Source organism: Scardinius erythrophthalmus (genome assembly GCF_964197995.2).
Source record: "Scardinius erythrophthalmus genome assembly, chromosome: 15".
NCBI classification, from domain to species: domain Eukaryota; kingdom Metazoa; phylum Chordata; class Actinopteri; order Cypriniformes; family Leuciscidae; genus Scardinius; species Scardinius erythrophthalmus.
In genome coordinates this window covers 21,896,773-21,968,861 of record NC_138235.1, presented here as the reverse complement: position 1 = coordinate 21,968,861, position 72,089 = coordinate 21,896,773, and the positions used below count along the sequence as shown (strand labels likewise).

General features: G+C 37.3%; 1 protein-coding gene across 1 annotated transcript; it reads left to right on the top strand.

Annotated features, from left to right (window-relative positions):
* Window positions 1-27,579: 27,579 nt before the first annotated feature.
* tafa1a (TAFA chemokine like family member 1a) lies at window positions 27,580-70,884 on the top strand. The gene is made up of 4 exons (XM_081385777.1): window positions 27,580-27,706; window positions 61,754-61,894; window positions 67,928-68,052; window positions 70,811-70,884. The coding sequence occupies exons 1-4, from the start codon at window positions 27,589-27,591 to the stop codon at window positions 70,835-70,837; spliced, it is 411 nt and encodes a 136-aa protein (XP_081241903.1). The 5' UTR covers window positions 27,580-27,588; the 3' UTR covers window positions 70,838-70,884.
* The last annotated feature ends 1,205 nt before the right edge of the window (window positions 70,885-72,089 follow it).

Below are 72,089 nucleotides of genomic sequence, written 5' to 3'. Positions count from 1 at the left end.
GTTATATACAATACAATTTTTGTTTGCAATGAACAGCAATGAAATTGCAGAAAACAACCTCATGGAACGAAGTTTTACACCTGTCTCAATGCATGTCTTGTGGATTAATCTGTTACATAACATTAAACAAGATCAACCCACAGCATTCAATATAGAAACATCCTTTGTTCCAAAAGAAACCGTTTAAACACTGTTTAACACATTAAAGACTATGAAATGTGTTAAAAAGACTATGAAAGAAAGAAAAACTATGAAAAGCATTAAAGGTGTTGTTCCAACCCTGTAAGACTTTCATTCATCTTCGGAACACAAATTAAGATATTTTTGATGAAATCTGAGAGCTGGCTCACTCCTTCATAGGCTTCTAGGTAATCGATATCTGCCAGCCCAGAAAAGTTAGTAAAAACATCGTTACAATAGTCCAAGTGACTACAGTGGATCAACCTTAAGTTTATCAAGCAGCGAGAATACTTTTTCGTAAAAAAAAAAAAAAAAAAAAACGACTTTTTTCAACTATTAATTTTCTTCTGTGTGTGGCTCTAACGTGAGTTCACGAGAGCGCCACGACACGTGTGCGAGAACTGAGAAGATGACGCTCGCCATCATTTGATGGGAAAGTGTGAAAGGTAAGCCATTCATTTTGCGGCACTGGTAAGGCACTTTTTTTATGTTTTCTTCTTGGTTTCTCACGATTCGGACATCCAGGAAATGCACACTTTAGAACAATTTTAAACACTACATTGAGACCCATCTGCATCATCTTCTCAGTTCTCGCGCATGTGTCATTGCACTCTCGTAAACTCACGTCAGAGGCCCACATGGAAGAAAATGAAGAGTTGAATAAAGTTATTTTTGTTTGTTTTTTTGCGCACAAAAAGTATTCTCATCGCTTGATAAACTTAAAGGAGAACTCTGGGCAATTTTTAAGTTAATCTTGATCGTTATACCTTTGTGAGTACTGTCTATAGAAAAAAAACCGAACCGGATTGGTGCTTGCAACAAGGAGCTGCTACAGCTAATGCCCAGAGCTCCCACTCAGCTAAAACGGCAGTTATGGGGGCATATACATAAAGAGTGTCTTTGTGCCTCTTAACAGACACATTATGCAACAAGTGACTCAAACAAGTGACTCAAACACGCAATCACTGAAACATGCAGTGTCAATCACAACCATTTTCCAATATTAATAAAAACAGTAACATTTAAAAGTACAGATATAATAAGTTACTTATTTTACACACATCAATTCAAATTGATAGTTAATTTTAATGATTCCCAAAGATTGCAGTGAAAACTCACCTGTATCTGGTGCTCTGCAACTGAGATTTAGTGACTGAGGTAAAAAATCCAGTTGGTGAACAAGCTTTTAGTCAACTTGACGGAACCTGTGAGTCAACAGGAGGAAATACAATGAGCGAATCTTCTATGTGCAAAACACTCTGATTCGAAATACACTCGATAATCTTAAATTTGTGACAACATCATGACTAATTCACCCTATTATCAAGATTTCTTAAAACATGAACATAAGCGCGACGACATGGCGCAAGATCTAAACTACAAATAGTAATAATGAAAACATTCAAACCACAGACGTATTAATTGTACATCACCCATATCGATTCAATATGACATTTACTTTTGTAATTCAAAGATTATGGTCAAAACTTACGTATATCTGGCGCTGCAACTTGAGTTGAATTGAAGTGACTGAGGTAAAAAAAAAAAAAATCCGGTTGGTGAACAAGCTTTTAGTCAAAGTACTTGACTGAACCTGTGAGCGAGTCAACATGAGAAAGTACAATGATGAGCGAATCTTCTATGTGCAGAAATACACTCAATAATCTTAAATTCGTGACAACATTGTGAGTAATTCACCCTATTATCAAGATTTCTTAAAACATGAACAAAAGCGCATCGAAATGGCGCGAGGCAAAATCCAAACACTGAATAGTAATGATGAAAACCGTGACATTTCAAACCACAGACGTATTACTTGCTATTTATATCACCCATATTGATTCAATTTGACAGTTACTTTTTTTTAATTCAAAGATTGTGGTGAAGACTTACCTATATCTGGTGCTCTGCAACTGAGATGAAACTGAGGTAAAAGAAAAAATCCGGTTTGGTCCGGTTGGTGAACAAGCAGCTTTTAATCAACTTGACTGAAGCTTGAACACAAGGAAGTAAAAAAAATCAGTGAAGTACATGGTAGATTTCTACACTTACTAGAACATTAAAACAAACAAAAGGAGTGAAATTTACACTGCACTTTAACAAATATGATATAAGTATGCAGCTAAAACACCTTTTCTGCCTCGTCTGCCTCACATCAATCAAAAGTCAGCTTCCTTTAGTGCCGTTTCTGAAGCCTCTGAGGACAGTTGAGAAGAAAGTGTCTACTAATTTGTCAAAGGAGAATACGTTAACAACTCAAGCACACTAGCTAGCATTAATTAATAAACGAGAATATTTAACTAATGACTAACTTCTTATGTGTGAAATGTGTGTAGTTAGCAATTGCTAAGTAACATAACGTAGGCCTACCAGTTAGCAGTTACTTAACTAGCTAAGATAGCTAGACTTATTTTACAACATAAACGCACTCAATTTAAATAAAACAACACCAAATCTTATGTTTTGGTATATACTCTATTTAAAAACGTTTTATGAATTTGCACTTACCCTCGTCTGATATAAATGTCTGAAAACACTGGATCAGCGCACGCAGTAACTGAAGGCAGTGGGCTAGAACGGTTCAGATAAAATGACATTGATAAACTTTGCCGTTGTTTTATGGTAAACATGTTATTTACAATGATTATGTGAATTCAAACTTACCTTCGTCTTATGTAGGCTAAATCTCACAGAAAATACCAGACGTTATCAGCGCGCAAGATTTGAATGGAGCAGGAGCGGGAATAAACAGCTCGAAAACAACGTCGGTCTAGAAAATACAGTAAAAAAAAACTATTAGAACATTGAACAAATGTTGTAACGTCAGTTATGTTCTGGCAAACATGTTATTTAAAATAGTTTTATGAATTCACACTTACCATACGTTTTCTCTTTCTCAGCCTCAGAAAATACCGGACGCTCTCTGCGCGCGCAAGAACTGCAGTGAGTCAGCGGGGGAGGGGGAGAACAGGCTCGAGAGTCGAGACTCGAGACAGTAGTCGGTTAAAAAAAAATTAAATTTACAGGCGTCAGGAATAAAGTCTTGTGTGATTCAGCTCCAAATGCGAGGCCTGAAATGTCCGTAGACTACGTGATGGACGGGCCGGCTCCGTTTAAACCCCGAAATTACTGTTTTTATGCAGTGTCAGTGCCTCTGGCCTGCTGCCTGCATCAGCAAATTCACGATTAACAAAAAAAAAAAAAAAAAAAAACTACTGCCTTGTGTATCGAAAACACTGTACTGTGCTGTAATTGAATATACAATTTTAGTCTGTACAATTTACAGAAATAGATAATTTCTACAAAAATATATGTTTTTATAATCATAGTTTTACTGTAAAATTAACAGATATATTTGATTTACTTGTTTACAAAATATTACTGTTAAGTTAACAATGTTTCATTCAATTTACAACATATTATTGTTAAGTTAACAATGTTTAATTGTATTCTCATTTACAGTATTTCCATGTAGCTATTTTACAGCATTTCAAAGTTAATTTTACGGTCATTTTTTACAGTGTATTACAAATCACTAAATACCATTAAATATGAAATGTGTGTTTCTGTTGTTTTATTAGTTTTTAGGTTTGACCAATCAGAAGCAATTACCTATCTCCCTTTTTGTATTACACACAAGTCACACGCATGTTTAGTAAAACTCATTAAATCTGAACCAACAAACCAAATAGTCAGGTTCATTATATTCAGATTTTAACCTTTGTGGGAATTTTTTGGGGATTTACTAAACTATACATTTTTGGAAAGGTTATTGTATAAGGAGGCAGAAAATCAATGTTTGCATTTGCTCAGATGTCTATATGGCGGCCATATTGAAGTTAAAAAAAATGGCCGCCATAAAATGTAAAATTGTAATATCTCGACTTCTGAATAAACTGGAATGTTGATTTTTACTGCTAAACTCACACTGTAAGGGTCAAGGAATCCAATGGTGCTAGTTACACTTTACCATATTGACCCTTCGATGCATGAGTAGGAAAAAAATGAGTAGGAAAATGTGGTTGTTTCCTTGCAATATCTTTGTAATGAAAAGTTATGATTTCATATTCCAGCTGTTCTTCAAAAAAATATTTTTTATATCACTCATTAAAACATTTAATATTTATTTTGGGAATTACAAAGACATGCACATTGCAAACCTACTAGAAAGGGTTCTGAGAGTGATCCACACACAAAGTAGTTCCTGTTGAAAGATTTTATTTGCAGTGATGTTTTGAGCCAATTGCCCTTCCTCAGACTTGCTATATCAGACTACAGAGCATCTAACACATGTATAGTAAGCATTATTTTCATTTTACCTCAGAAAATATGTTATACATTTCAACAACATATTCATACATATATGACTACAGCTAACTAAGCTAGCTAATATTACTGTATAGTGTGTGTCATATATGACTTTTGCTCCTCAGACTTCTGATATACTGGGATAGTTGTTTTGGAACACACAACATATTATATCAGCTGTGTCATCCCTCAAGAATATTGTTTTACAGAGCATCTGGTACATGTATAGTAAGTAGCATATTATCTTAATTTTTTACCTCAGAATGTCATATTCCAACAACATATACATTTATGACTGCTGCTAACAGGTTGCTAACATTACTGTATAGTGCGTGTCAGTGTCATAAATGACGATTGTTTGAAAGAGTATTTTTTCCCCTACAAATTAGCCTACTTTATTGTAAGCTAACACTAGCTAAACTAGCTAGCTAATATTAGGCTACTGTATGTACGAGTACATCAGGATTTATGGGAAGTGTTCCCGGTTCCCGTTGACCTAATCTATGCAGCCTTTAGTGCTTTAAGTAAGTAATCAGCACTATTTTAAAATTTATACGATGTTTAATAGGGAGCCAATGCAGTCTTGGCAGAACTGGGCTAATATGGTCATATTTCCTGGTTCTAGTAACAACTCAAACTGCGACATTTAGGTCCAGCTGTAGTTTGTTTATTAAGCGTGCAGGGCAACCACCCCGTAGAGCATTACAATAATCTAGCCTTGATGTCATGAATGCATGAACTAATTGTTCCGCATTTGTCAATGAGAGCATATGCCGTAATTTAGATATATTTTTAAGATATATTTAAGAAGGGGTATGTCAAGCTGAGGAGTCCATTAGCTGGAAGCAGTGCATTTTCTGCCAGTCTGATGATAAAAAGAAAGGAGTCCTGGTCTAACACCCTAGATTAGAGTCCTATATGGTCTCATTCTTCAGGTAGTTCAAGAGAGGGCCAGTTTGAATGATGGGAACTATGTCCAAGTACAAAGGTGACTGCAAAACTGCACACCAGAAACAGTGTGCACAGAGAAGGCAGTCTGGCATCGCTCCTGTCACTCAAGTGCAACTAATAAGGTTGAAATACAATGTGCAAGAGACCACAATGCACATGCTTTAGCTACAGAACACTACACTGCCAAAAAGCGTGGACAGAAAAGAAGAAGCACAGAAATGGCTGAGCCAGACCCCTCAACATCTGGTTCTTCATTGCCATTCACACAATCCCATACAAATCCACTGGATAAGTGATGGCATCTCTTCTGCAAACATAGGGCAGAAAGTGACTAGCTCCCTCCAACACTTGGAGCTCTGAAGCAGCACATCTTGAGAGTCCATGCCCAAACAAGAGTATGGGCACAGGCAGCTAGCCTGGTCCTACCAGACTCTCATAAATTTTATTTGTACAGAGAGTCTGGCCACTCTCCATTGACAAGCGTTAACTTCCTTGAAGGCGGGTACTCTGTTGAAGTTTAAAACTATTGGCTAACGTTTGGTCGTGACGTATGTCTACAACTCAAACTAGCGCACCTCAACGTCATCGTTCTCAGCCACTCCCTCTGTTCGCTGATTGGACCGCCAAAAATTTGGCCGGAGAAAACCCAAGAATATACCGCAAACCCAGACGGAGTACTGAAGGAAAATTAAAATTGAGCGAAAGTACGTAGGAGGGCGGAGCCAGGCTAACAGGCAGCCATTGCTCTGCAGGATCCACAGCTAGATCCTCTGCAAAACGGATACTTCAAACACTCGCATGCTCAAACCAGTGACCACAGAGGTCCTCCCAGCCCCAAAGGCCATCCTTGAGTTGGTTCAATGCTAGTGTAAATCTGACTGCTCTTCTGGGAGGTGCTCCTACAGAGCTAAGGACTTAGCCTGTACTGACATGTGTCAGTGCAGCAGCCAGTGCCAGAATGATGACGCTTCCCAAGCCGTGATGTATGAAAGCGATGATGATTATGAGAAACTGTCTAACTAAAAAGGTTGCTTAATCATGTCGATAGTTCACGAACATCCATGTTTTACATTAGCGAATTTTAAACTCTTCAATAAAAGGAACTCTGAGATATCTGACCAACTGCTTGTGATGTTAAGTCTTTTTACCCAAATTGTGGATGTATTTCAATGGGATGATACAAAAACATGGTTTTTGAGGAACATGAAATATTAAATGCAAACAATTTTTCATTACAATGATATTGCAAGAAAACAACCACACCGGGTCATTTTTGACCCACTTATGCATCTATGGGTTAATGTGGCAAAGTCTTGTAGCTTTGTAACTAGCACCATTGGATTCCCTGACCCTGAAAATGTGGGTTTAGCAGTTAAAATCAACATTCCAGCTTATTCAGAAGCCGAGATATTACAAATTAAAGGTTTACGGCGGCTATTTTTTTTTTAATTCAATATGGCCGCCACATAGACATCTGGGCAAATGCAAACATTGATTTTCTGACTCCTTATACAATAACCTTTCCAAAAATGTATAGTTTAGCAAATCCCCCAAAAATTCCCACAAAAATATATAGTGAACCTGACTAAAATGGTTCACAAGCTCACCAAGATAACACTGTCTAGTGGTGAACCATCATAATTTAATAATTCGATACAGTATGCCTAGTTTGCTGAAATCACGTGATTTGGCCATGTTTGACTTGTTCTGAAGCACTCAAAGAAGGTTTCAAAGCTTTATGAAGCAGTGTTCATAAATACATACATGCAACTTTTGCTAATAGAATACATTAACGTCATTTGAAGGATGCTTTTATCTAAGTGACTTACATAGCATTCATAATATGCTTAGTGCCTTTCACATATTCCCTGGGATTCAAACACATGACCCTGATAATGCAGTATAGTGTACTGTTTGAGCTAAGGGAATGTTGTATGAGCAGCAATACACAACATGTTGCATCATGCTTATATGTTGCATTTTAAAGTAACTTGGGGTTCTCAATGTGCTAAATAAATATGACACCTTAGTCTCCAATACAAAAGTGGTATTTTCAGTCTGGCTGTCTCTAACATCAAAATAATTACCATGCATATTTAATTTCCGTGAGCAACTGGAATGTGAACACTGAAAATCATCCCTTGTTAATGAGAACATATCACCATAAAATGTCAATGTGTATCACTGGCTTGCATGAAATTAAATGCATTTTTAATCTCAGTAACTGGTGTGAAGTTTTCTACCTTTTTGGGCCAAGTTATCGAGCTTACAAATACTCATCCCCAGCTGCGAGTGAGCGCCATGAAGCGCAAGCTGTCTTTATCCATTCATAGCAGTCTCACTCCAATAGCTTAGTATTTCGAAGACATCATTACCACAGAACACAAACATGGTCATAGTCTGAGATGTAGTCAGCGAGACTTCATTAGCAAAGCAGTTTCATGTAGTGAGCCCAAAGGAGAGGCAAACTCAGCCTCTTTCCATTCCTACAGCAGGGTGCAGTTCTCTCAAACTTCCCCTCGAGAGCAAGAAACTCAGGCTGTAAGACCAGCTATTAAACGCATTACGGACAGTCTGTTATACAACTCTACTCTGGAATACCAAAACCCCCCTTTCCAAAGTTCAGGGTAAATTATGCATATAGGCTAATGTCATAACTGAAGGAAAGTTTACATGGGCATTTTTCAGCCCTGTCTTCATGATTAATATCAAAGCCAGATATTAATCTGGGGATGGAGGGTGATCCTGAATCACAGTTCTGCAATATTTGTGCACTTAATGTTTAACGTGACTCTTGTTTTGCACCTGAATTGTCCTCGGAGATCAATTCAATTATCTATGCATCAGTCTGTCTATCACACCTTTTTCTCTCGAACAGCATTCACACATCTCTTCCACACATCTCGACTGAAACAAAACTCATAATAGTATCGGATGGCATTGATAATCACCTTAGAGACCAGCACGAAAAACCTGCAGCTGAATATAAAACACTTTTGCTCTAGTTTATAACACTTGTGTGTCCAATCAATTTTAATATATTGAAATCTATTCAAACAGAAGCTCAATTATGTAAAAGAGTCTGAGTCATATGAATCTGATACAGGACATGCCAGTAAGCCTCAAAACAGCCATCAGCATACTTAGGGCTAGCATGACAAACACCAACAGGCAGCAGGTAGACTGTCCTGAAACAATGAAATACACTACTGAAGGAAAAATACAGCGAGTTATTATATTTACAGTACACAATTGGTGGATTTACTTATTGTAAAATCTCTCTTAATGATCTTATTTTGAGAGATTCATCCATGCATTTTAGATTTTTTTGACCTCGTGATTTTTAATCAAAATGTCATAACTCGATCTTCCATTAAAACAACAGATTCTCTCTGGTGACATATGCTGGACTTCTCCAATCATTACTCTGCTTAAACCTGCCCCTTTCTTACAAAACTAATACATTCCTAATATATTCTTAGTCTTTGCCCTACATTTTTTTCTTTTCCGATAATCCATTTCATTCGGATGTACGTCACAATATGGAATCTCTCGCTACTTGTTACATTTCAACTGTACGATTTTGTCCACGATTTGGCCGTCAAAGGTTGAACTATGTCAAAGTAGTACAACCTTTGCCTTTTTTTGTTTTTTTTTTTTGTTCAGGATTCTGCTTTTGGATCTTGTCTGCCACAATAAAAGCAAAACAACATAATTCCGGGGAAAATTGAGACAGATCTTCTCTAATTTTAATATGCCTTTGCTCTCAAATCATGGTCACAAAAAAGGTGTTCTTCTACATGAAACCTATTTCTGAAAGTATAACTATTCAGTCAATTACACAAAACTGTACAGCCAGCTCAGTGGAAACCGGATGATTGTTACACATTTCAAGTGTTCTTCAGTGAATGAATCATTTTGAGGAGAGGGAAGAGATTAGCTCTCCTATCTCCTATCTCCTTTGTCAAATTGGCTCTTTTTGTTGGAAATCATGCACAATCTGAAATTACCTCATTTATCATTCAATGTTGCATTGTTTCTAATGGGATCACAGGTAGCCTAAATAGGGCTAAGTTTGTATGGCAAACTTCCTGCCAGTATTGCGTGACGTGAATGATTTAGTTAGACAGATGACATTTTGGGTCCCTTCACCTTCATTATGCGATGTATGGACTTCATGGATGCTCCCTTTAGGAGAATAACTCACCTGACAGTAATGGCTATGAGATGATGAGGCTGCGTGATCCTGTATTCAAGAGCATGAATAGAACATTAGAGCACGCTACATGACTGCTCTGAATACATAACACTGAATGAAGACAGACAGAGGCATCCAGAGAGCCATCGCCCCTCACTGAGCACTGGACTATGAAATGAACGCCTGTCCTCTCGCTCTTTGAAAGGCAGGTTCACTGGAAACTGGACAAAAGTGAATTTAATGGCGTCTGAATGATGAAGAACATGCCCTTGATTTGTAAAGCAGTGTCGAATAAGGAACTTGGATGCAGTTATCAGATAATGAATCCAGGTTGGTGGGTGAAGCGGGTCCATATTTGTGGCTATAATGTCTTGGCTAAGATCCTAATCGAGTCCTGAACAATCTGGCCGGTGGAATGACCCACTCAACTTGAAGGTATAATTAAAGATAAAGGGCTCCCATCTTTTAATTCAGCGCAAATGTAATTGTGAAGGTCTAAAACAAAGAACAGTTCAGAGAGGTAACATCTTCCTGTTGTTAATATTCTTTGAAAACTCCTGCGGGGAAGTGGCTGCATCTTGCCGGTTTCACTCATGGAGCTCTCGATCCATGTCAACTAAGTCAACCTCCAATGTGCTTCATACTCTTTTGATTGTCCTTCAAGGCAAAAAGATACTTTTAGAGTCTAAAAATAATTTGAAAATAGTGTGGCAACCTAATATTTAAGACTTAGGCTATGACTTCAAAGGTTGCTGGTTCGGTTCAGAGTAGATGATCCAATAATTGTAAAGCTACTGAAATCACTATCCTGCTCACTGCTGTGCCTTTTAGCAAGATACTTCATTTTCATACGAAAATGAATATTCAGTCTGGTATTCAGCATACACTACCATTCAAAGCTTTGGGGTCAGTAAGTTTCTTTTTCTTTTTTAAACTTCAAAGTTTTTTTTTACTTTTCGAATTAAATTTAAATAATGTTTTTCTATTTTAATATATTTTAAAATGTCATTTATTTCTGTGATGAATTTTTAGCATCATTACTCCAGTCTTCAGTGTCACGTGATCCTTCAGAAATCATTCTAATACGATGATTTGATGCTCAAGAAACATTTATTATTATTATCAGTGCTGCATTTTTTTCAAATAATATTTCAAAAGTATTTCTGTCAAGACAACTCTCGGGGTGTTTGGCATGGTAATGGGTATGACAATGTTGATATATTTGGTCTTGGTGGAATAGATCCGCTACACTCCATAACAATAGCATACATGAATTACCCAAAGCAGATCTATACAGGTGGAGCTGGGGAAGGTGGAGGGTTTCTGAAAATTGTGCTTGAGGTGCTACAGCAAATGCTAACCGAGAATTTGAAGGTTAAGCAGTGAGCTCATTGGCTACTGATATGGCAGAAACCAATCAGCTGTGCTCTAAAGTGATTATCTGATTGCAAGCAGATTGAGTTAAGGATCAGCCAGCGCCATCTAGAGTTTCATGACAGAACTTCGAATTACAGATTTTTAAAATTGCTTACACACAATTTCTGAAACTATGGCTCCGTTTCTCAAAACTCTACACACCACAAAACACGCACACAAGAAGCAAAACGTCACACATCTCTTACAGAAGCAAACACTTCATTCGAAACAATTTTAGTTTTTCTGAATTGCTAAAACACATTTCTCCAAACTATCACCCACTTTCTTTAAAACCTTAATCACAAAGCCAAATCTTCCATCTACATTCAGAGAACATCTGACTCAAAATCAAACAACTGCCTCAAAACCATTTTATCTGCGCTCAAAATAAAAAAAAAATTATACATACACACGAGTCAATAATACAGATCATTCATTAGACACTACATAAAAAAATGGAGAACACAGAATCCAAGCATGCAGTTACAGAAAAAAAGTATATTGTAACAAAGTAAACAAATTTTGCACTTACGTAGTAATCACAACTTACAGTAGTATGGTGAATAAATTGTATATGTACTGCACGCATAGTATTGTACTGAATATTATTGAATGTCTGTATATTCAGCACTTGCATACTGTAAAAATACAGTTGTACAACTGCAAAAGTCCAAAAGGTTAAAAAACTAAAAGCATGATACAGTACACTCAAAAAAGTTGTGCAACTGCAAATCAGGGCCAAAGAGAGATTCATCACGTTGTGGCCTCGTGAGAGGGTATGTCAGAGGCAAGGTATGTGCCATCTAGGTGGTTGCAGCATGGGGACTACAAACCAAGATTACCAGGTTCCTCAGTGGTGGGGGCACAGCTGTTGCAAGTGTAGGAGAAAAACTGTTAATGAGCTGAGAACAGAGAGACTGGCTGTTTTTGTTAGAGCATAAAGAGAAGCTGGAAGAGTGTTAACAACGTTGGAGTTTGGAGTTTTGAGTTGATTATTGATCTCTGCCTGGACTTGATTTGTGAAGCAACCCACACTGGTGATACCCAACTCACGATGCCACAACGTCTTTGTGTTCTGTCTGGCCTGAGGACTTTGTCCACATCTCAGGCAATTTCGTCTTTTGCCAGGCAAAGGGAAAAACTTCGAGTGTGTCGAATCCAGCCTTGACAACATTCTCAACACCTTTCTCGTGCTCATCCTCGTCCAACACCTACCTCTTACTCCTCTCCTTCTCGGATCTTGTTCGTATCAACATTCAATGTTTCATCTGTGCACTCTGAACTGTACAGTTAGTTTGATCACATCAGTAGAAATCAGTATAAAAAAATTTAGTCATTTGGGGAAACGATGACAACTGTTTTAGTTGTGTTTAACTTTTGCCTGCCTGTGTTTAGAGTTTTGCAAAAGAGATTCGCAAATGGTGTCTAAACTTATTAAAGGTTTTACAGAAAGAGTGATTCATTCGACAAATTGTTTTTTGGAGAATTTGGTACAAAGAATGGGGTTTGGTGTTTTAGCAATTCAGAAAAACATAAAAATGACTCTCTTGTGTCTTTTGCTTGTTCAGTGCAGTGGAATACACAGGACTTTGTCATAGCACTTACATGTATACTCGTATGTGCATAAATACACTGTATACAGTACGAATGCTCAATAGATAAACTTGACAGTTATTGAACTGAACTGAATCAACCAAACCTCAAGTTTTAACTAATTACACTACTGGCTTGTTAGAGCTACTTTACAGCAGAATTTGAGAACTATTGTGAAGCTGCTTTGAAACAATCTGTATTGTGTAAAGTAAAGTGCTACAGAAATAAAGGTGACTTGACTTGTATGCATATTCAGAATATATTTACTAAATGGAAAAACAGAAATGCAAGGGTCAAAAAGCTATTTGTTTCTCAAAACGTTTTTTGATCTCTAAGTGATCAAATTAGGTATATTCACAGTGAAAACAATGGCAAGAGGGTAAAAATAGTTTCTTTCTTTCTGAAAATATTGAGTTTTGATTTCTAAGTGATCAATTTATGTTTAATTGTTTTCACACATGATTGATGGGTGTAGGTAATCGGGAAATGATTGTGGCATTTGAATGGCAGTGTTCTCTAAATGTAACACAAGAGCAGTTAGTTCTGAATGATGTGTCCAATGTAGATAACTGTTTAGCATTTTGCAAAAACTTTGTTTTACAATTGCAAACTGAGTGTAAAGCATAATGTGCTTGCAGTTTTGCACATTTGGTCTGAAGATTAGGTAAATGAGTGAACGGTTTCACTGAGTTGGCATCAAGTACGCCTTTAAGTGTGTAAGCAGTTTTAAAAAGACCACGATGTTTTGAACAGTAGTCTAAAATCTATGTAACTCATGTTGTGCTGCTAATCCCACAGACAATAATTTCCACACATCCTTCAGTGTCTAAAAATCAACAGGAAGTGCATTTACAGTAATGCAACCTTGCAAGCAAGATCGCTAAAACAATTGTGAAGATCATAGTTCAGGAATTGTTCAGTAAAACGGTTTGTTACTTGAGGTGTTAAGTTGCTACCAGTGGGAATCAGCAGGAATGATACTGGTAGCGACTGGGAGCAACTTAACACCTCAAGCAACAAATATTTCGCTGATTTCAGCTCAATGTGAACAGAGCTATACAGATGGTGATATCACTTCCTGCTATATCCGAAAAGATACTTAAATAAATCATGTTTACCTGTGAAATTGGTCATGACATGATTTGAAAGATTAGGAATAACTTAAACACAGACATTGGCGTTACTGGTCTGATTTTGCCTGTGCCATGGTTATAGTTGCATATTTTAAACGTTTATTTCTGATTTTGCCTAAAGACTACAGCTATATTTACTGTAAACACACATTCATAGTCATACACAAATACATTCAAACAGTCACATGGTAATAGTGAAGTCAGATTTAGAATATTTGTATCTATTTGAACAGTTTTTAAATGTATATGCAACATAATGTATCAGCAGACTTGATAGATGCAGTTTAATAACGGCACGCAGAAATAGGGCTAAACATAATACCCCCAAAAACAGAGTTTAAAGGGATAGTTCGCCCAAAAATGATATTTAACCCATTATTTACTCACCCTCAAGCCGTTCGAGAGGCATATGTCAATCTTTTTTCAGACGAACACATTTTCAGTTATTTTAGAAAATGTCTTAGATCTTTCCGTGGTTATAATGTGAAGCAATGGGGTCCACCTCGTTCAAGTCCCAAAATGTGCATGCATCCTTCACAAAAGTAATCCATCCGGCTCCAGGGGGATAAACGAAGGCCTTCTGAGGGTAATCCGTGCGGTTTTGTCGTAAAAATATACATATTTAAAACTTTATAAATGAAAATAACTGGCTTCCGGTAGCGGTCGACGCGCGTTCACGGAGATGGATGCTGGCGTATGACGTAGGACGTAGCGTAGGAAGCGTCGTGACGTAGAACGAACGTGACAGCGCAGCCAGAGAGCAGAGCAAAACAAAACTCTACGTTCGTTTTACGTCACGACGCTTCCTACGCTACGTCCTACATCATATGGCAGCATCCATCTCCATTAACGCGCGTCGACCGCTACCGGAAGCCAGTTATTTTCATTTATAAAGTTTTAAATATGTATATTTTTACGACAAAACCGCACGGATTACCCTCAGAAGGCCTTTGTTTATCCCCCTGGAGCCGGATGGATTACTTTTGTGAAGGATGCATGCACATTTTTGGGACTTGAAGGAGGTGGACCCCATTACTTCACAGTATAACCACTGAAAGATCTAAGACATTTTCTAAAATAACTGAAAATGTGTTCGTCTGAAAAAAGATTGACATATACATCTCGAACGGCTTGAGGGTGAGTAAATTATGCACTGTAAAAAATGATCGTAATTTTAACGGTAAAAGATGCTACAGTGAAAAACTGTTAATTGGTTAACAGAAAGTTTCCGTACTATATACGGTAAATAACTGTGATAGATCTAACGGTACATTTAATGTAATTTTACTGTAACATACCATTAAATTTACAGTTTTTGAAAGTAAAAAAAAAACAAAACAGATCATTGTATAATTTACAGTGAAAAAACGTAAATTGACATTCCCACAATTCCCTGTGACACTTCACATTTGATGTATTTTTGTTGAAATAACTATGTTTGTTTCTTCATAGTTTTCTTCGTTTTTTCTAATCAGTTATGTACATTAGGGGTTTATGTTACATTTAATGTTGTTAAATTAATGTTTATTGCATTTTTAAAATTTCATGTGTTACCATGATGGTGTTTAATGTTTGTGTGAATGACACTGAGCAGCTTCTACATATATTAGTATTAACTTTCTTGTGGAAGAACTGCTTGTGTTGATTGGTGGTTATCAGTGTACAAAACAGATATTAATACTTCAATAGGACGGTAAATTAACATTATATCATATTACTGAAATCCAATGTTAAATATACAGTTTTTTTATACAGGAAGAAATTACCATTTTTTACAGTATTTTTCCGTTTTTTAACAGAAATTTTCTGGCGCCCCTGCTGCCAGAAAATTGCAGTTTTTTTATGTTTTTTTTTTTACAGTGTGGGTTAAATATCATTTTCGGGCGAACTATCACTTTAATAGGTTGTTATGGTGAAAAGGTTTAGCGAATTGTCCTCAAATTGATAATAAGCCATAATAAACAAGTGTTTGGTGAAAAAAAGGAGGCAGAAGAAGCTTTTGCAAATAGTTTTCAGAACAAACTAAATGAATATGATCCATCCTAGCGGTTTAATGGGACCTTTCAGAGTACCTCTGTAACAGCTCTCACTTTGAACGCAGTCTGAATTGCTCTCACTCATTACTCCAACACACACTCGCACACCAAGAACAAAAGAGAGAAACGTCTCTCAGAAGACCTCTGCTGTACAGTTCCTATGAAAAATTGCAGACTTATCAACTGAATGATGATGGCATGTATCTATCAACGGGGCAATACGGGGCAGGGGAACGACAGCCTCTCGGCGCTCTGCCTTCTGCAGCAATGTGCCGTAAATTTACAGGGCAATAATTATGAGTCTTTTCAGGAAGATAAAGGCAGGACCCTGTTTCCCAAAAGTAATAAACCTGACTCACGCACCCCTAGTTGAGGATGAAAAATGTTCCCCTGGCAACTGCGTTTGTCGTGCATGCTGGTTTTCCTTAACTGGCATGCTAGGCAAGCAATCTCCTTTCATCACAGGAAGAGAATGCAATTTCAGGGCTCATATCCACCAATTTTGTGTAACTCACATAAGGGAAGAAGGAATGTAAGCTGAAAAACATAATACAAGGTGGAAAAAAAAAAACGGCACACTAAACACATCTCCTCTTGTAGGACTGTAAATACTCAACTTTTTGGTTAAAGTATGAGACACTCTAAATCGAAGACATTTCAGACTAAGAAAACAAAGATCTAAAAGAAAAATCCTGATTCAAATGTCACATGATGTGGCAGATTTATGTGGCAGGAAGCCGTTGGGCGCCTCGACGTTCCAGATGCAATAAGCCCTCCTAAAATAGACATCTTCTTCGGTCTAATCTTTGCCACTCTAGTTTCTGTTAGGAGAATGGCACTTTTCCCTCCAAAATGGAGTTTGGCAAATTGGTGTGTGTTAAAAGAGAGTGGAGCCATTTTATATCAGCGTGTCCCTGCAGGCATGTTTCCACTGACAGGCCCAGTGCGAGATCTGTCCATCACCGCGTGCCTCTGCTCCTTTCCATGCTGATACACGAAATGTCCTTCGCCCCTCATTCCACAATCACACCAATACATCTGTTTTAGAGTAAGAAAAAAGGGGATGGTTCAGGTTTGATTAATGATTAGATGCAAACACCCTGATGCCATCTGTGTCCACCAAAATTACTCTGAACATGAGCAAATATAGAGACCGTTTCAACCATTAAACGCTTGTGTTATTAAAGAATCTCGCCGATGTGAGAAATAATTGTGCTGCCTGCTCTAGGTGCTTTGTGTCAGGAATGAAAGCCTCAGACATCAAGCAAAGAACTCAATTTCAACAGGCATTTCAACAAGTCTTGTGAAACTGAAGCTTTATTCTGCAGCACAGTGACCTTGACATTTTCACTTAGAATGCGGTTTCGCCGCCGCCACAGAAAGAGATGTATCTGACTTAATCAGGTAACCGGGAGCTTATGCAATGTTGAAAAGGTAAGCTGTAGATAAAACACTTACCACTGGCTTTACAGCAAAGCAAATGAAACCTTAAACATACACTGAATAAAATAACAAGAAAATTGTTATTTACTGCTATTAAATAAAGTGTTATTTACCACTGTTAAATAAAGCAGTAAATTTTGTTTTTTGCACAAACAAAGCACTCATGTTTTCTTCATAAAATTGAGGTTAAACCAATGAAGTCACATGGATTACTTTAATGATGTCTTTCCTACCGTTCTGGACCTTGAATGTGGTAGTTGAGTAGCTCCCAATGGAGGGACAGAAAGCTCTCAGATTTCATCAAAAAAATATCTTCATTTGTGTTCTGAAGATGAACTAACCCTTTAAGGTTTTTGCACACATTATTTGAGCAAATTTCAATTACAGAAAATGTAATAAATCAAACTAAATACACCATTTCATTGTATAGATGCAAGGTAGTTTTTCCTTGAAGACATTATTCAAGCTGCCCAGTGATGTGAAGAGATGAATGCATGTTGTTTGAACTATGAGAAAACGTGACCTTAAAATATACACTAGGCCTATACTATTTTTTATTTTAGAAAGAAATGAATAATTTTGAAGAAATTGATATTTCTGTTTCATATAAATTAATCAAGTTCTGAAATAAATGCATCATGGTTTCCACAAAAATGTTAAGCAGCACAACTGTTTTCATCATTGATAATAATAAGAAATGTATATTTAGCAGTAAATATTTCACAATATTGCTGTATTTTGATCAAATAAATGTTGCCTTGGAGAGCACAACAGCCTTCTTTTAAAAACAAAGAATTCTTACCAACCATAAACTTTTGAATGGTAGTGTAGGTTTAAGAAAGAAGACACCCACACACAGACAGTGAGAGAGACCTTCACTTTTCAGCTTGAATGAATCATTTTGAGTAGAAGGTATTAAGGTGTAGCAATACGAATCACTAAACTTGACAAAACCATCAGTTATAACAGTCACAGTGCAAATAAAACTGGTTAACAGTGAAAAAAGGTAAAGCAATTAATTTATGTTACATGATGGGGAAAGCTAGTCAGGGTTTCCTTAATTTTATACCTTTAAGGGTTAAAAATAATTCCTTAGTTATTTACAAGTCAGAGATTTAATTTCTACAGACCTGAATGGTTCTTGTCTGCTATTTTTACATCCACACAAAATATTTGTTTTCCCTCAGTGTATTCTAATATTACTGATCATCAAAATGCACTTTCATGCAAAGGTTAACAAAAAAAAAAAAAAGCATTTGCGTGAATAAAAACTCTTGGGACTGCATTTCAAACTCAGGAAAGCATTACTTCCAATCTTATGACATCATCAAAACATCTATGCCAAACAGTGTTAGAGTGTCCCTGTCCAGAGTCGTTCAGTCCCTGTCCACCATCTTTAAATGTCACTTAGACCTCTTACAGGCTCAAATCACTTTGTGACTTTCACTTTCTCAGGCCTCTCAAAACCCTTTTAGACGTGAGTCCGAGTGAAAGGGCAAAGCTGTGACTCAACTCAAACAACACAGAAGGGTGGAACAAACACTCATCTCAAACATTTCCTCAATGTCACAACATGCAAAATGTCCTCATTTACTCTCTATTAATTTGCACCTGAATAACATTATACAGGGAATCCATAAACATACAGTATGCCCTCTTCTGGTGATAGTCCATGAGAAAATGGCTAATAGGGCATGTGATTTAAGGTTCATTAGAGTGGAGTGAAGGCCAGAAGCTGGAGCAGATGCTCTCTCTGGAGATGTTCATCAGCATTCTGGAGTGAACCTCTATACAGTCATATTCCATTCCATCTGCCTGCTTCTGTCTTTCAGATGCAAATGGAGCACCTAGGTCCATTAATTCTCAAATAACTGCTCTGCACATCCAAATGCTTCCAAAGAAGGACATCCATTGAGGACTGTCCATTAAAGCACATTATCTGGGCCAGTCAAAAGTGACAGCAATTGAGGGACTCAGTAGCAAGGATGAAGCAATGTGGTGTGACGTGATATGAGCTGGAAAACTCTTTTTGTAACAGGACAGGACGAGAAAGACTTTGCCTCTTAGGGCTCGTTCACATAGAACACCTTTTTGCTTTGAAAAACGTGAGACGCGAGCAGTGGAATGGGAACAAATGCAAGGTCTCAAGACTTGTTTTTTAAAAGTTGAACTGATTTTAATCTCATTTTTCTTGTCCGGATATATTAATTTATATATTATTACCAAAAATAAACATGAGTATGTGTTTTTAGGATTCATTGATTGATAAAGTTTGAAAGATCAGCATTTATTTGAAATGGGAAACTTATAACATTATAAATGTCTTTACTGGCACTTTTGATCAATTTAATGCATCCTTCCTGAATTTGTTTTAATTTATATTCATTTGTTAAAAAAATTAAATAAAATAAATCTTACTAAGCCCTGACTTTTGAAACGTAGTGTATATTTTTTGGCATAAAGAAAAAAAAAAAGGAATGAAGAGAAGTTAATAAGAAAAATAGTTTCATTAAATGAAATGCTTGAAGAGAATGCTATTAAGTAGTTTATAATAATCTTTATTGTTATTATTTCTTTAAAACAATTAACCGAACTATGAAATATTTTTGTCAACCGAATCAAAGTGCAGAAAACATGCAGAAAAAACATAAAACAGGAAATGATGTCATAGAGAGGACCCCCTGCAGACCCCCATTACTGTGTGGCAAGGCCAATAATTCTCTTAGAATATCAGATAATTGTAACTCTTTTTTGACAACGTTAGTTCAGATTGTAAAATTTTATTTTTAGTCTCTATATTTAAATCTGTCTTGAAAATGTTTTTTTAAACCATATGTAGCACTCGTTTGGATTATCAGCAGTAACTAAGTAGCTTTTTTTTTTTTTTTTACTTTATTATTATAATGCAGATAATAATTAGAATCCCGTCAGAAGAACTAGGTGTCACTATGGAGACGGCTGAAGTTTGGCACTGACGCCATGGTCATAGCAGCGTCAGCCAATGAAATTATCCTCAGTTTGCTGCTCTTGAACAGGATGAACGTGATGAACGTGATTGGCTGCCGCCTGGCTACTGTATTTGCATAGAGCGATCCTGATCGGCTGACGCTTCACTGGCGTTGCTCGCGGCAGAAGTTGAAAAATTCTCAACTTCTGCCGCGAGCAACGCCAGTGAAGCGCCGCCGACGGATCCACAATTCTTTTCGGCAACGCTTGACGTCACCCATTTAAAGTCAATGGGAAGCGTTGACGCTGACGCCCCGTGTGAACGTACCGTGAAGCCGCTTGTCCACCAGCGTCCGATTAATTTTTGTTCCGACGCGACGCCTGTGACGTTTTCGCTGCTTGGGGCCGGGGTTTGTGTATACTTTAAATATGAAACCATAGCAACGGCCATACACAAATTCTCGCCGCCGAGTTTCCATTGGCTGCTGCCCCGCGTTTTGACGCTCTCATTTGCATAAAGTATCCACCGAGATACTTTTTTGCAGTGCCGCTGTTGACCAAATCGACGCGACGCGACCCATCATGCTTTGCGGGGGCGTTTTTGCTGCCTGACGTAGTTCCATAGGAAATTAATGGGCTTTGGCGTTGCGTCAGAAATTGAGACGCTGGTGGACAAGCGGCTTGAGCCGGCGGACCGCCGGCCGCCGCGTCAGGAAGTATCGCGTGATATCAGGTCTCGCGATGTAAACAATTGCTTTACGGCCAGAAGAAATCTGCTAAAATGCTGTCATTATTGCGCTCCCTCACACTGTTCTAACCCGAATGAAGAAGACGTTTAAAAGAATGTCCCATCTGCTTTGATGTCGTTGATCTACTAGCCTCTGGTGTCTGAGAATCGCCAACGAGTTTTTACAACAGTGTTGTCAAATATCTATTCCGAAGCTGTGGGGGGAGCTCTAGAGAGAAAACTGCGAGCAAAAAGCGAGAATACAGCGAAGAAATCCCGAAACTACTGAAAAAAAAAAAAAAATAGACAAATAAGGTATCACAAAAAGAGTATAATCTCTCTCTCTCAAATGGTCTTCACGTGTCTCTCATGAAAAGTTAAATGGTCTCTCAAACCTGGGTGGAAGTTGACATACACCCTCAAAAAAAGAAAGAAAAAGAAAGTTCTTTAAATCGGATTTGTCGTTTCTCAAATGAGCTTCAGTGGAAACTCAAGGAAAGGATATCGAGCCTCCTCTCCATCATGTGATGTCTCATCTACAAACTGGATTGGCTCGCCATCAACTCACAGTCTACAGGATGTTACAGACGGTCGTGCAGGTCCTCACGAATCAAGAGGGAAAAAGAAAAGAAAAAGAAAAGAAAAAGAAAAAACAAAGGAGAGAAAAAAAAACTGGCCTCTAAATCACAAGCTCTCTTTCATAGAAACGTAGCCAACAATGGTGACGCTGAACTCTCGTGCGTGATTGTAAAATGGCGTCGGTGAACTGCAATGTACAATGGCCATGCGCGCTCTCACTCAGGCGCACCTCGTGCGTGATCGTTAAATGGCATCGGTGAACTAGTATAATTTTTTTCTCTTTTCAGTCGGCTTCTTGTTCAAAATGCATCAAATCAACTGAATCTCAATCTCTAAATACTTTTTGTAAAGATTTTAAACCTCAGATACATAAATTGGATCACGACGATCGGATTGCCTCTGCTTCTCAGTCAAGCTCGTCTCTTCTGTCATCGCGCGCATGCTCGTTAACACCCACGACGTTAATGACAGAGAGCTCTCATTGGTTGATCGCTGAGAATTTATTCTAGAATAAATTCATATTTTTTTCTTAATATTCTTAATCTTAATGATCTCTTATCGACTTTTATTAAGGGAAAATCATATAACTAAATTGTGTAGATTAAATAATTTACTTTATATAACCTGTGTTACACATACATAACCAAAATGAATACAAGGAGTTCATTTCTAATAACTAGATTCTTCCTTTTCTTTTTTTTAAAGACACTTTTATTTGTCATTGACCCGATTCATTGTGCTCTATTTCTTCTGTGCAACCACATTCCTATTCATTGCCTGTGGGAACACTAGCAAAGGACAAAATGCAATGCTTTATTAACGGATGGCATGTGCTCACACTTGCTCTCTCTCCTCGATTGAGCCGCAACCAATTAGAGCTGATAGGCTTCTGCGGTTGTATACGCAGGCGCTGTCCACTCATCAGCGGTGCTGAACGGACTGTGAGGCTCCTGCTGTCCGTGCACTATCCAGTACTGGCTAAAATGGCCATTGACAATCACTCTAAAAACTCATCCCATCCATCATCCATCACATATTTGCCCTTGGCTTATCACTACTCCTCAAATCTTCATCCCCTCCAGCTCCTTCCATCTTCCTCACTCTTTTCATCAAGTCCCTCTCATCCATTCTCAGACACCACTTGTCAGTGAGATGTGCTATGTGGTAAGATGAGTGTGTCCATGTGTGTGTGTAAGGCCCACAGGGTATCTATCCCTCCATTGAGAGATCAGAGCAGGTGCCAGATGCCTGGAGCTCATAAAAAAGAACATCATGCTTTTCAGCTCACCTTCAGCTCCTCGGTGCCCACACATATCCGGTTAACTCACTTACTGCCGACAACACCTGCACACTACACCACAGTTACAGGATTCTTGTCTCACAAGTCACGTGGCGTGAGCGCTTCTCAGGGCTGCTTTATGTTGTTCATAATGCTGTTTGACAGAGGTCTCGAGTTCATGAACACTACATTCTTATGCCTCAGAAGGTATAGAATAAACGAGAGCGACTTGAGGACAAGTGACAATTTATCATTTGTCACTGAGTTCAGCAGACTGGAGCTGAAGAACCGCAATCCACATTTCTCTCCGACAAGATATTAAAACGTGTTAAATTATTTAACCGTGCCCTCCTGACCTAAACACACTCAGTCAGACACGACGTGCAGATCACACCCGGCTGGCTTTAGAAACTGGCGTATCAGAAGCTCTTACACCATTTGAAATTCACCTGTCGTCCACCGACTTTCCCTAATGAATATAAAAATGCAAATCCATTTAGAGGACTAGATTCAGATGGATGACGTTGACAAGGATGACGAGATACAATGCAAATACCTGGCATACCAACAAAAAAAAAAAAAACCTCTAATTGAGCGTATTCACAGCAAGGACGTGTGGAGGAAAGAGCAAAGTGATTTTTTTCCTGCTGTCATTAGTAATCTCTTCAGGGCAGGTAGGAGAAGTCACTGATGGGAGAACCGGCTGAGAGACCGACTGTATTAGAAGCGAGATAGTGTATCTGGCAGGTTCACTGTGAAATGTAACTGTCAGCCATTAGAAAGAATCAGAGGAGAGAGATTTGTGCTCATGAGATAATGAGTTTCAATCTAATTCCATTGCATACAGAAATATTCTCATACGACTGACGTTTAATTCTCCCACTGGCGGCGGAGGTATTGACATAAGCATTTCCTTTGATTTCCCTTTTGTTAAAATCCACATCAATCACACCCCAAAAGGTGTAAATATTTAAAAGTTTCAAGGCGCTCATTATGAAAAGCCGCCTTTATCAGCACTATAGCACATTTCTGTTTCTCTCTCTCTCTCTCTCTCTCTCTCTCTCTCTCTCTCTCTCTCTCTCTCTCTCTTTCACAACACCACTAGTTCTCTAGTTTCCTCTGGGATTTGTCTTACATGGTCCCCTGGTTCTGCTGAAATGTCTTTATTTCAGTGTTACCCAAAGAATAACATCTTTATTCTGAATTCCCTTGGCAATATGCTTCGTCTCTCTAAACACACCTCATAGATTGAGGGTAACAAGGGAATCAGGAGAGATGCTGATGCTGGACTATTTCACCAGGTTTATCTTCCTAAAATCACTGAAGTGCTTCTCTCAGAATAAAGCTTCATAAAAATATCACGAGCAATTCAAAAGTCCAGAGATTTTAGAACATACATACAAGTTTAGATTTATGTATACATACATACATACAAGTTTAGATTTTTTTTTAAAAATGTATTTCATTATAGTTAGTTCATTCTAATAAAGCTTTTTTTTAATTAAACAAGAATTTGAAATGCAATTTAATCCATTCATAGCATAAAAAGCAAAAAATTCCTACAATTCCTGATAAACACCTCATACAGTGTTGATAACACAACCCCAAACAAAAACACACACCTTTTGTGATATCAAACCGATGCTATAGCACATAGATACATAATGGAGCAATTTAGCAATTGCTACATGAGATCCTTAAAAATTCACTGTAAGAAGTATTCCCTAAAATTCTGCTCAAACCTCTCTTATCTCTGTGAATCTTTTTACATATTTAAAACATATTTAAAACACACACACACACACACACACACACACACACACACACACACACACACACACACACACCTGTGTGTGTGTGTGTGTGTGTGTGTGTGTGTGTGTGTGTGTGTGTGTGTGTGTGTGTGTGTGTGTGTGTGTGTGTGTGTTTTTAAATTAAAACAAAATGGTAAAACCTAAAGAAACAAAACATGTTTTATATTTTACCATTTTGTTTTAATTTGCTTACAAATTCTACCACAAAACACACACAACATGCAAAATGTTACGCATCTCTTGCAAAAGCAGAAACTTTATTCAAAACTTTTGAATTTACTGTAAATTTCACTGATTTTGACAGATTTTATAGTGTAAGTGAATACAGTGATATTGGCTAAATGAATTTGCACCAAAAAAAATAAAAGCAGCTTGGTGCAAGTTTTGCCTTCAAAGGCAAATTCTGTACACAAGTGTTAATGTCCTTGGTTTAAATGTTTAGTGAGTTAGAGCTGTTTTAAATAATTAAATGTTCCAGGGAATAATGAATGGAATAATGAAAAATAAAACATTTTTATTCAGATTCTGAAAGGTGTTGAACATTCCTTGGTGGTAAGCACCCAAACTATTTAAGAGACAGCTCTAAAACCCACTTCACAATTACGTCTGGTTTGGATGTAGTTGTACAAGGGCTTAAAAGGGAGAGAGTAACATTAAGACTTAGCACAAAATGAGCTTGTACTTGTCCAAAAATCCAAACTCAAACTTTACAAGAAAAGCGAAGAAAACTCCAGTTGGCAGAGAGTGGCTGAAGGTCCAAGTTCAGACAGCTTCAGGAGTCCTGGTTTAGCAGATCTACTCCCTAAAGTGAGAGGGTGTATAGAGCTGTTGCTCTTGAGTAGACAAACTCCACTCAGAGAAACACTGCTTTTTTTTTTTTTGTAGATACCTGTTATACAGAAGGACTGTAATGACTAGTGTTTAGTGGGAGGGATATCAGGTTCACAGCAGCCAGCAGGTGGAAGAGAGCCGGCTAGGAAGGGAGTCAGTAGGCAGGCTGAGTGGGATTTCTCCAAGGTAGTGATGGTTTCCAGCAATTTCCCAACACATAACCATGGTCTGAAGGTCTGCTTTACAAACGTATAAAGGAGCATCAAATCCCATTACAGGCAACCCAAGGTGGTAAAGCTTAAGGTACTGTAAGCAAGTTCTCTTTTAAAGCAACTTGGAGCTTATTCAATCCATAGTTGATAAAACATAATTTTGATGTAATTTGTTGATTTGTAATTTAACATTTTATTGGCAATATATATAGGCTATATATATATATATGTGCATACATACTGTATAAAATGTATAACATTTTATGTTATATGTATAATTATATGTATAATTGTGTGAAATGTATGATGATGTATTTTTGCATTTCATGCTTGACCCTGTAAAAACAACTAATTGATTGTTTTTAGGACATTCTCATTGTCTCTCAAGTCTTTTGTCTGTAGCCTAGTTTGGTTGAATAATAAAAAAAAAAGCAGCAAAAGTTTTTGTTGTGCTTAAGCAATTTGTCAGTGACAAGCAAGTGACTCCAGGTCTGTCAAGGTCTCGGGCTCAATTACAAGCTGAGGAAAGGGGCTTAAAAACTGGCGAGTTCCTGAGATCACAACCACAATCTGTTTGCAAGTTGAGCGAAAAATATCGAACCCTCAGCTACTCAAGGGGGATTTATGTTGCTCTAAAAACGTTTCTTAAAAATGTCAGTTCAACATCACCCATTGGAACGTTATACTACAATACAAATGCCTGGTATCATTTCCCAGTTTCAGGCGGCTGTTAGATCAAGGCAGGTTTTAGATGAGAGATCACATATAGCTTGAAGCTAGGAGCTCTCGCGTATCGGGAAAAAATATTACGTGCAAAGGAGGGAGAAAGAGAAAGATTGAGCGAGGGACTAAGAGAAAGAGACAGAGAGAAAGTGTGTGAGGGAGAAAGAGATGAAATGGGAGAGTGACACGAGAGAGAGAGGGAGGGGGGACGGAGGATGGAGGAAGAGAGAGAGAGTACCGCCCTTCAGTTGTGTTTAAATGTGAAGCGGAAAATCATCTCTGTGGCTCAGGGGAGTGAAGAGGCGATTCTAGTGTTAGAGCGGGTTTGCCGTGTTTTAGATCATAGCGCTCTCTCTCTTTCGCTCTTTGCTTGTCCTGCAGCGTCCCTGATTTCAGCTTCAGGCTTCAAAGTGAGAAGAACTGAGAGTTTCTACAAGACAACAATACCTGGACCCGGGAATATCTAGACACCTCGCAATGGATGGATTGAGGACAAAGTATTGAGTTCTCCTATACGGCTGTCCCTGAATGACACAGGTACAGTAGAACAAGCTTTGGTTTGCTCTTTGCATCTGATTCAGTAGTAATTGTTAAGAAAAAATAAATATAACATGTTTTTACCCTGATGCATGGAAAATGTTTTTTTTTTCTCTCTGTGAAAAAAGAGTGCACTGAAAGATCAGCATGAATACCTTGAGCTGGTCTCGCATTCAGTGATTATTATAGCCTTCTGGAAGCATATGCCGTGAGAATGCCTGGCTCTTTTCATAAGTTCTCCAGACATTTTTATAGTTCTATAGTATGACATTCAATTTCAGTTCATGCTATCTGAAGAAAATGAGACTGCTTAGTCACAACTCCTTTTTAATAATATAAATAGACAATTGGAGACATTAGGTTAGAGGCTGTCAGGTAGCGAGGAAAAGAAACCGAGTGGCACTTTCATCTCTAAATGTGGCCTAATAGACACACTTCAGTCAACATGTATATTGGAGCTGTGAGAGATTTCCTCAAGTTCTGTCAGACTCTCTCACGCTCACATGAAAGATAATGATTTATTTATTTTCAGATTTAATTAGAGATTTCAGGTCTGAATGCACCTCATGGCATTCACGGCACTTAGGTAGGAGTGAATGGAAGTGAGAGAGGAAGAAATCAAGACGTTACTAACCGCTCGCTCGCTCGCTCTCTGTCTGTCTATCTTCAGAGGAGTGTTGGGATGTCGTGGCTGGTGTGGGTGTGGGTCAGTGTGACAGTCCTGCTGATGTGTGAAGCCACTTTCTACGAGACCATCCAGCAGCACCTGGCCCCTCCTGGAACCAACATACAGATCCTCGGTGAGTCCTTCCTTCTGTCCAGCTCCTGCTTCATCGTCCACTCGGACTTTTCTTCGTTTAATCTCTTTGGGGGGAAAAGTTCAGGAATGCATTTATCAGGGTGGGCTGCACCATAAAGGATTAAACTAAGTTTTATCAACTACTTCAGATGCATCACACTCAGGGGAGGATCTACCGGGATGGCAACTGCCACCCTAAGAAAAAGCACTGCCACCCCAGAATTATCCCGGTATAAAACAAAAATGTATGCAGTGTTTCTTGTATAGCTTTTCAGCAGTGGTGCGTCCATGTCCATAAAGACAATGCACCGCAAAATAAGAGAGGCTGCTCACTGCAGAGCCAATGGGTCCAGCTTCCCCTCTCTGGATGCAATGGGTGGAGCTAAAAGGTCCAACCACACCCTATAACCCTACCAATAACCCGACCCCTAAACATTACTAGGTCAAGCTCCGCCCATTAGACCCACAGAGGTGGAGCTGGATGTCATTTGACTCTCCAGTGAGCACCGCTTGAAAAATAATGACAACACGTCTTTCCATAAATTGTGCTTTCTTGGTTCTTTATGAGCTCTTGGTTTTTCCATTTGTTTGTCAATCGGAAAATGACTGCTTCTTGGCTAACTCAAAGGTCCTCTGAGAAATGTAATCTCATCTGGATTATGTCCGGGACTCCGTATTGTTTGGCAAGTTAATTTTTCCGACCGCTTGCTCCACTTTCATTGTGGATATAGGCCTTTTTGCCATCTAACAAAAAAAAAAAATGAAATGACATCAATAGGAAGATCCTGAACACGGAAACTGATAGCTTATTAGAGTTATTAGGTTAGGTAAGAATCTAATCTTAATTAACGAGATTGAAAAGTTTGAAAGATACATTTATGCTGGCTTGTTTTAAAGCTAACTTAAAGTCTTGTTTAAAAAATTTAAAATAATTTGATGTTGGGTCAGAACTGATAGATGTTCTGGGTGCTAAGGTGTTGCTAGATGGTTGCTAGAACATTCTGGGTGGTTGCTAGGCTCTTGCTATACAGCTGATGGGATGTTGCTACAGTATATTGTTGACCTTCCATAACATCCACATACAGACATTTCCACAGAAACTCTAACATTGTTTGCAAAACTGATCCAATCTCAGTGCTTTGATATTTTTTACTCTTAAAGGAACACGCCAACTTTTTGGGACTCTAACCACCTTTGCCACCCTTTCTAGATCCATCCCCTAATCACATATTAAATCCTTGAAAAATAAACAAGGGTACTTTTATACCATAATGTTCTGCTTGGTTTCAGTTTATCCTTGTCCTTATACTTTAAATATAGCTGCTCTAGTACTTTAAACTTAAAAATGAACATTCTTTTATCATTTACTCACCCTCATGTTGTTCCAAACAAATAAGACTTTTGTTCAACTTCATAACAAGCGAAGATATGTTTAATATTGTCTATACTTTTAATATTATTATATTATTACAATATGATATATAATATTACTATTTTGATATTAATATTCTCTATATTTTTGTCCATCCATTGAAAGTCCACGCAATCAAATATTTCATGCATCAAAGAGAGATTGTAAAAGTAATCCATATTAATCGAGCAGTTTAGGTTACACTTTATTTTAAGGTGACGTAGTTACATTGTACTTACTCAAATAAGTACTGCGTAATATTAAATAACTACATGCACTGACTATAGAGTTATGGTTAGGGTTAGTTACTTGTAAATTAAAAAAACAAATATGCGCGGCACATTAGAAAAAAACGAATTAGTTTGCATGCATCAAGCAGGGATGTTTGATCTTTCATTTAAAATATTTGATATGCTCTATACAGTATATGTGCATTGATCAATATTTATATGTGAATAAAAGTCTCAAATGATGATGATGATTAGAATTTTCGTTTTTGGGATTTAAGGATTAACTTTAAACCTACTGGTTTCAATTTCCAAAATTCTAACATGTTACAAAAATAAAAGAGTTAAGGAGATCAGTTAATTTCTGTTAAGGAACTGAAGTTACATTTATTTGATTGAATAAAAACATTTATCTGAATGACTATCGAGAGAAAGAGAGAAAGAGAGAGAGAGAGAGAGAGAGAGAGAGAGTGTGAGAGAGAGAGAGAGAGAGAGAGAGAGAGAGAGAGAGAGAGAGAGAGAGAGAGATGCATGAGTGAATTACCTGCATCTGTGCAGCATCTCTCTACTAACAATTAAGCTGTGAGTTTAATTACTTTAAATGGACATATCATGAAAATCTGACTTTATCATTGTTTAAGTGCTATAATCGGGTCCCCAGTGCATCTACCAACCCAGAAAACATGAAAAGTGACAACCCAGTAACTTTGTTATGGCAAGCCTTTCTCTGCAAGCATGTCAAAAAATAATCCGATCAGATTTCCCTCCCCTTCTGACGTAGGAAGGGGATCTTATTATAATATTACCGCCCCTAATCTGCACGTTTCCACACGTGTCCACCCACGGCGCAGTGTAACCAGTTCTAACGCAATGGCAAAAGTACGAGCAAAGCATTCAAATTGCAAACTGTTCTGTACTGGCTGCAAAGACGAGCACAGAACACTATTTGACCAAAAAATGTCACAGCTGTCTTATAAAGACCTCAGGGATCTGTGTCAACGTGTAAAATTTAAACATGACGGTACATGCAAGTCGATGAGATGAATCAATGTAACTCCACAACAACTATACATGTATCCATCCAGGCAGTCTAAAAAGTTGCAAACTCTTCCTGAGTCTCTCCATAAGGCTTCACCCCGTTACTGGTGGTTATTTCTGAGATTTTAGATGAGTGAAATTCGCGTTTGTTATTAACGGAGTATACGAAGCTGGATCGACCGTCTTCTGAACGGAGGCAGGGAAAAGCAGCTCATTTGCATTTAAAGGAAACGCCCAAAAATGGGCACCTTTGACCAGCTATAATAAATGATCTGGGTGGTATTTTGAGGTGAAATTTCACAGACACATTCTGGGGACACCAAAGATTTATATTACAGCTTGTGAAAAGGGGCATAATATTTCACCTTTAAAAATAGTGACGTTATAACATCCTTGCTAAGTAATATAATGTAGCGATTTAGTAGCGAAGCTAATTTCTTAATAAAAGTTGCGGTGCAGCGTTGGTAAGTTTCTGTGCTAATGAATGTTTCTGTGTGTGCGCAGCGTGATCTCTTGACTGAAGTGTGTGTGTGCTTCAATGTAAGCTGCGCATTAATATAGAATGTGATTAAACTGACTGGAACTACATGTGCATTAAACGATTTTAATGCACACCTTTCAGCCAATCAGAAAATTAAGACAGATCATGGTATAAGATAGTATATACACTATTTCAATATTTTTTGTAAACAGTAAAATGTAATATAATATAATATAATATAATATAATATAATATAATATAATATAATATAATATAATATAATATAATATAATCCTTATGTATATGACACACAAAAATGGAAGATTGGTGTTTGCTACTGTTTACTTACATTGGTTAATTCACCATGGTGGGCAATCAAAATTAATTGCAGGTGAAGTTTTTAACCACTGGTTTGTTTGCCAGTGCATTATTAAGTGGTGCAAAACAACTTCAGCAAGTCCTTTGCTTAATTTAATTCTCATTGGATACAACTAAGATTCAGGAAAGTAGAAACAGGGGATGGATTACTAGCACAGAGCTTCTCAGGATAATGTTGCTGCAGGACCCAGATTTGGGCATTTATCAAGTGGCAACCCAACACAGTACTAGAATTGCTTTGATAGTTTCAAGCTCACGGTAGCCAATAATTCACTGCACACAACACATTGTGGTCAGTATTTAATGAAGTCTGGGTCATCCTTTTTTAAGTTTGCATAATTTTGTTCATGCTTTTTGAGGGGGGCCATGTCAAGAAACCGCTTAATTTGGCAAGCTTTTACCTACTGTTAATTGGAAGATATATTTGCACCAAAATACCGCAGTTTTATAGGAGACAACAACAAAAGCAGCATTTTTGTCATCCCTAATATAAAACGTTAAGCCTGTTACTGTGCTATCTGTGCACAATTATCTGCTTAGTTGTATTTTTTATTTCAATTTGACATTGCCTTTTTAGTATTTTATCCCTATCAGGACATGCAAAAGACCAGCTGAGAACCGTGGCTCTCTGACCTCATAGTGTGAGAGTAGTTTTCAATATTAGTTGATAATAAATCCTTGCAAATATACCTACACTGCATCCACAACAATAGTGTATTCATGTTGCTAACCAACTTTTTTTTTTTTTTAAGTCATGAGTACAAATGAGGTTTTATCTAAAACAAACCATATTTTCATATAGAGCAATGTAGGAACGAACAATAAAGTGCCCATCACAGTAAAAATCACAGTCTCACTTTCACAGATCAGGTCAAGAGGATATGAGACATTTTTGTCAGAATGTAAATCTATTACGAAATCCTGTTTATCTAATATCTTGACGGTCTGGGGTGGTTTAAAGGTTCACCTCAATTGAAAGCACGAAGGCTTCTTGTAACCTTACACCTTCAAATGCGAGGGCAAAAAGCAATTCGAGATCGTACCACTTACCTTAACTAATCTTGCTAGAGGCACTTTACTGGGATTGGATCCTGAATTGGAATTGATTTTATTGTACAGACTTTAGAACAATTATAGAGGTACATGCTATTCTTGATTCAAAGCAGCACATCAGTGGAGTTTTGCCACCGTTGACAATAAATGCTTTGACTATTTAGATTTGACCGATTTAGCTTCAATGCCATTCAGAGCGTGGATAGAGCAATGTTAGTAAAGCTAGTCTTGACTAAATAATTGAGCTCCAGCTGAGAGTCTTATCAGAGAACAAGTGTATTTCTTAATCACGTTCATCCTAAATGGAGGGCTATATTGTGGCCCACTGAGCGCTCGGGGGATTCCATTACCCCCAAATCTGAGTATCAAAGCAGATCAACAAAATGCACAGATTGGGCTTTTATGAGCTTTGGTGACATTGCTAGAAATTCACATTTGTTGCTGGATGGAATGAATGGATAGAGATTACGTTTCAGTGTCCATATGTTCTCTCAAAAGATGAAAAATTCTGAGGCATTTAGATGTTTCTTGACTGCAGTATGAAAGCAGTATAGAAAAATTCTTATTAAAAGCCCCCATTCTGCTCTAAAATGATTATTTCTTCAAAAGATATCATAATTTATGGTTATATTTTCTGCAATACTTGGTTTACAGAGGTTGGAATTTGAGATATCACCGTTTTCCAAAACCACAGCTTCACAGCCATTTTCTTTTATCGCTTCTCTTCTTATTTTCCTGTATGAAAAACACAAACAATCAGCACCAATAGTAGCTCTAGGATGCATTTGCATGTTGTAAAAATGTCAGGCTCAGCAAACATTCTGTCAAACTGTCAATAACATAAGAAAAACTGTTTAAAGGCCAGCCAAACTGACAACATCTGCTCTGCTTTCAAACCTTGTGATTATGTGGAAATTCATTGATGTAATGACAACTGTGTCCTGTAACCGTAGTGCTTTTTCAAGTAAGGGTGAGATTGTGGCTTTGGAGAGGGTGGGAGTGTGTGCATGTGTGATGTATTAGAAAGAGATATTTGTATAAGTATCGAGTGCTTTGAGGCTGGTGGATTGTCCTGAGTATCAGGGTTGACAGGTTATGAATTGTTGCGGCACCTTTGCTTTCACTGAAAACATCAATGTGACTAGAGAGAGACCAAAATGTAGGAAACGGTGTTGTTCTGAAACTGATTAATTGAGTTGCATCCATTACAAAGATGTTTTTTATCCTTATTGAGAATTTTAAGTTTGTATTTGAATTTCAAAAGGAGGTCGAGGTTTATAAGAGCATACGTTTGATTTATGCAGTATTGATTATTATGCAGTATAAACTGCACATATTAATGTGCCAAGATACTATGGCACATGGCAACTGCAAACAGTCTATAGTTAGAAAAATGAACTAAATTTAAGCAATAAGATTTGAGAAGATATACAATATTGAAAAATAAATAAAAAACATGGTCACAGCTAAAGGACCACAGGATTATTTATTATGTACATATACTGTATTATGTTGAGGGTCAGAAATCAACTTTTACATGTATTTGACATTTTTAAATGTATCTGAGTTGTCTTTCATGCCAAATACTTATATTTAACTAATTACTTCAATCAACCATGATACTATAGACTGTTAACAAAAAATTACCATGAAGCACAGTTTCTTGTGGCCTATTGCTTTAATAAATTGAATGCAACCTTTTAAAGGCTGAATAGAGATGATCTAACAATTATAAAAATTCCACATGAAAAGCATTTCAGCAAAACACCAAGCAATCTGAATTATTGTAGCTATATGCATTGAAACACCATGCCCATAGTGTTTTAATTTGACTACGTGATGTCTGTACATCAGCTGCTCTGTGGGCTCAAGGGTCCTGACTCACTTGCTGCTGAGATGCAAATCGATAATTATATGTATTTTAAATATAGAGATGGGTGAGAAGCGAGGGTCGGAGAGTGAAAGACAGACGGAGAGACAGACATGTAGAGAGAGGAACATCTAGCGCTTCTCACAGATGTGCTGCCGGCTGTTCTTTCTTGCTCTTAGACAGACAGATGAGGATGGGTGATTCATGAGACCAGGTCTTTAGTCAGCGCTGACAGCTGCAACAGCACTAAGCAAATTGAGTTTGTCATGCATGCATAGCTGCCATGTTTTAGTGTTACGAGTCTGAACTCTCCAGATGTAGAAAATAACCCATTTCTAACAAACCAAGACCTGAACCAACCCTTTAAACTCCATGCAAACAAATACACACACAGTTTCTCGGGGCCCTGGGAGAACATCACTAAGGCCAAGGACATGTAGGCTATTATAAAAACATTCACACCGGAATCGACCTGGGTAGATCAGAGATTAAAGTGCAAGTGTTAATAGTGGACTGGCGGCTAACTGTATTATGTTGAAAATAACAGCAGTCTAATCTGATAACTGCAGTTCTGCTGCCTCTTTACTTTAACAGCAATACAACTGTGACTTATGAACACCTCGCTGTGGTTTTAGAGGGCAGATATCATATCAATCTTGCTGAGTTTCTGGGAAATATAGATTGTCTGTCAGATTCACTTTACTTGTTAGCTCATAGATCAATGCGTCTCTTGCTGGACATGTGAAAATGCATGACATACGCCTATATGTATCAACATGCACCCGGGCATAGTCATATAAGGAATCAGATGTACCCCACGCCACATCTCCATTCATAAGAGCAAGAACAAATTTCCTTGAAAGGACTGCATGCTTTTACCAATGTTATGAATGGTTGGATGACTATTTTAATGTTAAAATGCATAAGGAGTCTTATGTTTGTGATTTTCAGATGGAAAAGCTTGATCTTAAAAAAGAAAATATGAAAAAAGGACAGTTAAATTGAATAAATATAAATATTAACAAGGTTTATTTTAGTAAAAAGAAGCATGAAGAAGCAGTGTTTAATAAAACACGCAATGCAAATATTTCATTATTAGTGGTGCAACGGATCATCATTGATCCGTGATCCGTTCGGATCAATATCTTCGGTTCGGCACACACGTGATCCGCGGATTAATTTATGAAAAAAAAAAAGTTGTGCGCATGTTCAGTCCACACACAGCGTGGTCATGGCGAGCGAAGGAACGGAGGAGCTTGAACGCCCCGCGTCATTTAAATCCCCTGTATGGGAGCATTTTGGCTTCCCTGGAACACGCGTCTATTTCGCTTCAAACGCTCGCTTTATCATTATACGCGCGCGGCGCGTCCTATTCGCTTTGGACGCGCGAAAGGATTCAAACTGTTCAAGCATCAACTAGACGCGAATTTGACTCTCTATTCGCGTTTGGTGTGAACCATAGACTGTAAAAAAATATGAACGCAGCAAAATGAACAGGCTGCGATCAGTGCGATGTATGCTGGAATGTGTGTGTGTGTGTGTGTGTGTGTCAGACACATACCTGTCAACCCTCCCGTTTTTCCCGGGATTCTCCCGTATTTTACATTGCTATCCCGCTATCATCCCGTTTAAATAATTTCCCGTATTTCTCCCGTATTTTTAATCTTTCTATAATTTTTTTTAAAAAAATCCCAAAGGGCGCAAACCAGTTAAGCGGAAATCCCGCCCTACAGCTAATTTCATTGGTTAAGGTTACAATGACGGGTAGGTTTAGGGGTCAGTGTTTGGTGTAGGCAATCAGTACTGTGATTCACATGACCAATAAAATCTTTAGAATCGGCTGCAGGGCGGGATTTCCACTGAAGTAGTTTGGGGGGAAAAATCGCGCAAAGAACAGCAGCATCCGAGGATGGGTGAACATGAGAGAGATGGCATTAACACACGCAATTATGTCAAAATGTCCGTTTTGTCGAGTATCCTCATAAGAACAGTCTGAGCAGTCTATTAGTAAAAAAAAAAAAAAAGTCGTAAATGAAAGTAAAGAGTTGTGAGAGAATGAGACGCGTGTGAGATCCGTCAGCGGCTGTTTTTAAAGAGACAGTAGCCAATAAAGCTTTCTGTCAGTAAAGTTAATCAAAGAACAAAGGTTAAGGTAACAGAGAAAAGCACTCACTGCTCTTGACTAAAGATCTTTTTTTACTTTAATAAGGATTAATCTATGTACAATTTAAATTGTATGCAGTGCAAACTGTTTGATAACTTCAATTTCTGTATATTTTTCCTACCTGTTAGACAAATATTTAAAATATACTGTTTTATGTTTTTCTACATTAATTTGGAGATTAATTGTGAAATTATTACATTATAAAATGTAAGTTTTTTAATGGCAATTAATCGTGATTAATTAATGTAGTTAATTGTTGCAATTGATAAAAATAAAGAAAGAAACATGAATAAGTCTTATGTTTATTTTAATTGAATAGTATGTATGTATTTATTTATGTTAATATCTGCGCAATTAATGTCTATTTAGCCTGCCTCTAACCCCCCCCCCCCCCCCCCGCGTTCAGATTTCCCGTATTTTGGTATCCAAATGTTGACAGGTATGGTCAGACAGAGAGAGAGAGGCACGGGCGCGATCGAACAATCACACACGCACACGCACACACACACACACAGACACACGCTGTTTAAAAGCAAAAATTATCTCATCTTATTCATTATATTGCATTGGTTTTCATTTCTTGTCCTCAAACAGAGTAATCTGTTTATTTTGAAGTTACACATTCTACATTGATTAAAAAAGAAAATCAAATGTGTTTTTAATGGTAGTATCATTTTATACAGAAATAAATGATTTATAATTCAGATGAGAATAACGTTAAAGTTAATTAAAATTTTAAGGAAACAAATATATTGATCTGAAATATAGCAAATTGATTTTAAATTCATTCAGGTAGCCTATTACCAAACATATCTCAAGGTCTTTTGAATAAAGGGTGACAGTCTTTCATTATCAACTGTTGTTGTGGACTATATACTGGAGAAGTATTTGTTCTCCATTTGAGTAAGATGTTTTTTATGTGGCTAATTGAGCAAAGTGCTTCCATATATTTTATTAGTAGTAGTATTAGTTCAAGAATAAAATAAAAATATCGGATTGATATCGGTATGGGCAAATAGCCGATATGCTGCGGCATCGGTATCGTATCGGAAGTGAAAAAGTGGTATCGGGACATCCGTGGAAACACATCAAGCATGGCCACGCATTTGAAGCGACATCACCCCGGTGTTTCGCTGACAGGAGTGAAAACGAAGGCTGCTCAACGTTGCACAATCAGACCGGGCTAAAGCCATCACAAATGCAATCAGTGTGTTTATAGTCACGCTTCATGGAATGAACCCGTCGCGCACCCACTGTTGTTTTTATATATTTTAATTTAATATTTTAAAAATGTTAATAAACAAAAAGACAAAACTTGTGTTTATTTGTCTTGTGTTGTCTTTTTTTTTTTTTTTTTTTTGCTGATCCGAAAAATGATCCGATCCGTGACTCTGATCCGAGAAACGATCCGAACCGTGAGTTTTTTGATCCGTTGCACCCCTATTCATTATATTACAGTATATGCTTCACCAGAGCCTGATTCTTTTTAAGGGGCTTTTAAAAATGGAAATGAACATGTGTATTTTTTGCTCCTGACTTCCCAGCTCAGGAAGAAGGGTTTGGGACAGTGTGCTGCCATCAGCCAATCAGCGTGATCATGACATAATTTTTCTCTCGGCTCTACAGTCATTAGTCACATGCCTTTTAAGTTGAGTTAATTGGCTCAAATCAACCTGGAAGCAGAGCTGAGCACCCATGAAGATGGCAGCCTCCAGGTCACGTTCTTCCAGACCTGGCCCTACGCCAGCCCAGCAATTGCCACTGAGATGAATGGGAATTCTAACGAATCGCTCTCTCCAGGTATTATATAGACCTCCTCGTTTGCAAACAAACAAATACGCCAAATACTCGTTTCAACAAACAAATACGCCAAACCCTAACTCGTGCTGTTTTAACTTTGCCAACAGTTTAATGCCCTCATTGCGGGAGATCAGGCAATATTTCCAATCCTTCCCAGGCTATAAAAAAGACATGCCCGGATCCCTTTGTATCAAAGCGTCATCTGGTTTCTGCTCTTCCATTATAGAGTTTCTCTGGAGGAAATTTCCAGGAGGGCTCAATAAAGCTCAATAACAGAGGTGACGTTGGATGCCGGTTCTCCATCTGCAGCTCTAGGCTGCCGAAGCCGCCCGAAGACTTCCTCACAAAGTGCCTCTGACAGAATCAGGGCTCGACTGCGGCACGGCATCCTGCGTGTCCTTCTTTGTATTAAATATATCTCAGCAGCATAAGAGAGAAGACAGTCATCTGTGATAATTCCCCACACACGCACCGACGGATGCAGGCCATGGATGTAGCTACATTCAAAACAAACATGGAATGTGTTTTTCATCTGCTTCAAAACAAAGGTTATCTTCCTGCATGTACGCCAGCACACACTGACAGTTTAATAGCCTTATATAATGCAGTTCCTAAAGGCACATTATTTTAGCAGAGACGTTCCGTCCATCTCTCCCGCTTCCATCCAATCTTCCTGACAGTGCCAGCTCGCCTGTAGGAACAATGGGAGAGTCGTACAGCTTCAGCCCCTGGGCTGTCCTCCATCTGCTCTCTGTCACACTTCCGCTCACTCTCTCCATCTCTCTCTCTGCTTCAGACAGCGGTTCTATGAATGCCAATCTAACCTCACAATACCTGAAGCCACCAGACACATACAACCACATATTACCTCTGAAATCCTCCCTTACCAAAGCATGGAAGTCCTATATAAACTTTATTACATCAATCTTATGAGTTTTACTAGACATGTGACATCTACTGAGGTACCTGAACAAAGAGACAGATTTGTATTTCTTTTTCTTTTCTCTTAAATCACAAAACTGTTACCCATTATTGCCTCTCTCATAATTTCAAGTCTTTAAACTTACATTGTCAAACCCAAAAATATATATACTATAAGTGACACTTCATACCGATTCTCAATATCAACAATATGGTGCCTATAAAAAAGTATTTATCCCCTTGGGAGTGCTCATGTTTTATCATTTAACACTGACAATTTGTTTTTTGCTAATGACAGTGATTCATAGAAAAAAATGTCTGTCATGTCAATGTAAGTTCCACAAATTGATCAAAATTAATTAGTTATTGAACACAAAATAAATATTCACCACTTTTTTGTGTTTTTTTTTTACAGCACTGAACCACAGAATATTTATTTAGGCTTTTATGACACTTGAGAAACAGGATTGTTTTTCTTATATGTCAAAGGGAGAATTTCTACAAATTGGTCAGAAATAATCATCTGCAAAAGAAATTCACCCCCTTCCAGTCAAGTAATTAGTTAGACTCATCTCTTTCAGCACTTCCAATCTTGATTCTATGTGGATTTGGATCTGGCCACTGCAATTTCCCCTATTGTTCTTTTCAGAAGTGTTCAAGTCAGGCTGCATGGAGACCGTGAGTAGAGTCTTATTCAAACCTCTCATAAATTCTCAGTTGGATTGAGATCTGGACTCTGACCAATCCAGGACATTATTGTCATTTTATGATTGGAATAATTATCTTGCTGGAATACCAACGCTATCTCACGACCAATTCGTACGAATTCGTACGAATGATAAAAAGTTGGCTAATTCGTACTAATTCGTACAACCTCACTCGTACGAATTTGTACGATTTGTCTAAACCCACGTGATGGGTAGGTTTAGGGGCGGGGTCAGGGGTAGGTCATTCGTATGAATTCATACGAATTGGCCAATTCATAAAATATGTACGATTTTGCAAAAAACGTACTAATTCGTACGAGTCAGGTCGTATGAATTCGTACGAATAAGCCACCTCGTAGAATTTGTACGTTTTCCCGTGAGATCGGGCTCGGAATACAAATCTCTAAAACGTGGTGTCTTGCAGATTTGAGTCGGTTGTGAGTGAATTTAGGCATCACAACATTATACTGTGCAGTGTGAAAAATAAATATTATTTTTGAGATTAGCTAAATATTACATTTAACAGTGATATTAAGTGTTTTTAGCAATTAACTATCTAATATCAACCAAAACCAATAAAATGAAATAAAAATACCAATGAAAAGTCAAAAGGGAGGAATACTTAAAGGGTACATAACATACAGTTTCACCTAATCTCATGTTAATCTTGAGTACCTATAGAGTAGTAGTGCATCCTTCATATCTCCAAAAAGTCTTTAGTTTTATCATATTTATAAAAGAAAAATACAGCTTTCCGATTCTCTCCGGAAAAAGCCGAGCTCCTGGAGGCGTGCCGTGAGCGGAGCTATAGAGTCAACATATATTCACTTATGTTCTGATTTCCAGCAAAAGACAGAAATCTGATCCAGTTGTACTTACATGAATGGGGTCTTTTATCACTGGGACCGCTCCACGTTTTAATAGCAAACGATTTGCAAATCCAGCGTCGACCCGAGCCTTGCTAATAAAACGTTCGTCACTGAAATGACCAGAACACACAACCGCACTTGCTACACTTCCTTGCTGCCCCGGAAAAACAAACTGCATCCACTGTTCCTGTTACACTGGGTTCTTTGGGAAGCTGAACACGGTAAGCTTTCCCTCACATCCAAAAACACACTTTGGAGACATTCTTGAACAAATCCTATGCAGCGCTCCTGATGATTTCCTGTGTGCGCGGGCGTGCTTTTCCGAGAGAAATGCTCATATAAGGAGTTCCACTCTCGTCTACGTCATTAGAGCCACGATCGAAAAAAAACAGCCGAAACTTGTACCAACCCGGAAGTAAGATTTTCGGCACAGAAATTCTCCGTTATTCGTCCAAAATATTTTTTTTTAACTTTGGCCATGTTTAGCATGAGAATCCATCTCTTTAACACTGTAAACAACTCTGAATACATGAAACACCATTGTACCCCCCCTTTAAATCATTATTTTAGTTTTTTTTTTTTCAATTTTACATTACTTGTGTCATGGGATGTGTGGAGATGAACCCAATTGTAGACAGTGGTCACAGCAACACAGTTTATTGTACAAATAACAGGGAAAACAAAGCCCACGAGGGGGCAAAACAGGACAAGACAGGACTATGAATACTAACTAGACTATGACATAGACTTGACGTAACTAGACTACAAATTAACAGCAAATACAGGATCAGAACTTCACTGGACAGGAATACTCACAAAGTCATCACACAAAGTATGAAATTGATCGACAATGAAACGACACAAGACAGCAGACATGAGGGGATTAATAATCAGGAACACAGGTGATAATGGGTAAAGCAATAATGACAAAACGAGGATAACAAGGGGGCGGGGCTAGGGGACGAGACAACGCAAGCACATGAAACATGGGCCTGTCATGATTCTGCCGCAAGACAAGAGAAAAATCAAAGACAAGAAGGCAGAATCATGACAACTTGGAGTTGGAGATCATTTTTCATTTTATATTAAGTCTTATAACGAGTATTTTTCTGTTTATCATTAGCTAAAAAGTCAAATTAAGTCTACTGTGATTCAGTGCCGTGAAACAATAAAATAAAACATAAAACCAAGTGGTTGATATGGCTCTGTCAAGAAGAGAGCCAATAATTTACATAATTCAGCTGAAGTGTGAGCATTTCTACTTTATATTTGTATGTTGGGTCATTACAGACTTTATCCCTGTCATCTCGTTCTAGTTGATGTTTTAATGCTCTCCAGATCTCCCATGATGCAATTAGAGTAAAGTGACATATCGCCGATGTTGTCATGGCTACAAAATACTTATAATATGAAGCTGTTCTCCGTTTGATGATTTGTGGTTTCAAGGGGGATTTTCTGGGGTAATCAAAGTCTTCACAGCACAGTAAAACACTGATCTGCTCTATCCATTAATCTCCTCTAATTGATTTCATATCTCGCAAACGGCAGAAGTTTAATAGGCTTGTTTGTGCCATCAGTTTTAAAACAAACAATTTCTAGGGTGCAAGTGAGAAATCTATATTACAGATGAGCTCAGACTGATGTTCAGATATTCAGCAGGGAGGAACAGAAACTGCACTGGTGATGCATAGCCAAACATTGCCCATATTGTTTTTTGTTGTGGTTTTAAATTTATTCTTACTGTGAAGCAAAATGACAGTTCCTGAATTTGAACAAATATAGACAGAGAAACAGACTCGAGCGTGGAGGACAGTGTAGTGCTTTCTCGCTTACAATTCAACTTTCATGGCAGGGAAAATTTCTGCATAATTTGTGTACATGGGAACAACCCATCAGTGTTTTGTGAATCATTTTCTGGGAATAGCTGTCGAGATTCAATACCTGAGTCCACCACGGCCTGAAGATGTGAACAGAATATTGCTGTTGCTGCTTTGTGTAACTGGGCTATTGAATGAAGATGAATGATGAATTAGAATTCATCTATATTAATCTAGAATTCATCAGAATTATTTGTATTCATATATATATACACACACAAGGATGTCAGAGATGAAGAGGAGAAATCATTAAAAAATCTAGTGCAAGTGCCAAGTTCTTATAAATGTAATCTTTGTATTCATGCTGGTTTTATTCATTCATCAAACACAATCTTTAACAACAACAACAACAACAACAACAACAACAACAACAAAAAAGTCAAGTTAAATGTAATAAAATGTGTTCCTTACATCCTGAAAAAAGTTAATTGTACTCAACTCACATTGATCTTAATCATTATTTTCCAAAATGTTCAAACATATTTCATTCAACGTTTTTTAAACAAACGTACTTGATTAAAAAAAAATCAAGAATATCATCTTGGGGTTTCTCCATTTGACCTGAACTAACTTTGCCTTTTCATAAAAAAAAATTTATTCTTTTACTAGAGTGAATTAAATGATCCCTGCGCATGAGAACGAACTAATTCACTAAAAATAAAACAGACTTTCCGATGTTACATGCTAGGAGAGAGGAGAACATTCTGGACCAACCATTTCACGAGAACGAATCAGACTTTAAATGGTACATATAAAGAGAAATATTAGTTAAAGGGATAGTACTCCTAAAAATGAAAATTTGCTGTTAATTTACTCACCCTCAGGCCATCCAAGATGTGTCTTTTTTTCTTCAGTAAAAAAATAAATAAGATTTTTAGCAGAAACTGTTGTCCTTGGTGATTCGTAAAATGCAAGTCAAGGGCCACCGACACTTTGAGAGTCCAAAAAACATATACCGGCACACAAAGTTAATACCCATGGCTCCTGACGATACATTGAAGTCTTATGAAGCAAAATGATCAGTCTGTGCAAGAAACTAAACCTTATTTCAACATTATTACCTGTAATCCACAGCCTTGTCCAACTGTCACGGCAGTCTAGAGTTTCCCGTTGCATTATGACGTATGTCCAGGAGCAAACTCACACGTGAGATGATGACACGTCACATTCACCACTATAGAAGTTTACACTATTAGTGTTTTAATTCCACGTTAAAAACAAAATTTGTGAAAAGGTTTTTTTTTTATTACACGTACACATCTCTTCCTCCCGTGCATAGCTTATTATGCCACAGAAAGCTCACGACTGTCTACAGCCTACAGTCGTGAACGCGCTCAAGACAGTTTGACGAGGCTGTGGATTATAGGTAATAATAACCAGTGTTATAAATACTGTACAGTTTCTTGCACAGACCGATCGTTTCGCTTCATAAGACAAGGTATTGCCAAGTTTTGCCTGTATGTTTTTTGACTCTCATTGACGATAGCCGTAGACTTGCATTTTATGAATCATCAAGCACTACAGTTTCAGTTAAAAAATCATCTTTACTGTTCAACTGAAGAAAAAAATGAGACCTAAATCTTTGATGGCCTGGAGGGTGAACAGCAAATTTTCTTTTTTGGGTGTACTATCCCTTTAAGTAGTTAAGCAGCTACTTTCAGTTAAATTCTAACACTGAACGCCACAAACAGAAAAGCGTCTCCACGTTTTGGAGTCTTCTATAGCAGTTAACCGTTTGAGCCAGAGTCAAAAATCACTTTTGCAGTTGATGAATAATTCAGAGTGTATCAAGAATGTGTTTGTGTGTAATTGTTTAAACAGCAGGAGTAATTGAAAGTGTACAGGCGGTGGTTGAGAAAAATGGGTTTTGGTCGCCTACAGCTTAATTAATTACACCACACTTTGTCCTCTCATGCCGCTCACAGCCACAAAGACCCAACAAGAAGATCCCCGTGCAATGATAAACATGCCATCGCTCTGTACGTCTCTTTCATTTACTCTTTCTCACTTCCTCTTTTGCACCTACTCTCTCTCACACAATTCCTCCTCCTACCTTGAGCAGCAGAGGTGGCAAGGCAATTTAAATGTTTTGCATGCGAAAGTTGACGCCATCAGCCATGCCGAGAAGTAATCAATCAAAAACCGTCATGCAGGCAGGGAAAATGAAAACCACATTGAGAGGAAGCAAAATCTCTCACAATGAATTTCAAGACGTTCAACATCACTTGTAGCGTAAAGCAGCTCAAGTTTCCAGTGGTCTGAATGTGTTGTTTGCAGTGTTTGTAAGGTATCGCATGAGAACGATCAGTGTATACTATTCTGAAAGATAAAAATGCTTGTTCAAACACTGTGTAGTGCACTTTGATGGAATGCAAAATCATAACGCAATCATTGTTTATATTAGTAACAAAAAATGTCACGCTATTCACACATTTAACTAAAAAAGAGGGCCCGAAAAGCTCCAATACTCCAATTCGTTTTTTGCGAATCTTTTCATTTACATGGATCGTGGTTCATTAAAATGACTCAAACTATCGAATGTTACATATGAGAGAGAGGACAGTTCTGGAGGAAATGATGCACTAAAATGAATCAGACTTTTCAATGTTGCATATAAGAGAACGAAGACCATTCGGGATAAAACTGATTCACTACAATAAATCAAGCTTTCCAATGTTAAATACAAGAAACAAGACTGCTCACTGCTCAGGTTGTACCGATGCAATAAAATGAATCAAACTTTACATATAAGAGAGAAGAGGGTTCAGTACGAAACAATGCACTAAAATCAATCAGACTTTCCAATGTTACATATATGAGAGAAGAGGACAAACTGATTCACTAAAATGAATCAAAAGTTCAAACACTACACATGACAAAGAAACCTAACACAAACCACTTTAATCTTGACAAAATTTATCATGGTATTTTTCTTCTTTTTGTTCGTCCACGTTCTCACAGTCGTGCAAGAGAAAAGCAATTGTAGAAGTGTCCTTCTTCAGAAATGTAGCATGGAGGACATCACTCTTAAGCACACATCTGAACACACTGAGGGCCCTTCAGATCAATAGAGAGAGCCGGAGAGAGTGCTTTAGTGCTTGTGTGTTTGAGGGCAATTCTGAACTCATTTACAGACATAATGACTCACTTCAGCAAGGACAGGACTTTTCTCCTGTCTCCTGTCATGAATTCAGTGTGAGGTAATTAATTCTACAGCATGACCAGAACATCCGTGTGCCATTAACATGTTCCAGCTGTGGAGTGACAACAAAGCATGATTGCATAATGTTCGGAAGGGAGTAAATTGTCCCAACCATAGATAAATGAAGCATTAAACACTACAGGGATTCTGAGGACAAGTCACACAAGTTGATGTTTAACTTTTAATAAATACTCGAAGCGGTAATAATAGAGTGCAATGTTTCTGACATTAATAAACAGAATACACATGGAATCAATAACTCAAACTGCTTTGTAGCACAACATGTAAATAACAATTAAACTGGAATTCCCATGAAGGTGTCTGCTGTCTACATAAACAAGCACTTAGGAGAACGAGAGTGAAGTAACATCTTATTTAAACGTCTGTAGCTCAGTGTATTTTTGTGCGATGTGTCTCAAACTTTAATATAATATTCTCATAGTTTTCTGCTACAAACAGGTTCAGACACCATGAACTCATCCATAAACTATAAATTATGTAAAGTACAAAGAGGGCTGCTACAGCCTACCACACTACTGGGTCTGAAACAAACAATATAATAAAACATAGGACATAATTGTAAATTGTATACATTCATGTATCATTGTTATGGAAGATTATTTCTGCCACTGAATAAAAAATAAAAAAGGTAATTGTGACCTTTTTATCTCACAATTCTCCCTTTTTTCTCAGAATTACGTGATATAAACTCAAAATTGTGATAAATAAGAGTGAATCAGGGTAAGACAAAAACATGTTTTGGAAGAAGGATTGATGATGTATAGAGTAAAGCAGGGATGACGTCAAAACATGGAAAACTAGTTCGCCACTGGTTCCCTCGAGATTTTCAATGGGGTTTTATAATATGGTCTTTTTTTAATTTGTGAGTAAAATAAAGTCTGTGGTAAACATAACTTGACGTCACCCCAAACGTATCTACTTATTGGAAACATACATTTTCTGCATGGGTTTTCTGTAAAATCTGCGTTTTCTGTATTGGTGTGTGTAATATACGTTGTAGAACAAAACGTCAATGAATCGTCATGTGTTTACCACACTTAATTTTGAAAAAAAGAGAAAAGAAATAATATATCTTTAATCAAAAGTGACTTTTACATTGTTACAGAAATACTGGTTTCAAATAAATGCTGGTTTTTTAACTTGTTGAATGTGCTTTAGAAGCAAATTAGCAGGAATAATAAAGGAATAATTTGCAAAGAATTGAAACATATTTCCACAGTGAGGGGAAAAACTCATCACACCAGGAAATGACCAAGAAATTCAAGTCAATTCCCCTCTAAATGTGCACTATGCAAAGAGCAAGAGATAATGGGAATTAAGCAGTGGTGAAATTAGTGCATTTGAATTAACACATCAGTTCAGTGTTCTTCCCCCAGGCCATGTGGATATTTGTAATGAGAGTTTAAAAGGCCCACTGTGAGTTGTATTTTGTATGCCCTGCAAGCAAAATGTTGAGATTAGCACTACCTAAATCACAGCCAGAAGAACGCTGTTAGTGTTTCTCTGATTCACGATTTTTAGCTTGTTAATAATACATGGAAATTATGGTTTACGGCCAAAAAGCATGATCTCTTTTGTGGAGTAATTAAACCGGACAGGCGAACACTCTCACAAATAAAACCCCCTGTGTCCATATTCACAGTGCAAATGTTTAGTCTCTAATTCATATTATTTTTATTCTTTTAATCCTTTTTATTTGTGCCTATAGGACTCATTAGAGCTGAATATCATGGGATTTTAAGACAAAATGTGTGGTAAACAGTGTCATACCCATAAATAATCACTTCAGTTGAGATATGCATTATGTTTTGTTGAGATATGCTTTTATGTTCTGTTATTTTCCATTCAAGTCCACTGGGAAACTGCAGATAAATTTCAATGAGACGCATTTCCACTGAATCCGCATTCTTGCAATAAGGCTTCTTCAAGAATACACTGCAAAATTAATTACCATTATTTCATTTATATTTAATTACCTTATTATTTCCAAAGAAAACATCTTGAGCTTGAAATTGAGCCCAAAAGGGAGGGAAACTTCATAAATTAGCAAGATAATGAGCAACCCAATCTGGGGCTTGGTACGTGATTAGCGCCGCTGTTCTTTATTCAATACCTCGTGTGCTTTAGCACCCACACATTCTCACACTCACCTTCGTGAAGTTATGAGGCCATTATTGCAGCCCGAGCTCATTTTTTTCTCATTATGAGAGGATGAAGGGATTAGACAGAGGTTGTTTGAGGTGTGAATGGTATAAGGAGGCAAAGCAGAGCGAGTGTGTTTGCTACTGTTAACATTGGACAATTTGAGCCCGTCGCATTTATACGGCGCGAGTGGGCCGCTTTGATCAGTGTGGCAGTCCTGAAAACAGATTGCTCTTTCCATGAAGACAGGTATTCAACAGGGTTCAGTGGCTGTGTATTTTTAGAAGAAGAGTAGATAATACTTATGTGCTTGAATGCATCCAGAACAGCATAACCGAGAGCGGTTAATTTGGTTCTACCGGTTCAAGCTCTCATCTCCTGGTTATTCATGCATGTGGGCAGACAATCTCGTCGTGTAATTGTGTTTGTCTGAAACACTTCTTCGCGACATTTACGGCAAAATTACTCAGGCCACAAGGCTGTCTGTCTAGGTCTGTCATGCCGATGCCTATAGCATCGGTGCTGGTGCTGCAAAACAGCCAGGTCAGAATGTTTCAGCCTCTTCTGGAGACGAGATGAGCTCTGTTGTGAAGACTGGAGGATGGAGAGAGGAAGAGATTAGAAAGAGGACAGGGAATCGCTCACACACTGATCACACACTGATCAACAAGATAGACGTGACTATTTCTGCTGCACCTATTACAGACAGACGCAATCTCTCTAGACAGAGATTTATAAGACCCCAGAAGCTTGGTGAACTTCATCATGGTGAGCTCCATAAGAAATGGTTTACAGAGACCAGTGTGTGAAAGGACCTGACTGTTCTGCACAGACCTGAACCCCGCCAAACACCTTTGAGATGAATTTGAAGCACTTGACCTCACTTATGCTCCTGTCTGAAAGGGAGCAAATCCACACAGCCTTGATCTAGTGGAAAGCTTAGCTAGAAGAGTGGAAGCTGTTAAAGCAGTAAAGGGAGGATTGAATCTCTATTAACGCTCATGGTTTTGAAATTAAAATGTTCAACAAGCACACAAGTGTCATTTGCTTCAAACCTGAGGGGGCACTTGCTTTGGAGCAAGTGGATTTCAAATTGTAACTTTAAATATAATACAAATTATTCACATTTTTATAATTAAGTTGCACAACTACTGTAGGGAAAGGAAAAAAAAAAGTATATGCTGCAGCAGAAATCATGCATCCACAGACTGTTAGGCCAGTCGACTCACGCCTTGTGCATATCTTTAAAACATCCTCATCCACCCACTCTCTTTTTTTTTTAGTGGAGGACAACAAGGGTGATGTAGGGTGCTCACTAGCTGTCAATTTGGTTGGATTTATAAAAATGTAACTTTTAAAATTTAGTTTGAAAGTTTTGTAAACTGTGTACACTAGGCTACTGTTCAAAAGTTTGGGGTCAGTGGGATTTTTTTTAAAAGAAATGAATGTTTTTTTTTATTTAATTTCTTTTAAGGATGCATTAAAAGTGAGCGTAAAGATTTCTGTTTTAAACAAAATGCTGTTCTTTTGAACAGTAGTGTGTGTATATATAATATATACATTATACATTTTAAACCTAAAAATATATTTGATGAATATTAATTAAAATATTAATTCAGAATATTAAAAGAAATAAATATTTTACAATATATAAATATATATTCTTTTTTGTGAATATTATTCAAAATATGAATATGATCTACAAATCTATAGACTATAGCTATAGTCAGGGTAGATTACATAATATTTTGTTGAAAAGAAAGAAAGATATATTTGTGTTTTTAAATAATTATTTATATATTTTTATTTAAACTAGGCATCCTAACTTCATCCAAGCAAAACAGCAGTTTTACCCCTAAAAAAAAAAAAAAAAAAAAAACCTTGTGCATATGGGTATGCTGTTCATATACAATACTGTAACTTTCTCGCTCTCACTCTATCAACAGCCATGACTCTCAGACGTGTTTCTTATGCTTAAGTTTGGCGTAAAATTGCTAGTGTAAAATCACTGCTGAATCAAGTGCACAAACAGAGCACCCACAATTCTTTTTTTCTTCTTTTGGACGACCAGCATATCTTAAGGTCCTTTAGGAGAGTCAGAATATGATTTCATGCCCCAGATCGGTTCCAGTGTCTGAAGCTTCAGCCCCCTCTGAATGTGACAGCCCGCTGACGGCCTTTGAGGAAACGCATACTGATGTGGATAGATTCTCTCTCTCTTCCCTTCTCCTTCTCCTCCCTCTCTCTTCTTCAGTCCCTTCTCTCTTTACCCCTTTCATGTCATTCTTATTCATCTAAAAACAACACCAGCTCTCCCCTTTTGTAGTTGCACGGCATTTTAATAAAACATTGGCAGTTTTATACAGGCCTCCCTTGGCAGGTTGTTTTTCACTCTGCGCTTGGATAGTGGTGCTCGGAGGCATGTGTAGTTTTATAAACCACCAGCTTTCATTTGTCTTCAGTGGCTCGTGCTTTCAGTCCCGCTATTGATATTTGCTTCACCCATGTGTAAAATACACGTGTTGTAAAAATCCCATTGTGAAAAAAAAAACTACCCGCCATTTGAAAGGGCATTGTTTCGGAAAAATGAATCTACGACAGAGATAATAAATGGAACATGTGCTCATTCACAGTTTTTGCATAATTTCAGCAGTGATATATAACCATGCCCATCGGCCACTGGAATCAAAAAACAAACTGTATCACACGTGAGTTGCTTACAGAGATATGGCAAAAATGCATTAGCTGCTAGTCAGCGCAAATATTTTATTCTTTAGTGGTCAGGGTCAGTTGCTCTGCCTCGGCACTGAACTACACTCAGGGCAGAGGTGAAGAGATGCCTGAGCAGAATCTCGGATTTGTTTACTGAGAGCAAAATATTTGTTCAGAGCACCTTTCAATGCCATCCTTCTTTTTATTTTTGTTTAAAACACAGTGCTGTGCATTTAAAGGGGGTGTGCGCTGATGGGGCGTCTCTCTCTCTCTGTTTGCCCTTCATGTGAAATCTCTCATTGTGAATCAGCTTCATCTCAAAGCTCTGAACAGCATGACTCCATCAGACTGACATCATGCCAGCAGCAGCAGAGAGATTGAACATTTAAAAGTTTTTTTTTTTCTTTTTCCAAAAGAAAAAGTGCAGGCATTTTAGGGAAGTGTGTATTGTTTTTACACGAGAGTCTGTGAAAAGCTTTCCCAGATTTACATGATGGAACAGTGTTGTTAAATGGAAGAAAGCCTGTTTTCACCTCAGACTATTAAAGAAAAAAAGAGTTAATTGCAACAGTGCATATCATAATTGTGGCTTTATTTATGTTTATGTTATTTAATATTATAGTCAGATACATATACTTTATTTTGATGGTGTTTTTTGAACATTCTGACTTTGCAGCAACACGTCAACTAATTCTCAATTGAGTATTAGTAGACTGTCCCTCTGGTGCTCTTCGGTCATTTCTAAGTTTTGAATTTCTAAAAATCACAGCTTCATCGGAATGGTACGAAACTTGGTGACTTTTATGGCATTTGGAATGTGAACACAAAAAAAATTGTGTTCGTAAAAAAATTGTCACACTTGTGCTCTTCGGTCAAAAATGACCGACCATAGGAAATGAATGGGAAATCGACAAAAACACAAAAATGCTCTACAAATCGGCCACGATGCAGAAAAAAAGTGCTCAGCAATGAAGGGGTGAAACTCTGAAAAATAGTGAAAAACAGACTCACCCACTCACACACACACACATACACAATTATAAACACAGATGAACTGGTAGGGCTATTACCATACAGTATAATTGAGTCAGAAGACTGAAATAAGAGGTTGAAATGAGATCAGATCCAGATGGATTAAGCTGTGATAAAGCATTCCTGTTTATTTTTGTACATTTTTTAATGAATTTTAATGTTACGTGTAATAAAATGCTTTCTCTGTATTCAGGTTTGACTGTAGCAATAATAATGCAAAAACGTTTATTTATTTTTTATAAACCTTGACAAAAAGTATTATTTGAGAATTTCTAAAAAATCCACATCTTAAAAGTAAGTAATTTTGTACAAAAATTACTAGAGAATTCACAAGCCTCTCCATAGAGATCTTTACAGGCATTTAGTGGTAACACCTTGAAATTACATGTTTTATTTTACTTTCTCTCAACAGATGGCGCTAATCTGACTTCAAAAAATGGATTTAAAAGGCCTAGTCTCTATATTAATCTGAAATATTGCATTAATTATAATAATAGAAACTTCAAAAGAAAGAAATCTTTTCTACCATTATAAATGTCTTAACTGTTACTTTTAAACAAATGAATGCATCCTGCTCCCTGAAGCATTGATTTATTTCAAAGTTTTCAATTTAAAGTTTTGAACAGTAGTATGTTCCCAGTTCCCAGCCTTGACTTTATATCTCACAATGTATATATTTTAACTGTGACTTTAGTTTTTTTATCACACAGTATGACTTTATTTTTTATTTTAAACTTTAGCTCACAATCATTTAGGTAAAACTCTCAACACAAACACAAAGATTACTATAAAAGTGGTTGTTAAAGCGGTTCCACAAATGGGTCACAAATCTGTTCTGATCGGGTCACAGACAGCAAGAAAAAAGCAATGCTAAATGAAAATAAAATAAAATGCAACTAACCATCTAATCATGCATAGATTCCATAATTGCTGAGCGTACAATAAAACTCGATTATATTTTAGCGTCAATTAATCTGTTACTATAGGTAAAAAGAGGCCGCATGCATTCCCTCATCCTCAAAAACAAGGTAAAAGAAAATATGATGCGGAGCACATTAAATATGGGTTGGACTATGTTAAATATGTTATATACATGGATGGAGCTGATTTGTACAGTACTGGCTAATTTTTCAATCACTCGATTTTAACAACTTTTAGGTTTCTGAGAAAACACTTTGGGCTCTCTGTTGGGTTGCTAATTGATATCCAATGTAAACTCCTGAACCACAACTAGCTACCACTGCACTATAATGGAAAAATAGCTATTATATTAATTAAGCCATTTTAAAATAAATTAAAAAGAAAATAATTTAGTATACCCCCCTTTAACTTTTATAAGAGTTAATTACCCTTTGCCAAGATACACAATGACTTGACAGGAATCCATTTGAGTGCGTTTGAAGTTGTACGGGTATATTGTATTTTCCAAAGAAACGCCAGAGAACACTAAAAGTAATTATGAGACGAGTTTCTTGAAAAATACCAGCCAACTGAAGGCAATCTAAAGAATTGAATGTACCTCTGAGTACTGAGCAGAGAGACAGCCATCATTAAAATGGTTTGGACATGAGGAACAACTACGAATCGGTCCAGAACTGGCTGTTCTCCAGTACGGAGTGTGTGTCTGGGTGAGAGGAGCAACAGAAGCAGAGGTCATTAAGAGAAACACTAACACAGCAGCACTAACAGAGTTACAGTCCTCTGCGAGACGTGTGTGAGACAACAATAGCGAGCACAGTTCAGAAATCTGCCTGGTGCAGATGGGTGGCAACCAAAACAACATTGCTGAGTGGGAAAAAACACACATCACATCTCAGCAGGAGTTTTGCCGAAAGGCGTGTGGGAGAGACTCAGAATTTGGAAGAGAATTCTGTAGTTAGACCGTAGTTAGTTAGATTCCAACTTTCATGCCCTAATACAAAGTGCTATATTGGAACAAACCAAACACAGCACATCACAATGAGCACAACATCCCTACTGTGAAGCAGCATCACGCTTGAGGCACGGGTCTTTGCGGCACCTACCGGAAAACTCATAAAAAGCGAAAGGAAAATGGATAGGGAACTAAATCGAAAGCAAGTAGAGGAATCCTGATGGTGCAGCAAGGAGATCTGGGACGTGGAAGATGATTCATCTTCCTACAGGAAAACACAAAACCTACAACAAAAGTCTACGGAGTGACTTAAAACCGAAGTGTGTAATGTCCTGGAGCCGCTCAGCAGAGCATCTGTAGAATGACTTGAACATTTGAATAATTTTCAAATAAATTTATGGAACAAGGTATTTGCAGTTAAATCTGTTTATTGTTGCTGCAAAAATTCACATACTTGCATAAGACAAAAATACTGACTATCCAGCCTGGTCTCATTGTTAATATGCAGGTATCAATATACGTAGCATTTTTTTTTTGGATAGATGCTTAAAAGTACAATATGGATGTACTGTACTGACATTTTAAAAGTAAACATTATTACGTACAGCTAAAGAAACATAAAATAATTACAAATCTTTTATATCACAAAGTATAATTGCCCTTTTATAATTTTAGATTTTAGATCCAGACCTTTCTGGCCGTGTAAAATAGTTTTGCACGAGGTACAGAGTAGAATTTAAGTTATTAATTGCTGTGAATCTTATCCCGATCCATTCTTTGAGGCGCTCATTTGTCATTCAAACGCACATCAACCGAGACACGGCATGTCGTAATCTGTGAAGAAGCAGGTGAGAGCCACCAAATCCACTTGAAGGCAAGCCTGCAACCTTAGCAGAAAAAAGTGTAATGCAAGCTATCCGGTGCGCAGGGAAGGAGACAAGGGGCCATTTTTTAAAATGGATGTCAATGGCGGAGAGGATTCACTACGCTGAATAAACCGCTTTTGTGAGGAAACAGCTTTTCATTTAATGAATCAACAGCCCATTGGCTTATCTTCACCATATTTGGATTGATCTATTTTAGAGTTTTCACCAGAAAAAAAATGCTGTTTTTATAAGAGAAATCACAGACAATTGTGTGACAGGTATGATTCAGTTTACGGCACTTCTCATTCATTAATGGTATCCGCAAAGACTCACTGTCACGGAATTTAATGACGTCAAGGCTGTAATGTGATTGGTTATCAAGGCACACGTGATCCAAGAGTTAATGTTTACCACCATTACTCTTTCTCCAATGATAAAGCCACGAACCCTCGTATCTCCCAATAATAAGACCATCTCTGGAGCGTTTGATATCACTGCCATAAAACATGAGGTAAAACTTCCTGGGGCGGCAATTTTTTAAATTGTAATTCGACGTTTGCAGTCTCTGCTGAGAATGGAGATGAAGATAGCCGAATATTGAATTTTGGTCGGTTCCTTGCAAACTAAAGTGAATTACAGTGCACAAATAAAATGTATTACTTTTGTGAATTTATGTTGTGTATTTGGTGTATTTTATGGTTCTTTTGTCAGTCATGGCATAGGTTCTAAAAAGTTTTTGGTTACGCCCCACTTTTAACCTTTAAAAAATCTAGCAAAAATTCTTTAAAAAAGCTTAAAAATTCAGCTTTGCCATCACAGGAAAATATTACATTTTAAAATAGTTTTAAAACAACAGTTATTTTAAATTCAATATTACAGATTCTACAGTATAGGCTACGTTAAATTTTTTTTTTTTTTATCTAACTTTTGAACGGTAGTGAAGATACTGATTAAAAAAAGATGTTTTACAGTATATGTTTTCCTTCACTGGGTAATAATTCTGCTCTATAGCTAGATGTTTTTCTGCAGCAGTGAAAATACATTGCTAGGGATGCGTTTCATGTGCACTGGAATAGATAACCTCTGTTTGTTGCCTCAGAGTTCATTCTTTGCCTCGGTGGAAGCAGCTTGGCTGTAAGAAACAGGATTTTTTTCCCCGTCAGTGACAAATTTGTTTTGAGGGTTGCGAGGATAAAGCTATTCATCAGTGAACGGTACTCACCAATTTCAACTTTTTCCTGAAGAATGACAGCATTCTGTGATGTAACACCCAAAGGAATAAACACCCCTGGCCAGTGTGTAATAGCAGTGGAGGTTGTGATTTTTGTGCGTGTCTCTCTCATCAACCGCTGTTGACAGCACTGTCAGAGTGTAGGGCTAAAACCTGTCTTCTGACAAGGTCACCTTAATGAAACCTTCTGGTTTTGGGCTTTAAAACATTCTTGTTTCCTGGCTGTTTCCTTCTTGTTTCCTTTCTGATTTAAATAGACCTGGGGACAGTTGCATAAACATACTAGTATGACCAACTATCGATTAGTCAAGGGGCAATCAGTCTTACTTTTTGGTATCAAATTAGACAATCTACGTTATGTAACTGACTATTAAGAGTCTTAAAGAAAAAAAATGTGATGACTAACTTGTAAGACTTGTCTTATCAGCCTGTATGGGCTGAATAATAATAATAAAGTAATGACAGAAAATAACTTGCATGCTTAATGTTACTACTCTGTGGGTGATGGGTTGGATAGACGACTTTATAAAGAAAAATCATTAAGATCATTAAGGAATATACAAACAAATAAAGCCCCTTATTGCCTCATAAACTGTTTTTAAACAGCATTTTTTTTTACATTGAAAAAGTAAAATTTGAATGGAGTCTAGTAGGTTAAGCAAGCTAAATGAACTGCAAAAAAAGCATCAAAAACTACATCCACTGTCTTTCACACCACTGCTTCTGTTACTGGATGGGTTTCTTTTGCAATTTTGTCTTGCTCAACAAGACAATGGTGGGCGGAATTAGTGTAAATTGACAGACCATTTGCACTTAGTGTCAATAGATATTACAAAAACAATTACTTAATGTCTTCGGACAGGTTTACAGACTTACTGAGTAATAATTGAAATAATAGGCTAATTAATATGTTCGTCAGGAGTTGATTCGATATGCAAACACTCCTTAAAAGTGAAATGATTTCTGTAAATCCAGTGATCACATTCTTTGTGGCCTCTCAATTATTCATGTAATTAGTCACCTGACTAGTGGCTAGTTTGTGTGCAATTTCACAAAATTAGAAAACTTTCTGAATGTATATAAGCGATATGCTTGTTTAAAAAGGAATATTTAAAACATGAAAAAGAAGTGAATGGTATGAATGGTTTACTGCCAGTGTGAATAATATGTAATCAATAAAAAACTAACTGTAGTCTGATTATGAGTATTTTAAAATGTAATATAATCTAATTACAAGTACTTCATTTTTGGAATCTGATTACGCAATCCAGATTACATGTAATCAGTGCCTACCCAGAACTGCAGTTAGTCCAGCCCCAAACTCACACCATTGGTCAAGCCAAAGGTTGCCATGTCGAATCATTCAAACATAGTGCCACAGAGTCACAGTGTTTACACTCTTGTAAGAAAGATGATTCAATCATAGATTATAAATTACACACCTGTAATGGTCTACTAAAAGGAATAGATCTGCTTTCAGTGTGCAGCTTTTCTGTGTCCTCACCAAGACTAGCTCCTCTTTTCGTGAACCCGTTTCCCTTCTAGTTGTTTTGCAGTGCATGTGACTGAAATGTTTCCTGTCCAGGCTCATGTGTTCATAGGCAGAGGCCCATTGTGCCTGCTCATCTGTCACTGTTTGTTTGTCCTCTGAAAGTGTGTTTGTTTGCTGTTGAGAGGTTGTGATATAACCTGCCTGTCAGGGAAAACCCTCACACAGATGGTTGCGGATGAATGGAACAATTGAGGCCAAATGCACACACTACGCCATCTCCAGACAGACAGACATGACACACACACACACACACACACTCCAGCTGGCTAATTAGACAGCAGAAGAGTCAAAGTTATAGCCCGTGTGTAATACGCTGTCTATTTTTCTCTCTCTGCACCCCGGCTGCTACAGGAAAATGAGCCTAAATTGGTCCCCGATGACCTGGTCTCATATCCATTAAACTGAATAAGTGCCTGAAATAGCCCTTGTAGTAAGCAGTATGATGCAGGATTCCCTACCACAGCAGCTATCAATGCATCCGCTAGATCAGTCAGCGGTGTAGCCCACACTCCCTCAGGGTGACCTTATGCTATGTCTTTTAAAAAATATGAAACTCAGCACCATCGATACTCTGTAGGCTTTCTAAGTTTGCTCAGTCATTAACATTTAACGGAATTATACGCAAGACTTTTAAATTGAATATTCGGGATGTTTTTGAATTGTTCCTGCAGAGGTTAGTGAACATTACAGCAGCAAAGTGCTAGACTGCTTTTGGCTTCTTCCGTTTAAATGGATACCGGATCTAATTTCAGATATAAATTTGATGAAAAACTAGAAAAGAGATCCAAAAATACTAAAAATGGTATACAGTTAAAAAAAAAAAGAAATTGGAGAATGGTAAGTATTGTAGTCTGGTTGACAATAGAGCCCAAAAGTCTGAGCCAAAGGGAATCTAATTCAAAACTGGTAATAAACTATTTTAGGACAAATAAACATGATAGGTTGCACAATTAATCAAAATAAAACTGAAATCACGATTTGGCTTAGTGCTATTATTAAATCGCAAAGGCTGTGATTTCATTAAATATATGCATGGCGTCTTTCAGAGTGAAGAATGGCAGCGTGTTCTTTTACATGCGAAGACATCATGATCTCAGAGTGGCTCAGTTCACAGTAAATGCTGAGTTTGGGTCACTTTCAAGCAATGCAACATTAACTATCTTCCCAAAATTGTAATGAGAAGAGCTTATAGTTTTTTTTATTTTCTTGAAAATGAATTTAAAAAACATGAATATTATTGTAGTGCAGCCCTATGTTATGACATAAAATGAATAAGGCATATTTGATTAGGGACCTAGAAGTAATGCATAATCTTAAATAAGTAAACACGCGACTCTTTGTGCAGACAGTCAGTTATTCTTCCACTGAAGCTTAAGATGCTCTTTGGAGTCATTCTCAAATCATCCCAAAGCAAAAGACGAACAAAACAAGTACTATGACAAATTCATGTCATTTTTCAATTCAACTTTCCACTTGAACTGAATGAAAAAGTGCATTTTCACTAGTGGTCTCAGACTTTTGGACCCCAGTGTACTGTGTATATGTACACACCCACCCACCCACACACACACACATATACAAGGTCCGTTTAATGAAAGCTGCTTGACAGTGCTTTACCAGAGCTTTTAAAGTCCTCTGACCCTCTGTTTGATATGTTGAGCAGGAAGGAGCCACACGGAGGCCTATACGAGATAACGTTAAGCCCCTGAGGTTCAGCAATCAATTTCTAGTGAGTCGCACGAAGTGACAGAATACTAAAAGCAATCACGTCCCTGCATGGATCTGAGCTGTCCACGGTCACCTGCTTAAATATTCAGAAGAGCTTGAAAATATTCTGATGTGCTGTTAACAGTCGACAGCCAGCGCTCTGTTCCTGTCTTTCTTTCTCTGTCTTTCCCCTCCTGCTTTGACTAACTTCAATCTAGAGGTAATGAGAGCCTAAGAAGCTGGAGACAGAGAAGCTATTTACATTTTTATTGATTTTTGAAAGTGCATTTAACTTTTTTTTTTTTTTCTTTCCTCCACTCTTTTCTAATCCCCAAACGAGAGTCCCACTGCTCTGTTTACGCTCATTGAGGAGTCGAGATATTTTAGTCAGGGGCTCCAGCATTTTTTCCTTCTCTTGATAGATCAAAGAGGAAACTGGGTCTGTCTTGTGTAATTAAGACTAGGCATTACAGAAAGCAAACCCCTATGAATTCTGACTGAAGCACCACTGGGGAATGGAGTATTTTTCATAATTATAGAAGCACAAACAAGGCCTACTCAACAATCCACAACAGTTCTCAGTAGTGTAGCTTTATTGTTTCCTGATTTCCACAATGCTATTTGCCTGTTTAACTCATTGAAGCCAAACCTTTAGTTATTGCCATGACTGGAACTTTTGTTAGCAGCAGGTCAGGTATAACTAATGGCATTTTTGACCCATCTGAAGACTAGACTGGAAACGACTTTTTTTTTTTTTTATAGTGAGGATGGTTAATTTTCAAATTCGCAATTTTGTATAATTACGTAGCGTAATATGAAAGACCGTGCTTTATTTTGAAGACGCGCAGTGGGGTAACGTTAGCCATTACAATATCAGCTTGCTAGTTTGCTAGAGCTAAAAATAAAATATTAGTTCACTTTACTAGCCAAAAATAAAAATTATCATGACTCACCACCACAATGTTGTTCCCAAACCACGTCACGTGACTTCCTTTCTTCTATTAAACACCAACGGAAAAACTTCCATGATGTTCACGGTTTTCCATGCAATAAAAACAACGCAAAGCACCATAAAAGTGATCTATATTAATATTGGGCTATATTCCAGCTCATCTGAAGACATACGATATACTTTGTGCAACTTGTTGATGTTATTTTCTGCTCCCGGATCTTTGCGAGTGAATTTTGCAACCGAATCAGTGAATTAATCATTTAGACTGGCTTTGTGAACTGATTCAACTGAATCAACTGATTCAATGAACAGAACGGTTCACTCACGAATCAGACAACATTGCTTGCTTGTCTCGTGAATGTATACTACGGGGAAATAAACATTCAGTGAATAGTTACTTAAATTTCAGTCTGTTCCACACATAGGCATTTTGTATGGTTTGATTTCATAAGACTTGGAGTAGGCTATGATGCACAAGTCATATGAACTAGGCTACTTTCTTGATAACTCAAAAAGAGAGCAGGACAATAATACAATAAAAAAAATCACTTTGTTTTTCCACGGATGAATGAAGGCAAATGGGTTTGGAACAAAATGAGAGTGAGTGAGTTTAATAATAATTACAGAATTTTCCATTTTAGATTAATTATATATAGGGCTTCCTTAATATTTGGCCTCTGTGGGTGTTGTGTGGCTACTGATATAAACAGTAGGCTTACTTGAACTGATGTGGTCTTGTCAGAAAAAGTTATTTGATTCACCTGGTTCACACGAATCTTTCTCTGAGTCATTACTTTGCTATTTACTGAATATCTTTGTGAATTCAAGGTTACCTGAATAGATTGTTATTTTAACAGATCACTACAGAATAGTGCTCAGTATTCAGAGAAGACTATGTCCAATGAACTGAAGATTTTAAATCTTTATCTGAGATTTCTATCTCTAAAGGCTGGATTTGTTTGGTATGATATCATTTTAAGTAAAGGAACTAACAGGTCGTCGTCCTAAAAGGACTTTGCTTCATTCCAGATCACTCACTGTTAAAGTACTCTTATACAAATTGCAGCAGCCACCAAGACCCTTGAACCTACAGAAGCAATTTCTCTTCTCTCAGCAGAGTCAGCAAAGCTTTATTGGCATGACTGTTGAGCGTACTGCTTAAAAATAGACAAAGCAGACAATAAATAAGGTGAAATAAAGAAATTCAGAAAATAAAAGAAAGGTACATTTAATTACTAAAAAATAAAGAGAATGTTATGTGAATCAAGAAATATAGGCATTGAATGGAAAATTAAAAAAGGGACAAGGAAAAAATAAAGTAAATAAAGCAATATTAGATTTGAACAGGAACATGAAAGGGAAAATAAACTGACTGGGAGTAAAAAGGAATGGGACAAGGAGTAAATAAAAACAAAAGAATGAAATTAAGTTAATATAGGATAGATATAAAGGGAAAATAAATAAATAAATAAATAAATAAATAAATAAAAAGGAATTATGTTATGTGAATAAGGAAATGAAGTGGAAAATTAAAAAGGGACAAGGAAAAATAAAAAAAGGAATATTTTTATGGGAGCATAAAATAGGAAAAATAAAATAAAGGGACACGGGAAAAATAACAATAAAAAGTAAAGAAAGTTAATATAGGAAAAATATAGGGTGAAAAAGAAATATAGGGAAAAAATTTATTAAAATAAAATATATAATTTAGATCTAAAATGTACCTGTAAAAAAAAAATTCATCTCTCATATATATCTCCCTCTTTCTCTTTTCCTCTGCTTCTAAAGCAGTGCCTCATCCTCCCTTAGGCAACCCAGTCTAAATTGAAATGCATGATGAATTATGTGTCAGTTTAAGGGGACCATGAAAGATGACATGCATGAGATAATGATTGTAAATGTAGATCCACGTGGCGAGTCAGGAGTTTTTGTTTGTTTACTAATGGCTTTGTCTTCCGACAGAAGGAGGGACATGCGAGGTGATTGCGGCCCACAGGTGCTGTAACAAAAACAAGATAGAAGAGAGATCTCAGACCGTGAAGTGCTCCTGTTTACCAGGGAAAGTAGCAGGAACCACCAGGAATAAACCCTCCTGTGTTGACGGTAGGTGAAGAGACATGGCATAAGTCACCTTTCATTATTGGTGAGTATAGCTTCCTTTGTTATGTTGATGTAACAGATGCTGACTGTTTTAAACCATCCTAGTGCAGCTGTGCAGTGGATGAACAGGCTTGTACAGTGCAGCTTAAACACACTCTGTCCAGCTGTGTAAAGCTGCAAGGTGCTCCAAAAGACTGTACAGCTTTTTTAAGGTTTGGTATGTTGGAAGAAACTCTGTTCAGGGTCGCTCTTGCAGTGTCCCTGCCCTAGAAAAGCTCAGATCCTCAGGGCTTTTCATTATTAATGCTCTGTCCTTATGACAAACGAGCTGCTGTAAACTAACACTTCTGGGAGAACATCTCACTCGCAACGCACCCAGAGATAATCAAAGCACATTAACTTTGACTGCATCTCGCGGAGGAGCATCCAACCTTTTCCCCAAGTAAAGCTCATTAGGATATTCTTTTCTTAAAGATGACGTCTGTCGTTTTTTTATTATTTAAAAACACTTACATGCCTTAGTTTAAAGGGATAATTCACTCAAAAATAACATTTCTGTTATCATTTACTCATCGTTGTGTCGTTTCAAACCCCTGTGACTTTTTTTCTTCCATGGAAAGATGTTAGGCAAAATGACAGGCTCCATTCACTGTCATTGTATGGAAAAAAGATGAATCGAAAGTGAAAGGTTGGTGACTGAGGCTGCCATTGTTTGAGGCTGATTTCTTTAAATGGCCAGGGCTAAATCAACGTTAGCATCATGATTTAATAAAAAATCTTTTGCAAACATGTCAAGACATTTATATAAATATACATTCTATAAATATTGAATAAATTAATCCAACATGAACACACTCACCGGACACTTTTTTAGGTACCGGGTTGGACTCCCTTTTACTTTCAGAACTGCCTTAATTCTTCATGGCACAGATTCTACAAGGTGCTGGAGACCTTCCTGATTTGGGTCCATATTGACATGATAGCATCATGCAATTTCTGCACATCCATTGTTAACTCCACATCAATGATGTGAATCTCCCGTTCCACCACATCCCAAAGGTGATTTATTGGATTGAGATCTGGTGACTGTGGAGGCCATTTGAGTATAGAGAACTCAGTGTCATGTTCAAGAAACCAGTTTGAGTTGATTTGAGCTTTGTGACGTGTGTTATCTGTGGACATAAAGGGATGGACATGGTTAGTAACAATACTCAGGTAGGCTGTGGAGTTTAAATGATGCTCAATTGGTACTAAAGGGCCCAAAGTGTGGCAATAGAATACTACCAGAACTACTGCTCAATGGATATTTTCTCTTTTTTGGACCATTCTCTAGTGGTTCCCAAACCTGTCCTGAAGGCACCCCAACACTGCACGTTTTCTGTCTCCCTAATCAAACACACCTGATTCAACTCATCAGCTCATTATCACATGGGTTAATGAGCTGATAGAGTTGAATCAGGTGTGTTTGATTAGGGAGACAAAGAAAATGTGCAGTGTTGGGGTGCCTTCAGGACAGGTTTGGGAACCACTAGTGTGTGAAAATCCCAGTAGATCAACAGTTAATGAAATACATTCAAAGGTGCACCTAATAAAGTGACATAAGTGCACATTTACAACATATTTAGCCTAATCTTCATCTGAAAATATAGCGGTTGTGTTTAGGATTCTGTATTAAATATTTTTTGATAAATAGTGTCTGGGTGGGGAAAGACAAACGCATGAAAGTTGACAACACAACAGAATTTTCCCACAAGACAGCAGCATCATTAAAACAATGCAGTTACCTTTTCCATCTTTTCAGGCTGCAATGTTTTGTCTATTCTGTAGAGGACTAGTAAAGTCCAGAGGCAGTCCACAGGCCGTGTGTTTAGAAGTTACTTTTTTTTTTTTTCAGGTATTGGTGCATGTTGTTTCTGTATTGTTATTTTACCAAAATACACAAGGATGGTCTGCACTCTGAAAAAAAAAAACTTTATCTAAAGCAACAGGGGAAAAACACAGAGGTTTGGTCCAAAATCATCTTTAGTTGGAACTTCATGTTGTTGCCGTTTTACCTAAGAGTACAGTTTTTGACAAGAAAGTAATTAAAAGACAATGACAGAAAGATTCTGGAAGCGTCCACCATCAAAATCCCATATTCATTTATTTTGGTCTTGCAGCACTATGAACTGATGTAACTATAATATTTTATATAAATGTGTTGAAATAATTTTTATTTATATTTGGGTCTTGCAGCAGTAACAAGAACTAATGTAACTAATATTTTATATAAATGTTTTGAAATAATATTTATCGAAGTAGAATATTTTAACGGTAATTTTAAATGTTACATTTTGTAGGATACATCTGTTGCATTTTATGGTTACCAGTTAAACTGAGATGACACATTTACTGAGATAGTGGTCATTAAAACTGTTCCATTCATATTGATATTCTAGGATATGAGGCTGAAGGCTATCTCTCTGTCAAAGGAGTACATGACATTAGCCGCGTTTCCATTACAGATTTGCGCAAATGTTTTGCGCTATTATCTAAATATCGATAAAAAACTATTGCGAAATGACGGCGTTTCCATTACCGATGTTATGCAACTAAAACATCCTTTTTTCTCTCGCGATAAGTCATTCCCAAAATCACAGCAACTGACGTTGGTTTATATAATATCACAGCCACCGCATTAGACATTATTATTATTAATGAAAGGAGACGTGGCGTGTTATCCAAGCATTAATGGCAGGGAAAGACCCTTATAATGCGAACGACACATGGAGTTTCTGGGTGTTTCGCCCTCATTTCTGCTCCGAGGTTTTGATTGTGGCATTTCTTTGAGATTTAGAATCCAGTATTCCTATAGTCTAATTATTATTATTTTTTAATGAATTTAATAAAGAACTCTGTCTCGTATTCTGTCCAAACGATCCATAGGCTATTTTGTGTCCATTCGTTTTTCCTTTTTTAAACCCGTAATTGAAAAACGAAAAATGGACGGTTGTTGTCTTTTTAAAACGCAAAGTGGAACACCAAAATTTTAATTTGAACTGGCTACACCAGCTGCTGCGCAAAAAAGTAAATATCGAAGAATTTTCAGATGTTTGTTTATGACTTTTTGCCCCTTTATTAAACATTTAAAATAGTCACAAATTAATATGGAAAACATGTCGATTTTACTGGTTTTCTAAGGCCAAATTAGAACCTGGAATTGATGTTTTTCCCGCAGTGCTGAATGAGAAGAGCCATTAATATTATTAATAAACTATTGTTTTGGCTAAAATCACATCTCCATCTCCGCTGTTAAGCAGATGCGCTTTTAGAGAGAAATGCACCTTTCGAATTACAAAATCAGAAGGTAAGCTTTCGATTCGAATTTGTTCGTTTTAAAGTGGACATTTCAAGCTTTAGCCTATATTTGTTTCAGTTCTCGCGCTCCAGTTTACGGAGATCATGAAAGTGCGTCTGATTGTTTTCTTTTACTTTACACAAGCACAACGTTTTATTTTGTTCTTGTGAGTTTACACAAATAAAAGTAGTTGAGAATAATGTATTATTATTTTCTGTATGACCAGAAATGATAGAGTATTTTTAAGTTGTTTCCACTGTTGATAGGAAAATGCAAGTGTTCGCGACCGCGCCTCCGTGCCATGCAGTGCGCGCTCCACACTCAGCTTTGTTCTTTTTTTGCATAAAAGCGTCCTCTAAATATAGCCTATTAAATGTTAAAATAAAATAATATAAAATAATTGTTAGGCCTATTTGCGTAGCTATACATGGACCTCAAACACACCACGCCTTCTAAGTCAGGTGACTGTAAATGCGCAAAAACTGTTTCCATTGGAGTTTTGCGAAATATTCCTTTTTCGAATTGCCTGAAAAACCACCTCATGAGAGCGTAAAAACTTTTTTGCGATAAACGGGAGTTTTTGCGAAATTGACGTGTTTCCATTGAGCGTATTTTTATTTCGCAATTTCAATTTGCGCAATTTGAAGGGTAATGGAAACGCGGCTATTGAAGGCTACATGTTGTGTATGAGATGTTTTGTTTACTTTATGGAGGATAAGAGACCTAGTAAAGTGAATTTTAATGCAGAGCCCTTGCCTGAGGTTGTTTTCCATTGATTGTATTGCTTTGTAACCAGTTAGATTTGTCTCATCCATGCAATGCTGTGACTGTTGTACAGTACATGTGAGCAAAGTCTATAAAGCTTGAACGGTCATTCACTCTTTTAAAATATCCTTGGAGAAAGTGTTGAGCATAGTCAAATTAAATTTTAAAGGCCTATTCACACAAAGAGACATGCAACTATTGGTTGAGTGCTTTTAGGTTTTGCAATTTTAATGAATGTGACTTAAGTTCAGTGTCGTTATCACGGAAATGGAGTAAGTCACAAACTTTGAGTACTTGTCAGAATATTAATAACATAAAAGTGCCTTATACAAGCTGTATACAATATTTTCAGGTATTAGTAACACTCTCTCCTGAAACGTTTGGTGTTCAATGCAAGGTGACAGCATTACAGTGATGCATTAATCTATCATATTTTAATATAATCATAGTGATGCCAATTAAGATGTTCTCAAGCTCCTGAGCACCTGCTTTCTTAATGGTCCCTACTTGGTCTCCATTTGGTAATTATAATCAATTTTGCAAAGTGGGAAAAATGTATAATTTTACAAGAATGCTTTTTTTCTCAAGGACCTGAAATGACGTCAAACTTTCCATTGTAATGTCAGTAGATTGCCCTTCATTATATACATAGAATATGGACCATATTTTTTTTTTTTTAGAATATTTCCTAAGACTACAAGGTGATTTAAGTGAACAATTCGGCATAGGATTTCATTTCAGAATAATACCTTTCATAAAACGCCACTCTTTGAAATGGCTCTACTCCTACTGACCACAGACATCCACTGAGGCTATTCAAGCACATTAGAGTCAAGTCAATTTTATTTGTATAGCGGCCTTTCACACCATATCATTTCACAGCAGTTTTATAGAAAATTGTACCTTAAAGCCCCAATGAACAAGCCAAAGGCAACTGTGGCAAGAACAAAAAGTGCATAAAATGTTCAAGATGGAGAAACACTTCTTTGAGAGGAACCAGACTCTGCTGGAGGAAGTTATCCTTTATTAATGACAAAACGCATATTACAATAAATATAAATACATATGTGTAACACTGTGTGCTATATAATGTTTATTGATTTTTTTTTTTTATGTATATAATCCTAAGAAAAGGATCTATATGGAACGTATTATGGTTCTGTCAGGTGCTTCATATAGAACATTTTAGGGGTTCAAATGGGATCAATTTATGTGTTTAATATTAATTCATTGTATTTTTTATTATTTCTTAATTTTAATTACATTATTATTATTTATTTATTAAACAGCTCATAAACATACCTTAAATGTATAACCCGTTAAACATGAAAGTATTATGCAATCATTTAGGACATTTCTCCTTATATAAAACTGTATGGCCTAAAAGGGTTCTTTAAAATCAAGTCAAAAACCTAGGGTTCTATATAGAACCATATTTAACTTTTTTCGTATGGGTGTACATTCATTTATCTACCCATCCATCCATCCATCCATCCATCCATTTTTCTTTCTTTGCCAAAACACAAAAAGTTATATATGTTGAAAAATGTTGGTAACCAAACAATTTTGAACACTCTTGACTTCCATTGTGTGGACAAAACATTTCTCAAAATATCTTTTTATGTTCCACAAAAGAAATAAAATCATACAGGTTTGGAACAACACAAGGGTGAGAATGTGATGACAGAATTTTAATTTTTGGATGAAATATTAATTTAATTTAGACCATGCATAAATTGCTTAAAGTCTAAATACTTAAAATCAATCCTGAAACATTTGGAGTGATGCAGTCAGAAAAGCATCCTTAGACATGTAAACATGTACATTTTATTTGTCAGATGGTCAAGGAGCAGTCGAGGATGGAGACTGGATCCTTACCCTGTTTTAAGTCAGATGCGAGTAAGAGTCTAACTCAATTATGATCCTGCTTGCAGCCTCCATAGTGATTGGGAAGTGGTGGTGTGAGATGGAGCCGTGTCTGGAGGGAGAGGAATGCAAGACTCTACCAGATAACTCCGGCTGGATGTGCTACTCCGGAAACAAGATCAAAACCACCAGGGTGAGATTTAGACACCTGAAAGCATTCCTCGTTACTTTACAGTCTACATTACTCAAGCTACTGAACAATTCATGACTCTTAGTGGTGCGGTGTATGATTGCATGATGTGATTCGACTGTGTGTCTGTGTTGTGCTATTGTTTTTTGCTTATTTCACTGAAATATTTGGTTAATAAAGAACAGAACACAGAACAATAAATAAACAACCCTCATACACCTGAATGGTTGCAGGCAAGTGTGTTGGACACTGTACGTATTATAAAAATAGAAGCCCTGCACACTGCTGTAGCTCACAAAAAATCCAATATTTATTAAAATAACAGTGATTCAGTCATGTAACTTGACATGTGAAAACGATGACGTATGCTTAGTCATGACACATATTGTACCCTTAGATATCTATTAGATTAGAAAACTTTATTAATCCCTGTAAGGGGAAACTCATTTGCCACCATTGCAAATTACAAACAGAAGTGTATGTATTACGTGTATGTATTGGCAGTAGCAAGTCCCGTACTTGCTCTACCCCAGCAGCAGCAGCAGATCTATTCCGCAAATACCAAACATACAACATTGTCATACCCATTACCATGTCAATCACTCCGAGAGTTGTCATGACAGAACTTTATTTCTCGGTATATCTTGTGAACTTTTAGTACGTTTTACGCATGCGTGGTAAGGTGCTTTAAGCATTTTCAGATGTTTCAATGGGGATGAGCAACTTTTGGAAAATGCTTGAACGCTAGTGTGGACAAGGAATGTTTTAAAATGAAAACGCCGTTTTCAAATGTATCCAGATTATTTTAGACGTAACCTTACACTTGTTTGTTTTCGTTTTAAAATGCAAAACTTTTGCAGCGGTTACGCCTGGTGTCCACACTACTCTGTAGGTTTCGACCCTTGAAAACTGAGACTTTTGGAAACGCTGCAGGCCCCGTTTTAGTTTGAAAACTCTAGGGTTGCGTTTCAGTGTAGTCAAAACTGAGACTTTTGAAAATGAAGGCGTGGTAGCCCACATTTGTTCCCTAATTGGGTCTTTTGGATCATTACGTATCCTTTCCTAATTTGACAAGCCCCTATCATATAACCATTTGGTACCATTAAAACATTTAGTAACTAAACAGAATTTTATTAAGTTTAGTGAAAAAATTTTACAATGTTTACATGATACAATGACTGGTAGGCTACTGTTTTTATTATTGCTTGACAAACAATTTCAATTCGATTTCATTCTTTTGATTTGATTCCAATCTTGATTCAATATCGATTCATTTGAATAAATATTGTACATTCATTTTTCTCAAGAAAAAAAAAAAAAAAAAAAAAAACTCACCTAATGCTGTAAACATACAGAGAGCCCTGTCAGCTGGTATTATTATTAAAGGTTAAAAATAAGAACTTAAATTAAATATAATGCAAATATAATATAATTAATAATAAATATGTAATACAGTGCAAATATTTAGCAAAATACTCCTCTCTATAGCTAACTAACGTGCTATGGTCTTTAAAATGGCTTTCCTGATCCTGAGGTAAATGTAAACGTTATGTGACATTGTTCTCCAGCTGTTTTATTGACCTTTATTGAAAAACACTGATTGCTCGATTTTAAGTATGAGGCATATACATTTTGGTAAGTTTAACTGGATCTTTCAACATATTGTTGATTCGTGTTTATTTACTATTCACTAGTTGTTGAGTAAGATATGATCGATTCACATATCACTTGAACTGAGGCGCTACAGAATCAGTCATGTCACATTTACAAGTGCCAAAGCGGTTTTTATTGTTTGAATTTCGTAATAAAATTGACAGAATCTGAGAGCTGAGAATTTGCTTCATATCAAAAGTAACCTGCTCTGTCTTGTCTGTCGGTGTCAGTGTCCTCTTTGCGTCGCAATTTTTCTCTGCGTGAGAAAACGCATGTGTGGCATTAGAGCGTGTGAAAAGGGTCAATTGTATGATTCTCATTTGAGATTTGAGAGTTGGCAGCCCTGACAATAACAATGAGATGGAACTGCAAGCTTTGCTGACTTTGTCTTCTTTAGCATCCATTGTGCAGTTAAACTCTGCATTTTATAATACTGCAGCAAGCCTACGTGCGCAAGAGGCAAGCTATTATTAGAGCAAATGGCAACTGTTTACACTTGTACTCACAGTGTGCATGAATGGTCATGTGACATGCGTTTTTGGTCGTGTAGTGTGGATGGAGATCTTTTCTGAAACGCAATGGAAACGCCAGTGCAACTGTCATATGCCAGTAAGAGCTGTGCGGGTAAACCTCACTCCCCTGATCTCGAGAGGCGCCCTAGCGACTGATGCTAGAGGCTATGGTCTTTAGCCTCCTTGTTAGAGCATCCGCCGACCACGCTGGAGACCATGGTGCGAATCCCGCTTGAAGCTTGAGTAGGACCGGTTACATTTGGTGCCATGACCCTGATGCGAGTGAGGTTTAGGGGGGTGAGTGTAACTGTCGTAGGGCAGTAAGAGCTGTGCGAGTAATCCTCACTCCCCTGATCTCAGGAGGCACTCTAGCAATGGATTCTAGAAGCTGCGGCCTTTAGCCTCCTTGTTAGAGCGCCCGCCGACCACGCTGGAGACCACAGTTCAAATTCGCTCAGATCGGATTGAGTAGAACCAGTTACACCAGTATGGACAAGAATCATTTTCATTTTAAAACGCCATGTTAAAACGAAAACGCAATAGTGTGGACAGCCTCAGTATGATTTCCCCCCCTTATTTTCTTTTTCTTTCTCCAGAATACCCACCCATACACATCCTTGTAGCAGATATAGAGTCACTGGAAAGCTCATAACGGAGAAACTTTACAAAGGTTTTTGATTTTATTCCTCCTTTTTGCCTGTTCAACATGGTGATTCAATGAAGACATAAAATGATGAATAGAAAACAAATTATGGACTTCAAAGGTGTGAGAACTATGGTAAATGTGTGAAAAAAATAGTTCCAATCACATTTGGTTGTTATTACAAATAATCTCTGCATGATATGTTGTTGCTAATTATTTGAACATGAAAATCATTCTCAGATTGTTTTCATATTACCCATCCATCTTTTATTTACTTGACTTTTTCAGGGAAATATCCAAGACGACAAGCTGAATTAAGTTTTCCCAACTCGAAACCAACAGATGTGTCTAAATGACTTGACATGGAGCCCTTTTCTCATAAATTCATCGGTCTCTAACACGGACACCAGACTTTCTAAGATAATCTTTGTGGGCGTGGAACTGCTGGTTCTTTCATTGTTTTGTTTGACAATTGTCAAATATTTGTTTCCTCTCAGTGAGTCCTGGATAATTAAACTCGTTTCCCTTTGTGTGGAGTGCACTCAAACCAGCTACATCTTGCCTGAAATAATCTTCAACTGTAAAATTCTTGGATGTTCCTATGTCTCCGGAAGAACATGTTAATTCTCCTACTGTATGTAGTGAAACTGGCTTCCTGTTCATGTGGATTTTCAGAAGGGGATCGTCTTCAAGCAACTTTAATATAAAGACACTTTGTGCATCGACTATGAACAAAATGCAGAGGAGCATGTCTACATGGAATGACTGATCCATCCTATCCGGCCGGAGATGTTCCTCCATTTCTTTCGAACATTATATCAGATTAAGAGTTCTGAATGAATTATGGTGTGATACTAAAACCAAATAAGTCCTTAGCATGATTTTATGGAAGTTGTAAATATAGGTGAAAGAAATGTTTTTCATAAATAAAATGAATTAAAAAAATGGTGAGAATTATGTTACAACTATATTTAATTTGCAATAAACAATAGTTTAAATGTGAAAATAATGGGTGAGAAGGTGCAAAGGAACAGCCATGTTTACGTGCTCTTGTTCACTGTTCTATTGATTGGTTAAAGATGCTATTTTTATTTTTGGGCTTCAGTACTATTTTGACAAATTGAGTCATCAAGGCTTAACTGAAGTGTTCTTAAAATGTACACGTTTAATCAAAAACTAATAGACCATCACTTTGGCTACAGCAATATATAAAAGCTGTGGATTTATTACTG

What these genes read in the sequence shown, in the direction of transcription:
- tafa1a (XM_081385777.1), top strand. Translation starts at nt 27,589, where the DNA reads ATGTCGTGGCTGGTGTGGGTGTGGGTCAGTGTGACAGTCCTGCTGATG. An exon ending in TAAACCCTCCTGTGTTGACG is followed by an intron (nt 61,895 to 67,927) that starts GTAGGTGAAGAG and finishes TCCTGCTTGCAG; the next exon opens with CCTCCATAGTGATTGGGAAG. An exon ending in ACAAGATCAAAACCACCAGG is followed by an intron (nt 68,053 to 70,810) that starts GTGAGATTTAGA and finishes TTCTTTCTCCAG; the next exon opens with AATACCCACCCATACACATC.